The following is a 72,089-nucleotide window of genomic DNA, read 5'->3' on the forward strand; positions in this document are numbered from 1 at the left end:
CCAAACTACATCTCCCTGTAGCCTCGTGTCTGTGTTTGCTTGTTTTCTTTGGACATGGGCTTGCTGTTGAATATTCTGTGGTCTTATTTTAAGAGTCGGCCACATGGGATAGCCCGCGAAATCTGCCAGCCTCATCCCTTTGAATCTAGTCCCAGAGAGGGTAGCTACTTGTGACATTATTCCCTTTAACTAGGATTCCTATTGATCACCCAAGAACCAAATGACCTTCACAGTAACAAGACATGCTTGTGCCACAGGAGATTTCATCAAAACTGAAGGGACAACAAGCGCCATGTTCTGGTAACCAGGATTATTACATATATTTTATATATAACAGCTAGCGGTACTGTACTGTATGTGACTACAGGAGCTAAAGTTGTTGCCCAAACAAAACATTGATTGATAATGATATTTTCTAGAGGATTATTCAGTGTACCTGTACACAGAAACCAGACTATGAGGGCAGAGTTGTCTTTAGGAAACATTTGAAGCACCTTTTGTATTTGTATATTGCTGCTCTTGCTCCTTGACTTGCGCAGCAGAATACTCTCTTAGTCACTTGTTTAGAAAGGAGATGCACTTGTGAGTTCCGGCAAGTAGTGGTACAAAGACTACCTACTGTACAGTACGTTAAATGCAATTTAACGTACTGCTTTGGATAGCAGCGTCTGCTAAATGACTGTGCAATGTAATATAAAAACATGAACACAGCTGGGCTTCAACCTTGACATTGTTAGTTGTAATATTGTGGATACTTTTCTGCGTTCCATATTTTGTAGTTTGTAGAACTATCATGACTCTGGAGGGGCTTTTCCATTCCAATGTGTTTCAAATACAGACACATCAAATCTTAGGACTGGCTTGATGAGATTGCGACCCTTTGGTGTCTCAAATATATATTTAATTCATGTCTGATATTGCACTTGGCTGGAGCTGGAGAATGGAGGCACAGTTAAAATGCAGAGGACACAGTTTAATTTTTCATGCCTTCGATTATCTGTTTTTAATTTGTCGATTATCTGTTTTTAATCTCATTTGACCGTAGTCCGGGCGCCAAGTTAATGAGAAACTCATATTTCTCCATTTCTTCTGCTTGGGGCGAGGTTTAGATTGCATTGAGGTGTACGTCTCTAATTTCTTCTCCAGCGTCATTACTTCCTTATCAGTATCATATTTTTTACATCATTTCTTGAGAATTTTGAATTTAATTGTGAATATGTTACGGGTGTGCATGGCATTTCGCCTACAGTATATTAGATAAAGTACAAAACCGTTCTGCAATTCACAATGACATTTGCACTCCAGACTTTGCTAGAAGAATGCTGGCTGACTTTGCTGGCATATGCATAATGCAGTTCGGTCCGTTTTATCAACTCAATATTCTACAAGCATTCACTTCATCTTCAGTATGTCTCCGCCAAAGATTTTTTCCCAAGATATACTGTATCGGCCGCAAAAAAGCGTATCTACATAATACTATTTCACACCACTGGTAATAAAACCTGGCTGGAAAGTATATCTGCTGAGCAGCGGGAGCTGATGCCTTGTATTGTATTGATGTTTGTGTAAAAGAGACAATATAAATGATGAATTTGATTTGAAATGAACTTGGATTCCCATCCATAGTGAGCGATGCCTTTTGGGGCCGGGGGGGTTCTTTGTGCTGTTTTCGTCGAGTCCTCTACCGCAGCATCCGTTTTGGATGTGTGTACCATTCCTGATGAATAAAATCACTCTTCCGCATCGCTAAAAACAACGGGAGCGAGAGGTGACCAGGGCAGCAAAGTGGACTTTAATGGCGCCAAGCCTGCATCAGCAGAAGAGAGGGCAGGGCACAGCGGCTTCGAATGTGTGTGGGGGTGTGCATTAAGTAAATGTCTGAGTGTGTGCGGCCTGGCGTGTGTATGTTTGTGTATAAAGAGCACTTACCCAGCTACTGCATCTGAGCTTCTGTGATCTGTAAGATTCAGTTGCAGAAGGCTTTCAGTGAGATAGTCCTCTATGGGCTGTTTTTTTTTTGGGGGGGGGGGGGGGGGTGTTGGCTCTGTCATCTCGCCTCCCTGGCACAGCTTTGGGAGGTTAGCATGGGGTCGAGGCATCTTCCACACAGGGAGGGACATCCATTGAAAGCCCCTCCATTTTATGGGCATCAGGGTGCTTGTTTTTGATGGCCTGGTTCTCCTACAGGGATACTTGGGACGTCTGAAAGCTGTTGATGTCACATTTTGAAAAAGCTCTGAGAAATAGAATTATTTTGGACTTGAGTCAAACAAGTTAAACCGAGTGTTTTAATGAGTTGACTGTTCATCTGTGCAGAGTCTGAAGACTGCAATGGGACCACACACAGCCCCTAACCTAATCAGCAGAACTGCTGAAACTGACTCATTTTGAATCTGCCGGCAGTTGGACAGATTTTGTGCTAGTCCACTGCAGAGGGCTAATACAACGTGGCATCTTTAGCAGGAGAGCACATGAGGGATGTGAAATGACCTATCCCACCTGTCCATGGTTACTCATAAGTTAGTGACTGCCACTATCATACTACACACCCATGACATCATGATTGGAGGGTACACATCTGAATGGTCCCTTTTGGTCCCATAGGCTAGTCATCTCGGTAGAAAACCACAGCTGTTGCTAATATTTCTGAAAGTTCGACTTTTTCAAACTCCTACTGCTTCCCCGAGCTTGAGAGTAAACTTAAACAGATTAAATGTGTTCTCGTTTCTTTGACTGTATAGCTAGAGCAGCCCTCCGTGTCACCTTTGACCTTTAGCTTGCTTGGCATTCAGATTTAAGGGCTTTTCACTTATAATGTTCAGAGTACCATGGTAGTCCATGCTAGGAAGAATCCACATCAAAGGGGGTGGTTGGTGTGGGCTGAGGGTTGTGTTCCCTAGTTGACTAATACAGTAATCATATTCTTGTTAGGGAGAAAAAAAGCAGAAAACTATCTGATTAAGTTCTGGCAAAAAAATGTAGGAAATGTTTCAGAGCCTCACATTTACCTTAGTTCACCTCATCAGCAGAAATTCAGACATGAGGGCTTCCAGTTCTCCATATGGAAGCATTGATACATGAATTGGTACAGGTCTTAAGATGGACGTGCTCTCCTGTTCAGCACACGGGCACATCAGCTGATGTACAATTCACAGAGTAACTCATGCATACTGTAGTAAAGCTTGTTTCACAAAACACTACTTTACAACCAAATGCTGTTGAGCTATGGGAGCTATGCTTCGCTGTTTTACTAACTGACATTTACTAACTTCCATTTGATGAATTTCTCTCAAGAGAAAGAAAGTGTTCAGCCGAGCCTCTGGAAATGTCTCTATATTGTCGACCGGCGCTGGCACTTTTGGGCCATCAGCATGAACACTTCGGGGCTGATAACATAATTTGTCTCGGCTTCCCATGTCTCCTTACTGAGGAACAACAACCTTCATTCTGCCACTGTGCTCTATCAACTGAATCTGTGTGTAATTAGCACCCTAATAGGTCTATTTATCACAGTATGGCTGCATGCTGCCTCTGGACTGTCAGAGATCAATCTGACTTACAGTACCATGGTGGTTTTATAGTGTGGAGGGATACCGTGACTAACATAGTGGTGGTTTAGTGTGGAGGAATATCAAGATTCAAGATTCATTTATTTGTCCTGAGGGAAATTTGTCTTGGACATATAGGCTGCTACATACAGTGCAAAGGTGCCATAGCAAGGATAAACAAAACATTAGTGCATAGACATGTGCAAAAGTGCGTACATAAAGTTTGAAGTGCATTCATACATTCATACATAATACAATCAACACTGCTTATGGTCCGAGTTTTGGAGACTAACTGATAATGGAATGAAGGAGTTGTATCTGTTGAGGTATCGTTTCTTGTTTTTAACTGGAACTCTGTAACGTCTGCCAGATGGGAGCAGTCCGTATTCTGCATGCAAGACGTATGCGTATAAGAATATGAAAACATTAGCAGAACGTGTTGGGAATGTTCCCCAATGCTGTGGGAACATTCCCTGCTACTGTAGCTGGTTTAATGCTTAATACCTGTATGCCATGATGCTATCTTTTATTATGTACAAATGTGCTAGAAGCATTTGTAAAGTAACGGTAGTGATGGGGGGTGGGGGGGTGATGGACATGGACACTCAGGTCCGCTGGTGACAAAACCCACAATTAAACTCTGATTGTAAAACTCGTATCAGATGGAAGCTGGGTAATGTATTTTTCGACGCTCTGTAAATCATCACAGATTCTTCATTGATTCCTCCTGTTCTGAGCCACTAAAATCGTATTCTCCCCTTCGTTTACTGTGATGGGAATGAATTAGGGAGCTGCCCAGAGGCCTGTATCGGGAGACGCCGAGTGCCTCCACAGACTCAAGGTAACAGAGTGAGGAAATTACATGAGCCTCACAAACCTGGAAGCTAACCAAGGTTTTGGAAAGTCTGTCAAAGTACTTATAGGAATGCTTTTGCAAGATACATTGAATGGGCTTCTTTTTTTTTTCTTCTAAAAGGGATATGTGTTTTGTTACTTGTTGCTTTGGTGTTGTGAAAACGTGCTCAGAAATAATTACACAAATCTGGAAAAGTACACAGCTGACGGCTCCAACCTGCTCATCAATTATATTGCCCACTCACCACGATCGATAGCTATTTACAAACTAATTAGAGAACATACTCTCATTGGAGTGGCGAAAGGTTCCAATGCCTCACCATTAAACCTTTCACAACGATGGCCAACAGTAGAATACATGTAATTGTGTCAGCTGTGTCTTCAAGAAAACAAATAATTTAAAACATTATCTTCATTATCAAAGCATAAAGGACAGTTTAATTACATTGTCTAATTTGTCTAGACTGGCTCCAGCCCCTGAATCACAAATAGCATTTAGCAAATTAAACCCACTTTAATTTGTGAAATGCGATTCAACATGGAAGGGCTCTCATCCAAAGTGATTTCTCGGTGGGAATTCCAACCGGGCCAATCAGCATCCTGTGTTTGTTTGTTTTTTGCGTGCTGTGATTGGTTAGGGGATGAACTAATCGCTGAGGTCTCCCTCATCGGCAACGCCCATCTCGGAAAATGGATGCAATGGGAGCCTGTTCACACTGAATAATGAAGTGAAACGAAATGGCAATTCAGTCTGAGTGTCTAGAGATTACAGCTACCATTTGACCACAGGGTGCAATGCTTCAAAAACAAATCACCTGATTTTTATTGTATCTTTTTGCATAATTGGAACCTCTCTCTCTCTCTCTCTCTCTCTCTCTCTCTCTCCCTCCCTCCCTAAACAGCCATTTTACCATTTACCACATTAAATATGCATAATGAAATGGGGGATACAGTATCTGACACAGACACACATTTGAAATGCTGCTCGTTGTCCTGATGAAGGCCAGAGGATCGACACAATCTGCTTGCTCCCGTGGGGGGTTAGTGGCACATTCAAACAGAGATAACTAGAAAACTCTTTACTGAGACGGGTAGCATTGTCTGTAGGACTGCATGCTGTTGCCCTGCTACTAGAATGACTACTGTACTTAATTAGTAAGCAGTATTCACCGCATAATTACAAGTTAAATTGATCACCAGCAGAAATACAATAGGAACACCACAGCAGGGCTGCATGTTCTGACCAACTTGTTTGTGGAAAGCGAGCGAACAGGGCAGAATCAATGCTTCAGCGTGTCCCAATGTAAAACTTTCCCAGACGCCCAGCAATCAGACTAATGGAGAGGGAGAGCTGGTCCCAGTCACAGAGCACCCCCTCTCTGAGCTGCTGGCCCCCGACAATCTCCTGGAGTGGGGGCTAGAAAGCACCCCTGCTGATCCCACAACACCTCTAATTTCTAGTGCCCCTGATACATCCTGCACCCACACACACCAATCTTCTTAATAAGACATACACCAGTGTTTGCCATGTCTCTCCTATGATGTTTTTAGCCTCTCTTACTCTGAAATGTAATTTAATGTAATTTATTGTTTTATAAATGTTCTTAGCCGTTAGACAAACATACTCCAGGAGCTTGCTCGATAGCCTTGTTGAGAGGGGTCAGGGAAGAATTTTTACAGCTCACTTATCTGGCCCCCCGGGTGATACTGTTTTTTTTGCTTCCCTCTGGAATATGTAGAGAGTGGGTCGTATGTCCACCTCCCTTGTTCTCTGTAAAGCGCATTGTGTTGCCTCTGGGTATGAAATGCGCTATACAAATAAAGCTTTGATTGATTTGATTGATTTATCCGGAATGAGACCACCGTTGCAGTATACTGTGTTGGTTTGTTGATTATTTTTGTATTCAATGTATGATTGATCACCCCCACCAAATAAAAATGTTAAAAACTTTTTGTAATGGGCATCTTTTTGGCAAGAGAGGCGATATATATCCGCTAAGATACAAATCCAAAACCATGAAATAATGGCTAGTTATTATCTTTCTCTGAGAGTTATTATCTTTCTCTGAGTTAAAGGACATTGCATTGCCTTATGTAGACACAGGGGTAGATCCTAATGCTTGCTTGCCATATTATGGGCATCTAACCTCGAATATGATATGTGGGTGGGAGATGAGTTTGACCCGGTCCATATCCACGCCATCAGCTTGTTTTGTAACCCGAGAGGAACGCGACAGCATTGTCCTGAACTGAGCCCTTGAACCAGAACAAACAAACCAACACACACACACAGGCTGATGGTCATAGAAGTAATACAGTAGGGTGCCCCCCTCAAGGGTACTATGCATTAGGAACAGACCTACTTCAGAATGCTGTTTGTCCGCTCTTACACAACTTGTTTAAGTTGGTGACATTGAAAATGCTCGGCTCTGTGGGCATTCATATCTTCTCTGTGGTGCTATCTTCCTTAGACCGTAGGCTGAATTGGGGGGAAAAAGGTTTGTGTACCCAGAAGGCTTTGCGGCGTTGCCGTGACGCTGGGCGACGGAAGGCCGTGCAGTTCTTCCGGAGAGCGTAGCTTTAAAGTAATTCAGTATATCACGCGTTCAATTAAGCATATGGCTCCTACAGCCCAACTTAGTGATCCAATGTTCCATAAAATGTGTCCAATCTTTGGTGATGGTTTTACGGCGGACCACGGGGAGGCTGTTAACCTTGAGGGGAAGATCGACAGTGACTTAACAAGACTGACTCACACAGACGGCTGACGGATGCCTTCCAATAGACCGCCGCTGAAATAAGGAAAAGCAGACTGTTCGCTGCACGGCGCATATTCGATGACTTACACAATGAACGCATCGGCCGTGGGTGAGATTAAAGAAGATTATTCACTTATTATAGAGGACTCATCCCTCTCAGGAGCTCCACGGGCAGCGAAATCCGATCCTCTGGTTTCTCTACACACCTTCTACATTACTGGGGTTGAATCATTCCTCTCAGTAACCTGTCATCAGTGCTTCCTACCGCACTCCATCATTTAGCAGAACAGACGAACCGACCCCGTTTACCTGAGGCGCACTTCAGTTACTGGAACGCATACAGTAGTAGAACGCGTAATTGTATCTTGTCACGGCCGAATGGGCGTGGACCTAAACATGCAATTATGTGAAAACTGCACAGGTCCCCCCGTCTGTTGTTCATATCAAGTTTTCCAAAGCTCAGCAAACAGTCAAGCTAAATTCTCTTCTATTGAAAGCTGGGTGAGAGCAATTTGAATAGCCTAATGATTCTTCATGGGCCTTGTGAGCCCCATTATCCTGTATACCCAGATAAACAATTAAACAGTGAAATAGCCTAACTTGACTCCCCTTACAATCTCAAACCGTGCCACTTGAGACAAAAGAAATGGGCAGATCCGAGCCAGAACTTCTGACCCGTTTAGAGAAGAACTCGGAGCGCGACAGCACCGGGTCCCGGCAGGTTGGTCGTGATGAGAAGCCGGGGTCTCGTAAAAAAAAAAAAAAAAAAACGAACGGCAGCCAAACGGCCAATTCAATCCCGGGGCGGTTTATGATGCATGCTGGGGAGTTTCGGTGTCAGGCGCAGCGGAGTGGGATGCTATGAGCCTCGCCGCCAATTACCTCTTAAGCCGCGGTAGGAGATGAAGGACCTGATCAGCGGTGAACGAGCACCTGGAGTGTCGGGCCCCCCTTATTCTCAAGGTTTGAATCTCCCCTCAGTCAGGATCGGGAGACAGTCGGTCTTTTCTTCATAACGCTAACGCCGAATCCCTTGCCACTGTCTAAAACCGTGAGCTATTGACGTGTGCGGTTATGCACTGCTGTACACTATTATAAATTCAGAACAAATGAGGTTCATATTTTTTGGTACATGCAGCTTTCCAGTGGCCAGCTGAAATATATGGACAGATTAAAGTATCGATGCAGAAAAGTGCAGAGCGTTGCGTTTGCATTTAACGGAGTCAGGCATTAACGGAGATAGCAATATCTCAGCTGCCTTATTTTCTGTTTCATCATCCGGTAATAGACGGAGAGGCCACGGCCATGCAGCAACCACACACACATACACACACACACACACACACACACACACACATAAAACGCGCTCGTCATCAATACAGCCTGACTTCCTCTCATAGTTTTGTCTGGTATTGACCAGAGAGTGTACAGTAGGCGAGGTCTGGTGTTGACAGACTAGATGTCTGATTCGTGTTCCCTCGGGCCGTGACTGACCTCATAGCAAGGTGACAGGATGCTGACTCCTCCCACGCCCGTGACTTTGGGAAGGGACCGTCGTGCGCCCTTCAAACCTGCTGAGCCATTCAGGGCACAGACTAAGTAGAGGTTTTCCAGTTGGCTAGGGAGCAATTTCCCCCCCAACCCCCCACCACACTTATACCATGTGTCTATTTGGGTCTAACAGTGATTGCTTGCACCAGGAAATGACAGCAGAACCTTCAGTTCTGGTCACCAGTGTTCTTGTGGCAAAGTACAAGCAGCTACACCGAGAAACTGTTTCCATCTGGACAACCTTACTTCGTGGTCTTAACCCATAATCAACCCCCAGTGTATCTGCATTCACTTCTACCTAATTAAAACAGGCCCGCGAAACCGATATTCAGACTTTCCGATGACAAAGTAGAACCAAACAATGCCCAGGATGGAGTCCAAACTCAACATTGGCTAGAACAAACGGAGGCAATTTGGCCCCACAGAAATCAGGGGCTCCAGTATCCTGCATTGCTCTTGCACTGTACAATGAGAGTGCATCTATTATGCATAAACTCATATGGCAGCGTGCTAGGCCATCACCCAAGGGCAGTGCCCATGCAGCAATGCAATCATGGAAACTATTTGGGCAGCCTTGCCATGTGCTTCACATTCAGACTTGATATATCATGGTACAATAAGCAAGGCGTGTGTGTGTGTGTGTGGGTGTGTGTGTGTGTGTGTGTGTGTGTGTTTAAATATACAGGAAATATATATATATGCTGCGTGCCACTGCTCTCTGAACACAGTGTTTGAGACCATTAGCAGACCAATTTCAGGCACAGTGCAGAGCCAATACACAGCCCTGGTGTGCTGGTATTGTGAGTGTATTACAGCCATCCCGGTGTGCGGTAAATCCAGACCCGCACCCCACTTTAATCCCCTGTGCTGGTGCTTGGTTACTCAACGGAGCAAACTATTATTTCCTGGACGTATCACACGTGGCTCAGCCCCCTATTTAAAGTCGTTGGAACGTTCCGAATTCAATTTGGGACTTGAGTGCACCCTCTTCCGGAAATATTTATTCTGCCGCTCTGAGCCACCTGTGAGTTCGAACGTAATGTGCGAAAATCCTGACCTTCAAGGTCTGGCCGCCTCTCTCTGGAGCGGAGCCCGAGCACATTTGGAATCTTTGTGGTCTGAATGCCAATGAAACTGCGTGTGCCGGTGTGAGAGCTTATTAAAACAGAGTTTACTGCACTTGGATGTTGTTTTGTTTTTTGTTTTTTTTCATTTCAGTCCACTTTTTTACCTTCAAAATGGATTGGCAAAATTGATTACCAAGCAAACAGCACATTGTTCGTTGCGGCGTCAAAATGTGGAAATGCTTCCCTTTGGGGTTAAGGGTTAAGGTTAGGGTTAAGGGCCTGTAAACCGAAAGGTTTAGGGTTAAGGTTGGAAAAGGGGAAAGAACATGTTCAGAAAAGGGGAACACAGACATTGGATGGAGAAAGTAAGTAGTCTTGAGAACCAATTGTTCTGGAGCTTAGTGGCCCATAGGGCAGGAGCCTATCTCCTGATTCCTTAGCGTGAGGCAGTTTGATGTATAAGTACACCTCCTGGACATGACGCTAGTACTTTATGTCGCAGGGACTTAAGCCAATCCAACCCTTGATGCTGAGTGCCAAGCTGGGAGGCATGGCCACAATGTCACTGAGCCGGTCTGGAAGGAGAAAAGGGAACAGCAATGTTTTCCAAAGTTTCTTTGAGATACGCCTCTCACTCATTTCTGGCGGCACCAGTCAGTCAGATTCAATCCCCCGACACTATTTAGCAAGGGCACCGTTGAAAAAAAAAAAAAAGAGGCCCAAGACAACTGATTGGTTTAAAGAAATAGTGTTTTTTTCCCACTATCTCAGAATCGTGACAGTCTGGGCACAGCCTGACCCTTCTCCAGCACTGTGGAACCAAGGTGGAGAAAGGTCTGGCTGTACGAGATGACTCTGGTATCAAAGGTGTTATCTTCACAAGAAGTGGAGGTGTAAACTGCCAACATATCAGTCGTTTCCACTGAGATGTCTGCCTGAAATGCAGGTCTCTCCATACTTCAGACCAAATCCTACAGTAGCTTAGCCACAACAGGCCATAAATGAGGACCGTTTTTCCCGTTACAAACTGGGTCAGACAGGTTCTCCTGCCAATGAGAAGGACATTATCTCACCATTTAGATTCCCAGTGCTAAATCAAAGCAGCTTGACCTCCACAGCGCTGACACTCTGCTATTCTCAGCATGTCGTCGCTGACACCACCTGTCCCTTATTGATTAAGGAGGCCGGTTCGTATGAGGCAGAGGGAGGCTCCGCTGTCACTTACCTCGGTACACGACCTTCAACCTCCATCCTGACCTGGATGTATTGGATTTCCCAGAGGGAATCCTCCCTGGCTGTCCTGTTAAATTCATTTCCCATTAGCCTTCCTGTCAAGGATTCTAGGATGTTCCAAGATGGCGCTGTGCTAGTGGTAACCAGTTGCAGCTCCTGTGGGGTTTTTTGGACAGTTTTCCTCCGGGGAAATAGTATCATTAGATAAAAGTTAAAGTTTGAAATGGTTCCCTCATTCATAGATTTCATGTTAAAATATGTCAGTTTTATTTTGTGTCTTTTTGTGTCTCAGGAAGAGGCAAAGCTGATTGATGAAAGATTTTTTCCATAAAAAGGATGTCACTATGCACACCCCACAGGACTCTCTGATAGCATTCTCACCATGATTGTCAAGGATATGTGACCCCTCTCTATTGTATACTGTAGGGTCAGGGCTTCGGTGAGATGGTCAACACGTTTCACCCAGGGTGCACAACTTCCCCCCAGGGCCCACTTCATGTAATGGAGAGGAAGTGTGAGGAGACTCTAGAGAGAGGGAATGCTTCTCTCAAAGAGGTCAAAACAAAAATCACTCACCCAGTGGCGTTGCGCAATTTTTCGGGGCCCCTCCCACAGAGTGACATGGGATAGACATCGCGGCCACTTAATGCTTTAAAAAATGTTTTTTTTGTTGCAGGCATCACTGAAAAATACTAACAAGTGGCTCTGTATTAGGCTATTAATACATTAGGAAGGTATTGTAGAATATTCGTTATAGCCTATCATTTGAGTTTTAAACCTGGAAAGCTGGACCATATGGGTGTGAAATCCACTGACTGTGTTTGTCGAGTGCATGCTTCTGAGGACGATACTGCAGTCAAAAAATGATTTTTACAAAACGTGCATGAGGCGAGCAACGTCAAATCATGCAATGGAGAGAGATAGTCGTTGCTGCCCTTTGGTGGTTGGTTGGAAGTATTAATAACTCCTATATACTCATAATGAAAGAGAAAAATAATTATTGGATCAGCCCCATAATTCGGATCCGCTCAAAAATCTAATCAGGTCCAGGGTACCTTGAGCGGAATATATGTACCAAGTATGAACATCATAGGGTTATTTGTTTTCGAGTTATGGTGCGAACAAGACCCATCCAGCCACATACCCACATACATACGTACGTACATATGTACATACATACATACATTTGACCAAATTGTTTGAACTTTGACCTGACGGAGAGCAGACTCTCAAAAAGTAACATTTATTCTGGAGTATACGAGTGTCTGGGTTCACTTTTCATTATGATTATTACCTAACCCAGCACCCCAAGAAGAGATGTGAGTATCTTTTCTACCTTATGAATTTGACACATTGAATGAAGTCAATTTCCTAAAGTAGTGGGTGGGTTTGTGGTGTGTTTGTTAGCCTCTGACTCTGTCCACCTCCCTACTCGGACAGTTCTACATTTTGTTACTACTACCTTGTGCCATTTGTTTTTTTTATCTGTAAAGCACTTTGAGATCTGTCTCGGCAAATGAGAAGCGCTATATAAATCCAATTTATTATTATTATTACTATAACATTTGACCTAAAGGCTTCATCAACTTCAGGAAAACGTGTTTGCTTTAACTTCATGGGTGTTTTCAAATGAGAGGATGAAAGTGCCAGAAATAGGGATTTGCATGTTCTACACCTACATAGAAGTAAGAGACATAAATAAAGAGGAGAGAGAGTGTGAAAGAAAGACAGAGAGAGGGAGAGAGAAAGACAGACAGACAGAGACAGAAAGAAGAAGAGAGAGAGAGAGAGCTAGAGAGAGAGAGAGAGAGAGGGAGGTAGGTGGTGGTGTGGGGGATGGTAGTCTGTGTCCAGACAGAGTTCTATTACACTCGACCGTCGGCCCAGCAGCTCTCGACAGGCGTCCCCCCTCCTGTTCCCCCGTCCTTCTTGGATTTTTCTCATTTACACCGAGGACTCCTGTGAACTACCAGGCCCCAGGCCAGGATCAGCACCACAGATGGCCTGCTCTCACAGCTAATGGATAAATGGCTTCTACAGGAGGGCAGACAGGTACAGGTTGTACCATAACCATCTATTGGGCTGGGAGGGAGGGAGAGAGGGAGAGTGTCAGTGAAATAGCTTATCTATATATGTTAGGCTTGCAGGAGAGGCTCGCCAAGCAGTCGGCCAGAACTTGCAACGGTTGCGGAACACGACCAAACTCTGTTCAAGTGCAACCTGGCTAATGGACTTATAGTTGACTTTGGAGTAGTTTTGAATCACATGGATAGTGTCTGTCTGCTCTGGGTTTCCGTGCAGTTCAGACCACTCCAAAGTAAGCTGAAAGTTCTTGTCCATTGTTCAGCTGACTTTGGAGTGGTTTGGAACTGCATGGTTAGTGTCTAACATGTTTAATCTGGCCTGGAAAAGAGTCTTGGATGAGGAATGCCTCTTTCGATAAATAGGTGTGTCCAGACATCAGGCCTTATAAGCTCACCATGTCCCAGAACTCAGGAGATGACCTCACCCTCTCCCACACAGAGCCCAAACTGAGACACCAGTTTCAGAACAAGTTGCGTACTGTGTTGCAGAGTGACTAGCGTCCCAACACACACACACACACACACACAGAGCTGGGTGGAGAAATTAGAAATGAGAGTTTCTGACACACAGCTATGGTGATATGTTTTTCAAAGCTGTGTGTCAGAAACTCACCGAGTGCCCACTTTGAACCCTCAAGTGAAGCGACCGCGCGTCGGCTAATTCACTAGACTATTCCGGCTACGTATATCTGATACCATTCACTCTGCACCTCACAGTCGTGGAGAGGTGATCCAACGGGCCTCTTTCATCTCCTGGTTCTCTGCCAGGAGTGAGGCTCTCCCCTGCCGAAACAACATGTCCCTTAAACCGCATCAATCAATAAAGAAACCGCAGGGGGGAAATGACAAGCTAGGCATCCAGGGTGCATTACCCCCCCCCCTTCCCCGCCACCCCAACCCCATGCATTTAATGATCAGACGGCAACATTATGAAAGGCATCCAAGTTTTAAATTGTATTGCAGCCGGATGGTCGGCGCAGTTCTAAACTTTTACAAGCCTCTCAGTGCGTTAGGGGTGCAGCCATCATCCGTTCCTCGACTGGGCGTCGGTCTCGTTTCATCAAACCTCGCTCCGTATCCAGGCCATCAATCAGGCCAGGGGGGCGCGGGGGGGAACCTTTTAGTGAACGGACAGATCGATGGTGGATTGCGATCCTCCTCATCGCTCCTCCTCATCGCTCCTCCTCTTCGCGTTTAAAAAAAAGTATGAGATGCTGAGATGCTTTCAAGGCTCAGTCAGAAATTGTTAAAGTGTGCAAGTAGCCCCTCCCCCTTTTGATGTTCTGATTAAGCGTACAGTAATACCAACCCGGCTGATGATGGGATGTATATGTATGGTATGACCGCACCCCGCATCACGGACCTCGCCGCCGTTTGAGAGACACCGTCGATATTTGAATTTACTGTATATATAGGAGGCACTGCACTCACATATCACGCCTCACACACATACAGTATAAACATACACACACTCACTTACACTCTGCATACTCACGGGATATACAGTAGCAGGTCTCGTCCCTGCACCTTGTCCAATGTTGTCTCCATGTTACGCACCACAACCGAAAGCAAATTCCTAGTACAGTACGTTGAAAAACTGCACGGCAATAAAACAAACTCCGATTCTGATTGTGATGAGTGTGTGGGGATACGTTTATAAATGTAAATCTGTGTATACTGTATGTTTGGGTTTCATGTGAGAATGTATCAGACTTGGCTACACATTTCCTGTAAAGGACAATAAAGTAGTCTAATCTAACTTCATATTGTGTGTGAAATAAATGTGTGTTGAATGCATCCAGCGTCTAGGCATGGATTAGGAGAGGGAAGGTCACATGCTTTTATTTGAGAGCATCCGTATCAAATCTGTAACCTCTCATTCTAAGTAACAGTCCCCTAGGTAGATTATATGTATCGTTTTCTACATTATCATAAGGTGACGTTAGCAAGCAGTTCAGACGTTAGCTATAGTTGTGATTTTATCTTAATTTTATCTTAACTAGCTAAATAGCCAAAATTATTATTGGAAGTTATTGTCCAGCTAGGTCTATTGTAGGAGTCTAACGTTAGCAGGGTCTATTGTTAGTGCTAGCTAGTTTGTGAAAATGCAGTTTCCCAAGATGAGCACTTATCATGGTAGCTATGGTAACAAGTTTAAGTTTCAAGTCTGTATATGTTTTCTTTTAATGCAAGCGTGATTACCAGTAGGCCTGATTCAAGTATTAGACTCATAGTCAACTCCACAAAACAAAGAGATGAGGACACCAAGCGACAGCCGTCTGGTCAGGTTGACAAGTCGGGGGCGGGGCATGGTCTGTCATCGGTTGATTACATCAGTTGATTGACAGTTCTCATGACCACGCCCACACATTCTGGGGGAACTTTTATAGTGGGAAATTTAGGCTTGCAAAAATATGTTTAAAAATACTTTTAAATGACTGAATAATACAAAAAGTATGCACATTTGTTTTGTTGTTGCCTAAAGACTGTCAAGTGTCACATTCAAATAAGAAATAGCTGTTTTTGCTCTAATGGGAAAAAAAAAGATGATTCAAGTCTACTTAATTCCTAATCATAATCTAATGATATACCCTTTCATCTGACTGAATATTGTTTCATTATCTGTTAATGAGTGTTTGTCTGGAAAGCGAAGCAATGACACCGTTGATTATCTAAGCTATGAACTTGACAACACATCCACTGAGCTAGCCCTCTTAACAGACTCCAGGAAGTATACAAAGGGGCTAATTACGTTTAGCTAATTTAATTTTGGCGGCCATTATGGCCATCCATCTCATATTTGTCCAAGGACATTTAATCTCATTATAGCACAGCCAAGGAGCTCCTGGAAGTTAAGTGATATTGTTTCTGATAGGTATGGACACTCTGTTCTTCCACTGGTCAGTGTCCTGGTGATTGATTGGTCCAGGGAATGTCCTGGGGGCAGTGCCATTTCCTGCTGAGCGACTGGCATTATGAGGTCAGCGCAGGGTGGTCTGGTTCTTCTCCACTCCACACACTATTGGCCAATCGGAAACGGTCAATAGGAACGGCTGCTGCGTTGGCCTTTCAGTGTACGCTCTTGTCAATAGCCAGAGTGCACGAGAAGAGGGCCGTGGGTTGCTTATCTGGATTCACCATGGATTCTGCTGTAAATTATTAGATTTATGAGTTTGATATTTGGTTACAGTTTATTTGTAGCAGCATACATGCTCGTCTAAGCGTATGAACATTGCGTATGGATCACTGCTCCCTGCTAGTGGACATGGTGTCACGAGGACATATCCAAACACAATAATCTACACAAAGGAATTGAGATCCCTCTGCCTCAGAACAGCCACACATTTAATAAGGAAGCGAGGCATAAATAAATGACTATTTACTCTGCAATAGCAAATGTTTTGGTTGGATCTGGATCTGCGAAGCCAATGGCAGCGTGCCGGTGGAGCTTGACGAGGCGAATATGTTTGTCAAACATGACGAGCAGAACATGTCCGATAAGGAAACACTCCATCTCATCCTCTCCCTCCTCCACGGGTCTACACACACGCACTACTGTAATATACATTTATCATATGTATGTGTTTTCATAAGCCCAATCCGCCATTGCCTTTTTCACGCGTTTTCCTGTCGATACGGCGCACGCCATATGGTACGTTTTGAAAGACATCCCAACGTCGTCGTCCGAGTGCCATTACAAATTCATAGGGTTGGTTTGTATGATTTGAGATTAGCCGCGTCTCACTCACTGTCTTCAGTGTTGGAACCTCTCTCCAGCCCTCTGCCTGTAAGAGAAGACGCCAAATCCATCAGTAAAGATGTCTCGGATTTTTCCCATCTATATGACCCTATTTCGATTTAGTATGAAAAACCACAAACTCTATATGGCCTCGTCCTGCTCCCCAGGCCTCGGTGGAGGACCCCGCACACGTGTGCAGACTAAACACAACCCAGGACCGATGAATGCCATCTGTACGTTTCTGGCTCACAGGTAGAGACAGGATGTGAGTCCTGAATTCAAATGCATAAACTGGCGAAAGGTGAGGAATTTCATCGGAACGTTTCCTGTGACACAGACTCAAATTTTTTTTGTTTTTTTGTTGGATATACTCTCTTGTGGGCCTTTGATAAAATACTGTAGGAATATCCAACATGGTGTAATGGTGTGTTTCACCACACTCCATTACTGCCTGGTATTCAGTGTTCCAAAGTCTAAATATTTCCTAAAATGAGTGCAATTATTCCGCATGATCCATTTCCTGGATAAATAAAATGGAGCCATTTTTTAAAAGCCCCCCCGGTAATTTCATACAGAGATATTGAAAGCAGTAGCCTGTAAACTTTCCTACTGGTAAATGTTTTTCTCCTCTTACTGCCAGAACAAAGCTGTGTGAGAGTTTGTTGGTCTTCATCCTACAGTATACGTTGACAAGCTCCACCCCCTTTTCTATATGCTTGCCAGGTGCACTGGATGTGGCTACTGTCTTATTTGTTTGAAAAAAAAAAAAGTTGTTGTGTTTGTGTTTTTTCTCATTCACCCCGCAAAAACCTTTTCTCCTCGCAGAGCTTTCTCTTATAGGTATGGGGAATGGATATCCTGCGAGGTCATAAAGAGGGTTTCCCCCTGTCGGAGGAAGTCTTGAACCTCATCTGTCCCCCGTCAGAGTGCACAGATGTGATATAGATTACCTCGGCAGCTCCCTAGAGCTTTGCACCGCAAAGAAAGAAATCATTGAGTTTCTCCAAACACCCCCCTCTCCCCTCCTCTCCCCTCTCAGCACCAGACTGGGGCACAGACGACCACACACCCCAGCCAGCCCCTAAGTGTGTGTGTGTGTGTGTGTGTGTGTGTGTGTGTGTGTGTGTCTGTTTGTGTGTGTGTGAGAGAGAGAGAGAGAGAGAGAGAGAGAGAGAGGGAGAAAGTCTTTTTTTCTCTGAGAAAATGAAGTGAGGTAGGAAAGTGAGTGTGTGTTTGCGCTGTGTGCTTGTGACGGGCGTCCCGGGACCCTTCTAAATCTTTCTCTCTCGGAGGAAACACCTGGAAGTGGCTCTAAAGTCACCGAACTTAGGTGGGTTAAGTTCATTTTATTTCAATTTAGTATTTGTTTTGGTTGGAAGTTCACAGGTAGGTTTGTTTGATCAGGGACTCTTTGAATTTATTTCAATTTGACATCACATGATTATGCATGTCCGTGCACGCATGTGTCCATGTCGTTTTCCGTTTCTGTGGATGTGCTATGCAGCCTATCCAAACATTTAGAGGTTCTGAATTCTACGCAAGAATAACACATTTTTATTTGCTGAAAATGTGTGAAAATGTGTCGCCAAGTATAAAATTAGGACTAGGAATTGTCAGGGGTTGGAAGAACAAATACCTGTATGACTGGAGTTATGGGGTTTTGCTACTGCTGTGACTTACAGTAAGAAGAGAAAATTCAGTGTGAGTTATTTAATGGGAGTTTTATTGGGCGTTCTTTTTTGGCCTTCACTAATTCAGTGGACTCAGCCTTTCTATTAACCTACAACTATATTTGGCAGTCGGTACATTTACACGGACATTGCTGGGCCAATCGCTCCCTGGACGAATGTCCGTGTGCAGCTGCCAAAGAGCTAGCTTGTTGTCATGGCGACGTTTCAGCGGGTTGAGCGATGCACACCTGAGGCATCTACAGGTGGACCCTCTGAGATGGTGCTGAGCCAGCGCTGAGGCCTTCTGATCTCGGACAGGCCACCCAACCTGTCACACGGACTCAGTTCCCGTCCTGTCACCTGCTGGGGGTCCGGGTCACCGTGCGCTCCGTAACGGTGCCCTTTGGAATCCTCGTGTGGCTATGGGCTCTGCATCACTTAATGCTCAATGAGAGAACTTTTTTTATAGTTCAATGTTCACCTTTACTTGCTATTAGTTTATGAATTGGCCTTAGCAAGACCCTAAAAATCTTTTTCATTACATGAGACTACATGAGACCCTGTGAATTTATTATTTTAAAATGTTGGTGTACTGGCTAGTACACTGGCGGGAAATCTTGTTGTGGAAACCGAAGTGACACGTTTTGCGTGTCACAATATCAGGAAGACAACAAACATTTTGCCCCGCGAATTTATCTACATGCACATAAAAGAAAGAATTAGGTATTTACCTGCATTGAAGCCATCCTTCCAGAAAGTCCATTGAAGTAACTACAATCTTCTAATCCAGTCTGCTCCATGCACGTTTGTTATCATATTTTTTCCCATCATTACAGCGAGTGAGTGAGTGGGGAATTGTGGGAAGTGTGGTTCTTAAAACGCAGTGCCGATTTTATCACGACCAGAGGGGCCGCCAAAGTGCCGAGATATCTCATGTAGCTTTAAGCGTATTGAGCCACTTCTGTTATAAATACAGGAGTTTCCTGTTTCATTTAAGCCCGAAGCTCACGACAAGCGTCACGTGAGCGTTTTGCAACAGTGAATGAAATTGGAATCCCATTGTTTTGAACCTGGTAAAGTGCACAGAACGCACCTCACTTCAAGTCTAGCGTATCTTCCAGCCTGTCTTCCAGCCATGAGTTCTAAGAATATGTTTGGAGGCGCGACACCGTGTGCTTTTGGGCTTCTCGCCCCAGGGACCGACTCTTCTATGACTCTTCTATGAGAGAGTCACGTAAATCAAAATGGAGGTTACTGTTAAAACAGAACTGGTTCGTGGTGTTATGGCTAATGGTAGAGCCTAGCCTGTTTCAGCTCAGTGTGTCACTTTGTTAACAATAAAGTGCTGTGTGCTGGTGCTGGACAATGTTCTATTTTAAGCTGACAAGCCAACCTTATTAAAGAAAAGGCACTGCACAGCGATGGAACCTTTCTTCAAAGCCCAAATCGTCTATCTTCATCCACCATTGAGTGTCATGCAATGACGTAAGACAATAGAGGCCCTTCTAGCTGGTCCAGGCTGGAAAATGTGAGACATTTCCACAGACAGAGGCACAGTGCCTGTCTATCTCTGAGACAGAGGGGAGGAGGAGTGCTCCTAGGTACATCTTGGAACACGGACAAAGACGGAAATGTCATTAAATATCTTCAAAATAGCACTTTTCACATTCAGGCTGGGATAAAACAGACGCGATAAAGGCACATTTAGGATGACTACAATCTCAAATTGGTCTCATTCTGTCATTTTGCATTAGTTATTACAAGCAATTAGGGTATGTTTCATGAGCCAGTAGGCTCTGGCAGTAAAATGGAAAGGTCACAAGCACGGGTTGAATCTGTTGCTCTCCACAAAAGGTTGGAACTATTTCTTATTCAAGCATGATTTGATAGTATTGTTAGACATTGAGCTTTGTCCAGTCATTATCATAGTGTAGCCCCATGCAGATGAAGAAAGCTCTTTCCTAGACTAAAGCTATGTGGTATTGTGTGCTATTATGTCTTGTGGATGTGTACATGTGCTCTGTTCGTGTTTTGATGGTGTGTGCTAATGCTTTGCTGTGTTTTTATGTGCTTTTAATGTTGTTGAATTGTCTGTTTGGGCTGTCTTGGCCAGGGCTCCTTAGTAAAAGAGACATCTGTCTCAATAGGACTTCCCTGGGAAAATAAAGGTTTAATTAAAAAAAAAAAAAAAAAAAGCTATAACATTTATAATGATCAGATAAAATGTACTGTTGTGCATCTGGCCAGAAACTCATTGAATATAAATATAGAGGCAATTTAGAGTACAAGACCATATTTAATTATGAATGGTTTCCATGGATAAGCCGATCTATTTTCATGAGATTAGAATCTTAAAAAATAACCTTAGCAATCTAGAAAATGCACACTCTCATCACTGCATGCACATTACACAGAAGACTCATTAAAACGGTATCAGACCAGTGGTCTTGAGATCATATCAAACCACTCTCGATCTACAACACACACACCAGTCAAAAGAAGCATATTGCTCTGGCAGCGGCTGTGTGTATGTGTGTGTATGTATGCATGTGTGCGTGCATGTGTGTGTGTTTGTGTCTGCCTGCAATCTGGGCCAGTTTAAACATTTCTGTTTACTACTTTTCCCGCATTCTCCATTCCGTCAGTGAGGTCATTTAGAGTAAACCGGGGAGATGGAGAAACCAGCAGAACGGTCTTTTACGACAGGGGAGCTGGACTACAGCTCATCTTTGAATACAAGACAACTTTACAGGGCCGGGACCGCAAAACAACATCAATATTCTTTGGCCATTTGGCAACGTCCAATCCCGTGTTTGTGTGTCTCTCTGCAGGACAAATTACAGGACCTCTTGAGGTGTGTGTATGGGGGTGGGGGTGGGGGGACAAATTACAGGTTGTCTTGGTGTGTGTGTGTGTTGTGTGTGTGTGTGTGGGGTCGGGGGGTTTACTCTGACATAGTTTGACTCTGACTTTTCGGGAAATTAAGAATCAAATAGTTTCAGGTCCGCCGCACGAGTAAACTGACCGGGTTACAAAAGCCGAATGTGCACTGACAGCGGAAAAAAACACCGCAGCCCTGCTTCCCTCCGCATTCTCTGGCGCAGCTCGCGTTACGCGGAGCCTACAGTACGTTTCCAGATGCTGGTGAGTGTCGAGGTGATGGGCAGTGAAGTGCGAGGTGACGAAGAGAAACAACTGTCTCCGCAGATAGAGGACAGACGTTCCTGTTGGAACTGAAAATGGAATCCAGCCCACTTCTGTTGTTTAATAGGGTACTTATCAAACAGATCTTCGACGAAGCCACTGATAACTTCTGTCCTCGTGTCTACACGACATGTACTGTAATGGGGTGACTGGGCTTGAGGATAGTCTGTGTGTGTGTGCGTGTGTGTGTGTGTGTGTGTGTAGTCTGTGTGTAGCCTGTTATGTGTGAAGTATGGTCTGTGCGTTGTCTGGTCTGTGTGTAGCCTGATATGTGTGTAGTCTGGTCTGTGTGTGTGTGTGTGTGTGTGTGTAGTCTGATATGTGTGTAGTCTGGTCTGTGTGTGTGTGTAGTCTGGTATGTGTGCAGTCTGGTGTATGTGTGTAGCCTGGTCTGTGTGTGTGTGTAGTCTGGTATGTGTGCAGTCTGGTGTATGTGTGTAGCCTGGTCTGTGTGTAGCCTGATTGTGTGTAGTCTGGTCTGTGTGTAGCCTGATTGTGTGTAGTCTGGTCTGTGTGTGTGCGTGTGTGTGTGTGTAGTCTGGTATGTGTGTAGTCTGGTATGTGTGTAGCCTGGTCCGTGTGTAGCCTGGTATGTGTGTGTGTGTGTGTGTGTGTGTGTGTGTGTGTGTGTGTGTGTGTGTGTGTGTGTGTGTGTGTGTGTAGTCTGGTAGGTGTGTAGCCTGGTCTGTGTGTAGCCTGATTGTGTGTAGTCTGGCCTGTCTGTCTGGTCTGTCTCTGTGTGTGTGTGTGTGTGTGTGTGTGTGTGTGTGTGTGTGTGTGTGTGTGTGTGTGTGTGTGTGTGTGTGTGTGTGTGTGTGTGTGTGTGTAGCCTGGTCTGTGTGTAGTCTGGTCTGTGTGTAGCCTGGTATGTGTGCAGTCAGACCTGTGTGTAGTCTTGGTGGGCAATGCCTCTCAATCAGGTAACCACAACCACCAACTTGGTCCCTTGGATCTTCCTGGCTTGAGAAAGCCCTTGTGTGATTAAGAGCTCATGAGCCCTAGAGGTATAGAGAAGAAGTTTCTAGAACTCCAAGTCCTTATTCAAAGCCCACACATAACTGCCTCTCCTAGCCTCACCTAGGAGAATGTCAGAGGTGCTCCCTGTAAGTTACTGTCTACGGAAATGCTAGCAGAAGCAATGAAAACACAACACCAATGGCGCAATTGCAAATGTCCCGTGCTGATGTAACAGTTGGTTGGGGGTCGCATTATAAATAAACATAACATAACATAACATAATATAACAAATGGTGGACTGTTAAAATGTTGTTTTTTTCTTGTTGCTTAAACAGTCCAGTCTCTAACACACTGAGGCTGTTCACGGAGGCGCAGCTGGACAAACACTATAGTCAAACACCATTGGCAGTAGACAAGCGAACATTTATGTATTTCGTATCCTGTATCTGGAAATGGGTGGAGGCGTGTCCAGAATAGGGGTGGAATAATTAAATGAAGTGGTCAAGGTGTTTTTTTTTCTAGGTCAGGTGTGCCCGGGCAAACGTGTTGGTACAAAAATCCTAAAACACCTATTGCGTCAGCCTTTGATGATAGCACCAGGGGTTTCGCACTACCACGGGCCGACCCTGAATCTAGACTTTTACCAAACTTTCGCAAACATTGGGAGCTGCAGCGACGAGGCCGTGAAAAAAGCTTCTGAATCTATCAATGGAATGACTATACTCGGTGGGGAGCTACGGTTTACTTGCCAGAAGAATAACAGCACTTCATGAATAATATAATTCATTGTATTCACCAAAGGCATGTAATCATCAGGCTCCCCTTGCTTTCTTTATGCTCCTCCTGGGTGTGATGATTCAGAGTACTGAGCTCTGTTTATGTGGAGCATATGCTGGTGGACAGACGAGTCCCCAGACTCAGCGTGGCGCGATGCGTCCTCTGATCAACATCAGGCCATAGATGGATAGATGGATAGATTATAGTATTATTATTAATAATAATCGCTGTGGGGGAGATCGTGGGTGTTTCATCAGTGAGAAAGTACAGCAGCAGTGAGAAAAAAGTACAGAGAATAAAGAATAGAGAATTTTCATTATATTATATTTAAAATACGAGAACTATTTACTTACAGTATGCATAAATATAGGATACATACATACATACATACATACATACATACATACAGATATGTATAATTGTTTATGTGATTGCATTTTTTGTTGTTGTTGGGTGGTTCTGATACTGAAACAAATTACATTTTACAAGCGGTTGGCTGACAAAAATGCAAGTATTATTTTGCAAAAGTTCACCCTGATGAAGGAAAGTGAGGCCAAAACTTGAGATTCACTAGAGAATTACACCTTCACTTCAACTTGAACTCTGGAATGAATATTCCCCATGACCTGTAAATGACCTCAGCTTCTGTCAGTGTCAAGGTCACACCCAAGGTCACATGAGGTCACTCACCTCCCTTCCCTCCCTGTTCCCTCTCTCTAGGTCACCATGTGGCGCTGCTGCACTATGGCCGCCTTGCTCTGGGTATCCGCGGTAACGCCAGCCCTCGGCCAAAGTGGCGACGGTGACGGGTCCGGCTTCGGCGTCTCCATGGAGGTCGCCAACGCCTCCCTGGAGGTCGGCGACGAACCCGCCAGGACGCAAAACGAAGCGTGGGTCACGCCCTCGCTGCCGCCACCGACGGCGGCGCCGCCGCCTACCCTGCTGTATGAGCCTGCGCCGGAGAAGTGCTCGGTCAACTTCCACACCAGCCAGGCCGTGTCACGGCGCCTCAAGGCCCAGAAAGACGAGCTGGTACACCTGCAGGTGTGTTGATGAGGTTCATAGTCATAAACGTTGTTGTCTCAGCTGTGCAGCTGTGTATAGAGAGCTAGGTCTCTGTGTTTTTACATTACATTACATTACAGTCATTTAGCTGATGCTTTTATCCAAAGCGACTTACAATAATTGAATTTAATGTAGGAAAAGCCAATGTACTACTACTTTCCAGCACTCACAATTGCATCTCCTTTCTAAAACAAGTGACTACGAGCATAATCTAGTGCTGAAGGCAAAATGCAAGAATCTAAATGTGTTTTGTATTCTGCGTTTTGAGGATATGCTGTTTTTATGTGCCAAAAATGTACCTGCTCTGACACAACAAAAGCTGAACGGAACTCGGTTTAATAGAGCAGAACCGAACTGAACCGTTCTGACCTGATCCGAAGGCCATGCAGCGGGGGAACCAGGTGGTGATGGAGAACCTGATGCAGTACATCGGCGCGGAGCTGGGGGAGCAGAGCTACGAGGACGTGATCCAGGAGAACATGGCGGGCGCCCGGGAGGAACATCTGAGTTGTGACGGGGTGGTGGAGAAGGTGACGGTGGACCTGGAGGGACAGCTGGAGGGGGACATTCTGGACGCCCTTGCCGGGATTCAGAAGTGAGCGGTGGGCTGTGATGGGGAGTAATCAGGGAGGGGGGTGAGTGAGTGAGCGAGCGAGCGAGCGAGCGAGCGAGCGACTGACTGACTGACTGACTGACTGACTGAGTGAGCGACTGACTGACTGACTGACTGACTGACTGACTGACTGACTGACTGACTGACTGACTGACTGACTGACTGACTGACTGACTGACTGACTGAGTGAGTGAGTGAGCGACTGACTGAGTGACTGAGTGAGTGACTGAGTGAGTGAGTCAGCGACTGACTGACTGACTGACTGACTGACTGACTGACTGACTGACTGACTGACTGACTGACTGACTGACTGAGACGGTAATAAGCTTTCAGAGAACTGGAAGATGAGCACATTTTCTAGATCCTGGTCGGCCGTTGCCCGGGCAGCGGACACAATTCCCACCAAGCACAAAGTGCGTGATGAGCCCAGGGGCCGCCGTTCCTGTGTTCGTTAATTCCCAGCCACAGATGTCACCATGGTGACTGCTGTCTTTTCAAATCGATTTTATCACTACAACTGAGGTTTTGTCCTCTGACTGTGGCTCTCACCTAACCCTCAGTCCATTTACCCTCCCATCATGCCTCTGGGCCACAGGCTCGAGTCGGGGGAAGAATTCTGTTGCCGCTTCCTTTCATGAAAACCTGAATGGCAGCCAGCGCGGCCGGGGAGGGTGGTCTTTGTGTTTGTTGTTGAAGAGTGCTCTGGGTGTTCTTTTAAAAACAAAGCCCCTCCCCTTTCTCTGCTCCTCTCCGTCCCTCGTCCTTCCCCCTAGCCCGCCCGTCGGCGACATCAACAATAACGCGCCGCTAGCCTGGGAAAACCGCGCCTCCCTCCGCGCTGACGGTTTGCGGTGCGAAATGCGACTTGCACAGCGGCTCTCGCCGGATCGGCCGGTCTTCATACGACACCGCCTCCCTCTCCTCCTCCTCCTCCTCCATCCTGCTCCCAGTTCACCTCTCCATCCCTCCTCTCCTTCCCCCTCCATCCCTCTCTATCTCCCCCTCCCTCCTCCTCCTCCTCCTCTCCCGCTAACACCCGGCCGTTTGTTTCCCCGCACAGAATCAAAGAGGAGTCCCTGGCGTTCGAAGGCATGCTGCGCGCCGCGGCCGACATCGCCGGCAGGCTGGAGAGCTCCTCGCGCTCCCTGCACGCCTCGTTCGCCAAGCAGCCGAGGGACAGACGCGCCGGCGTCCACGGCTAGGGGGAGGAGGCGGGGCCCCCCTCTGCCCGTCGGCGGCAAAAAGAAAACAAAGAAAAAAACATCTGACTCGGCGTCCACCAGTCCACATCTGTGCTTCTCATCAGGAAATCAGCGGGAATTTCTTAAATGTGTTTTGACAGGAATGTTCTATTCTGTGTTGTAAGTTGCCCCGTGAACGAACTGACAGTGAAATCACTAGTGGGGGGGGAGGGGGGGGGATTTTAAGATCATACTGTAGATCCAATGAGAGGTCTTTGAATGTAGGCAATGCTGCCTCTCTGCCGTGGTGCGCCCATTTGTGAGTAAAAGCCATAATCAAGAAGTCTTTTTTCTTCTCCGCTTCCAAATAAGCAGAGCGGCTCGTAGCCTACAGTGCAGTGTATTATTACAAGTGTGAGTGTGTAGGCCTATTTCTAACCATATTTTCCAAGCAGTATTATTCCTGGAAATGTGCGGGGTCAAAATACGCTGATTATAATGTACTGCGTGGTGTTGGTGTAACCAGAGCGCCATGTTGTGTTAGGATCGGTTTGGATGGGCTAGCAGACAGAAAACAAAAGTGAGACTACCTTAATTCCCGTCCGGCTGCCTTAATTGGTTCCAGGGCGAGGATGGGAGGCCGGGGGGGGGGAGAGGCCGGGGGGGGGGGGGAGGTTGGGCTGCTTGTTTGGATGGCAGATGGTTCTTTTCCTTCTCTAAAGCAAAGGAAAAAAGGGGGCTCACATAAGGGGCCTCGCGGAGGTGCAATACGGAGTCTGTTGAGATGGGTTACAGCAGTGCTGTAAGGGAACCTGGTCAGGGAAAGCTAAGCAGTGACCTGGTGATGAGGTCAGCGTTTTTGTTTTTTAGAGTTTCTTTGACTCTTTATACCTCTCAAACGTTTAACAGGGGGGAAATGATTGAGCTCATTCCCAGTCTTACAGGGGTTGGAAAAAATGAGGCCAATGGCAACTAGATTTATATGACAAAGCCCAGTGAGGGAGTTTAAAGTATCCTTTTGGCAGAACAAGGGTTTTGTTTTTACTTGCACAGCAACCGGCAACAGAAAGTATTGTCACTTTAATGCACACATTTTGTATGGGCCTACACACCCGATGTTTGACAGATGTGTTTGATTTAATTGGGCTGTGAAAATAAAGTTGTATCTACTTTTATTTGTTTACTGGTTGTTGTGGCTGGATATGAAATGGGTAACAGGCACTTTGGGGGGGGGGGGGTTAAAAAAAACGTATTTAATAGCAATGTGACAAACATATTGTGTTGTGAGTGGTATGAGCGGGATTAGCTTGTGGTCCGTCCTCTCTTTAGATTCCATCTCATTTTCAAGACTTCAACTTTTAACCAAAGACTCCTGTTTTTTTCTTTGATTCATTCACCTGCTCTGCCCTCTAGCTGTTCTTAATGGTAATAGCACAGACAACGGGCTTTCTTCTGCAAAGTTCTCATTCAAGTGGGTCTAGATCACTGGTACATTTATTACTCAACAACTTATCATATCTTTGGAAGGTAAAAAAGAAATGCACGAAATAAATCGAGTCTGTCATTTTCTTTACAGATTTTCTGTGATTTGACATAACCCACGTCGATATGCATCATTTGGACATGAAACGGATTATGTGACACTTGATAAGAAAGGGGAGTCAGCCTCGCTCAAGTCCCTCCTCTCTTGCCCACATCATACTGGTACAGCAATGAACGAATGAGCCCACAGCGCAGTCGGGATGCACACCGACTCCAAGTAGGAAACGATGGAGCACAGACGGGTGCAGCCACATGCGCGGTGTCCTCTTGAAAGAAGTTCGTTGTGGCCAAAGAAAGGATAAAGCGACTTGAAATCAAATTGGGATTACACTGTCGAATACGGTCAACGATATAGCCATGTGCGTGGACGCTAATATGATTTCATTCGGCTTAGCAAAGAGGTGCGTAAAAGTTAGCGCCATGCGTAATTGTGAAGAGCGCGGCGAAAAATTTTACATCAAATAACCAAACATTTGGATGCCATCATCGTGACGCATACAAGGTCTAAATAATAGTGTGGACTAATATCTCAAACTCTGTTAAGCATGATCCTGCGTAGAAAGTGTCCATTCATTTCGGAACATGCGTGCGCCTTGTGATTCAGCACCACAGACACGGACAGCTCTCCAGTGTCTGCGCATAACTAATCCGGACACCACAACAGTTGCGCAGAATGCGAACTAAGAACAGAAGAATCAGAGAAGTTAAGTTATTGTAGTTCTACATGCAAACTAGCCTACTATCTGTCCAGTCACATTGGCTACAATTGTCACCGATGCCACAGGGCAGTGACTACAGTCAGACAACGTCATACTCCCCGCCCATGAGCAGAGGAAATATCAAAACTGGCTGTGTCAAGTTGTCCCGATATGCCTCTCATACGCGAGGATGAGGAAACCAGAGACATCACCTCAAGAATTGATACAAACGGCATTTTTTCACCACACGTCATGGTTCCAAGATAAACGTTTGAAGAGTGAACGACCCTGATGCTTCCCACTGAAAGACTGTGCTCCCGGGGTGAAATATGGAACGCAGATTCAACCACCTGTTCTCTGTGAGGACCTCCATTGTCTGGTGCTTCTTCTTATGTGAGTCAAGTAAATTTCGTTTACTTTTGGCTTAAACCTACTTTACGTCATGGAGGTATGTTTGAACAAAATTAAAACAATGAGGAATTCGTTTTGTTGTGATATGTCGAGAGTTTCTGGGTTTCAAGATGATAATTATACATATTAATAATATTAGAAATTACACTCTTTGAAAATAATAGCAGGCAATGACCAATTGACCAATTCATGATATTTAACTGTTCACCATCACTTTACATGAGTCATTCCCACAATATTTGGCAACTTATTGCAATTCTGCCTCTGTGTGATTCCAGACTCCTGCATTTGCGTAAGCCATCACTGGTATTGTCAAGCCTTGTTAGTTTCCATCTCGCACTTAAATGAGCTGCCACGGGTGTGTAGCGCCTGACATGTTTCAGGCCTATTCTTGCCATGCTGAAGCGAAGAAGCCTAACGTTATCTGACTGACGCAGACGGCTCAAGTCGGACTCCATTCTCACCTGATTTTCCTGTTTGCAATTTATTTACATTTGTCATTACAGCCCTACGGCTGACAAGGTACGCTTTAGTGGGTGGTGCTGGTTGATGAACCAGATGGAGTTTGACAGTGGAACTCTGAGTGCCAGGAGCACGTTTGGCTGCATGGTGAATGTGCTGACTCGGGCAGGGGCACTCGTAGTCTACCTTGCCAAATATCTTGGGAAGTGTCCAAGATCGGAGCGCATGCAACGCCCGGAACCGAGGCGTCATCTCGTTTCAGTTCTCCGCTGACAGAGGGCTTTGATCTGCGATGCCTTGGGGGCTTTTCTTTTTCTTTCTTTTTTTTATCGAGCCTGGCATCTGGTCTCCGCCGGTCCTTCCCAGGCGGACACGCAGGCGTGCACTTGCGCTGTCACTGCGCAGCATTACGTGCGCGCATATGTGGTCTCGTGCCTTGTGGACAACGGGTATGCAGAATTTGAATAGGCTCTGTGCACCAGCTCCACTACTTCCTGAAAGTCACTTGCCATCTTTATTTCCTGTCCTATATGATTGGCTTAAGTGATTAATCAGGTGTGCGGAAGACCCAGCGCACACCTGATTAATCACTTAATCCAATCATATTGGACAGGAAATAAAGAAGCCAAGTGACTTTCAGGAGTAATGATCATATATATAAGGCTACCTAAAAAGATAAGTCCTTTTAACATTTTAGTGTGAAGGGATTTATCAAAACAGGCAGTCAAACTGTCACACGGATATAAACTTAAATACGCACCCCTCACAGGATTGTTGCTCGGGTTATGGTAACTTCCGATTTCCACGTGCTTAAAGGCCCATTGGCCACAGATAACTGAAAGCAGAATAACCCCAGACAGCAATCAGATCAGGGCCATATACAGGCCAGATCTGGCACTTGTGGCTTAGTTCCGGCCCATATATGGCCCAGATCCACTTGCTATCTGGGACTTCCCCTTACTCCTACTCAGATAGCAAGCGGATCTGGGCCATATATGGGCCGGAACTAAACCACAAGGGCCAGATCTGGCCTGTATATGGCCCAGATCCGCTTGCTATCTGGGTAACAACCTTCCTTAACCAGGTATAGCCAGTACCTGCTTTGTAAATGCTCTGTTATTGCTCTGTGTTCTTAGCCGATAGACAAACATTTTCCAGGAGCTTGCTCGATCATCTCGTTGAGAGAGGTCAAGGAAGAATTTTTACAGTTCACTTTTCTGGCCCCTGGGTGACTGTTTTTTTTTTTGCTTCCCTCTAGAATATGAAGGGGTGGGACCTATGCCCACCCCCCAATTGCTCTCTGTGAAGCACATTGTGTTGCCTCTGTGTATGAAATGCGCTATACAAATAAAGTTTGATTTGATTTCAGTACCATTTGAATAGACTGTTGTAGATGCCAGTTTGTAATGGCATAGACTCATCTGGACTTCCTTCAGTGGGCTGGCTGGCCTATACTTCAGAGGCGATGATGGCCAGACATGGGTCGAAATATACTATTTGAAATGCTTGCAATAACTTTAGAGTTAACTTGAATCTCCCTAGATTGGGTGAGGTTTGCATTTTTGGGAAAAGGAGGACTATGAGTAGGCTATGACTAAACTGTCACGATCTGAAGAAGAGACTTTGCCAACGGAGGCCTTGCTGATCAATTGTCATCCAGTTGAATAGCATCCACCTGCAGGTGTGGACTGGAGGCCACGTTTGAGTCCATCTCTGCTGCTGTCACATAATTACCTCCGTCTAGGACGAAGTCCAGGGGAGGGGGTTATGTTTTCGGTGGTGTGTGAGCAGGATTACAGAAAAAATACCAGACCGATTTTCATGAAACTTGGCGGAGGGGTGTAACATGGGCCAAAGAAGAACACCTTACATTTGAGCGTGGATCCGAATCACAGGAGGGATCCACAAATTACGTTTTATATTTGCCAGTTGTCAGATCGACCAGACCAGTACATAGCCACACACGGATGGTTAGCTTCTAGCTGTAACGTGGTTGATAGCATGTGGGAAGGATTGATTCAGCTAACTGGCTAGTTAGCTAGATTACTGCTGTCTAGCTAGCTAGCTAGGTATCTGAGATACCTCAGAGAGCAGAGCTGGAGAGCACCCGTTCGGCCAACCCCAGCTGTTGCACCAACAGTATATTTTGGATATTTGTTGCCAAAGTATCAGTACCCTTATGTCACTGCTCATGCTGACGACATGCATCATGAGCGGAGGTCTGTGCTCTCCGTGTGCCCTTCTAGTTGTTTTTTTGCATCAGTGTGATAACAACTGACTACTGGCAGTTCAGCAATTGAAATGTTGCTGCCTGAGATTCGTAACCTGACGCGCCAGATGGCAACCATCTGGGAAGGCTTCATTGGAAACCGATTGGAAAAGGGCAGGCCCTCTGAGAAAAAATACTTGCCAGGTGATTGGATGAACCATCTGTCTATCACTGCTAAATTCAACCAATCAGATCAACAAACCATATATGGTTTCTCACTGTCCGCGGTTGTGTAGCGGTCTAATGCTTCATGTTTTCTGTGCAGCTGCTCAATGGGTACCAGGGTTCTCACCCTGGCCTTGCCGGATCTGAGTATGGCCGCATCCTCAGAGGAAGTGGCATATTAGGCTACCGCTCCCTGAGGGGGGTTAGTTTAATCTCGGCTCAACAGCGACTCTGTCTGATGTCTGAGTGACAGTAATGAGCCCAGAGAGTCAGATAGCTGTCTCTCTCTTCCAAATCGCCGATCCTGGGGTTACGTGTTGAATCCTCCACAGTAAAAAGGGACAGTTGTTATATATATATATATATATATATATATATATATATATATATATATATATATATATATATATATATATATTATGAATCAATCCATAAATCTAAAAATACATCTAATTCTGCTTAGATCAATAGCTATTAAATCTTGCTTAGATCAATAACCAATATTTAACAGAAACACCTCAAACCAAATATATATTATTCTAGAAATGTTTAACAATAGGAGAGGCACTTCCTGTCTAGAATTTTCCATTCATTCAGTGTGATGATAATGCAATCAGTCTGTCAGCTTATCCTTAAAATCTGTTTAAACTCCAAGCTCAGAGTCAATAAGATTAAGTTACTGGCACAGAGGAGTCAAATGACATCCATACTAACAACCCTAGATGCGCCTGTTCAAAATATGTTGCTTGGCACTCCATATCATCCATCAACTGCCTCTGAATAATGAGACCTGTTGCAACAGCATCAGAGCAGAGAGGCTACTTCCACATTACGCAACATCGCCCAACAATTCACCTTATTCACCTGGCAGCCATATTGGTCTGACGGAATTGGGGGTGTGGATGTGGAAGTGCCCGTTGACTTCAATGTTAAAAGTTCGATGTAAAAACATCACTTCAAGAACCAAAATAGTCAAAATAACAGGCTGAATACACTATCGGGGTTACAAACTCATCATTACCAGTTTTTCACTGCCGTTGTTTTCGCGTTTGGAAATACATGGGAGTGAATGCAACTATGGCTCATTCACCTCCATGTATTTCCAAACGCGAAAACAATGGCGGTGAAAAACAATCGGAGTCTGAGTTTGTAACCCCGATAGTGTATTCAGCCTGTTATTTTGACTATTTTGGTTCTTGAGGTGATGTTTTTACAGTGAACTTTTAACATTGAAGTCAACGGGCACTTCCGCATCCGCACCCCCAATTACGTCAGACTGACCAATATGGCAGCTGAGGTGAATAAGGCGAATTGGAATTGAAGTTCATATCTATTCTCTGGGTAACATGACCGATGGATAGGCAGTTGGGGAGAGTACAGAAGGTGTTGAAAACAAACTGAAATGACCAGTCTCTCAAACTTAGACTTGTATCATCACTGAATTCTTGTAGGCCTACTGCTCCATGCACATATCAGCCTAAACAGGGGTACAACACACAGTGGAACTAGTGGAACAAAATTAATTAATTAAAAAGAAATATATGATCTGACCTTTAATCAAGTCACCAATCAGGTTACTATGGGAACAACTTTGTTTTTCTGGCCCCCTGCAGTCTTCTGCCATGAGAAGACACATTCTCACGCCGAGGACGAGCTTTTCAAGAAGCTCTTCGTCGGCTACAACAAGTGGTCCAGGCCTGTGCCCAACATCTCTGACGTGGTCATCGTCAAGTTTGGCCTCTCCATCGCGCAGCTCATCGATGTGGTGAGTAGGCGCTGTTAGCGCATTCCGATCAGATTCAGAAAATGTACATCTGACGGAATATCTATGTCTTTGACGAGGTCTCGATAAAAGATTTAACAAAAAGACGAAGAAGAGATCACAGGATGTGAAACATGAACGTAAAACGTCAGTTTCTTGGTCTTGACCGTGTATCGTGACTGTGGGACCCCAGACAGGAAGAGTAGCAACTGCTTTGGCACCACGGACCAACAGCTGCAGTAAGGGGGATCCAGGTGCAATGGACAAATTATAGGCTATAGTTTCACATCTGATGTTATATTGGCATCCCCAATAGGCCAATATGTATACATATTTCAGCAGGTGTAACCAAATGAACTCCAGACACATATCAGAAAAGCTCCTGATTGGTACCAATAAACTTACCAAGCAACTCCAAATTGGTGGTAGGCCCTAATATTTATCCTGTTCAGTGCTAGCTAACATTTGAGCCATTGCAGATGCGTTCAACCTTAGTGAACATTGGTCTTGTTGAGCTAGGCTTGAAACACTCTTTCTTCACTTTTTCTTTACAACTGTGCCCAGGGAGTTATGGATATTCAATTCATCCGTATGGTAAATCAATACAGTGTGGAAGATTATTCCGTTTCTCAGCTAAGGCAACTGGGGCTTAGAGAACATTTATAAATATGTAGAGTTCAATCTTGTATATATTTTGAAGCACTGTAGGCAACAAACCCTCTTCACCGAGCAGCATGAATGAATATGAAGTTTTAAGGATACATATTTTTGGCATTTTATCTACGTAGAGCAGAAAAAGCCAACTTAAAGGAAACTATATAGATGAATCGGCCTTTGCTGCAGTAGACATCACCATCCATCAGTTTACTGAAGTGCTGATGGCTGTGTTTAAGCAGGACTTGACCCTCGTAACTCCTTGCCTATCCTCCTGGACCAAACCCAGTGTTCACGCTGACTCAGAATTCTCACACTCACTGTGTCTGACTGTAATCTCTGCTTTCCCCTTTCGTCCTCTCTGTCTCTGTCTCTTTTTCTTTCTCTCTCTTTCTTCCTGTCTTTGGCTGTCCCATCCTCTTTCTTTATCTCTCTTCCATGCATCACTCAACAGGATGAAAAGAACCAGATGATGACTACCAACGTGTGGCTGAAGCAGGTAAACTGGTAAACCAATGGTTTATGAGCAGCTGCACCAGCTTTATTTTGAGTCAGTAGTATGCGACCTTGATGTATCTGGAGGGAGCCAATCAGAAAAGGACCCATGGGAGTGGGCAGGCAGAGTAGTACAGCAAGGCCCTCTGTTGGGCACCATGTAATTCCATACTAATGGTGTTGAATTACCAAGGGAAAATGGCGATAATCTTTCGTTCCTGGCCTACATTTGACTCGATCACTTACCTGGATCGTTATGAAAGCCCAAACCACTTGTGCAGACAAGCTGTAGCCATAAGTGAAATGAAGACCAAGGACTGGCTGCCGCATTTAAATAGGCTAGACTAGCCTAGGCCTACTCAGCAGACATCACCCATAAACATCATAGTCTATACTCTGCGTTCCCACAGGAGTGGAATGACTACAAGCTTCGCTGGAGACCCTCGGACTATGACAACGTGACGTCCATCCGAGTGCCCTCTGAGCTCATCTGGGTGCCTGACATCGTCCTCTACAACAAGTGAGTGACAGTAGACTGACTGTAGTCATGTTCAACTGGGTGCATATTGGTTACAACACCCAGAAGCGTTGCGTCGATTGGAACGTTGACTGTTTTGAAACTGCCTTCTTTGGAATGTTGAACGTTCTAAGACCAGTGTATTAGAGGAAATTAGAGGACTTCTTACAATTATTACAAATTTCTGGTCTTTTTCACATTGTTTGCCTAGAAAATGCTGCAACAATGTTGCCTTGTTGGCCTGGCCATTTGAGTGCCTGAAGATCTATTGGAGACAGCACCATCTAGAGGCCGACTCCATTTCAGGAAAGCCGTTGAGACGAGTCATACTTTGTGTGATTTGCATGATTGAACTTGAGGTTGAATCAATGTTGTAATGGCATTGGTTTCATTACCGCCTTAAAATGTGAAGTATGAGTTGTTTACCCTCTGGGTTTCATTTAAATCACTAATATCACCTGAATCTCCTGAATGTTCAACAATTTATTGCCACTCCTCTACTAAACTGGAATAACCCTGAATTAATTCTTCTTATTAATTATTTTTTTCCACGTAGCCTACAGCTTCCATTTGCGTATCAAATGGCAGGCAGGGCTCCACTTCACGCCTGGGTAATCACTCGCGGTGACTGAAATTAAAGAGGTGCGAGACTGATGTGATGATAGCAACACGTCGTTATGTCTCCGGCTGCAGCCTTTCTCCCCCCTCAGGCGATTAATTGGGATTTGCAAGAAGCTCCCGGGCGGAGATAAATAAGTTCTGCCATGCTAGAGATGTGTGTGGGAGATTGCTCCCGGAAGATCATAAGTCTTCACCACATGTTGTGTCATATTTTGACTCCCGTGTAGATGAGCTATAAAGGCTATCAGTTAACAGGCTTGAGGTTTTGATCAAATTGAACTGCGCCTTTTTCCATGATAAATAGTAAAACTACCTGATCTGTACACCCCAACAAAATGTTATTTGGCTTAATATAGGCATTAGTGAACAAGTTGTAAACCATGTTTGATGACATCAGAATTCCAACCAGTTTTATTAGTGAGGTAGGTTTTTACACTAGGAAATAGTTTTGGTCATTGGTGCATAACACTGATGGAGACAACATGAGACAGGGTGCAAAGACAAGACGGGACAGTGCAAAGACAGGACAGTGCCATACACTGAATGTCCACCAAACCCGGGCGCCATTTTGTCATTCATAACGTCTCTCCCGCAGTGCCGACGGCGACTTCGCCGTGACCCACATGACCAAAGCCCACCTCTTCCACAACGGCAAAGTCCGCTGGGTCCCGCCCGCCATCTACAAGAGCTCCTGCAGCATCGACGTCACGTTCTTCCCCTTCGACCAGCAGAACTGCAAGATGAAGTTCGGCTCGTGGACGTACGACAAGGCCAAGATCGACCTGGAGCGCTTCGAGAACACGGTGGACCTGAACAACTACTGGGAGAGCGGCGAGTGGGCCATCATCAACGCCGTGGGGACGTACAACACCAAGAAGTACGACTGCTGCCACGAGATCTACCCGGACATCACCTACTTCTTCATCATCCGGAGGCTTCCGCTGTTCTACACCATCAACCTCATCATCCCCTGCCTGCTCATCTCCTGTCTGACCGTGCTGGTCTTCTACCTGCCGTCGGACTGCGGCGAGAAGATCACGCTCTGCATCTCCGTGCTCCTCTCCCTCACCGTCTTCCTCCTCCTCATCACCGAGATCATCCCGTCCACCTCGCTGGTCATCCCGCTCATCGGCGAGTACCTCCTCTTCACCATGATCTTCGTCACGCTCAGCATCGTCATCACCGTGTTCGTGCTCAACGTGCACCACCGCTCGCCGGACACGCACAAGATGCCCCGCTGGGTGCACACCGTCTTCCTGGACCTCATCCCGCGCTGGCTGTTCATGCGCCGCCCGGCGTTGGACGGACGCCGCCGCCGGCTGCTGCTCCTCCAGCAGGGGGCGACGGTGGGGTCCCGCCAGGCGGCCGTGCTCAGGCGCGCCGGGCCCTGCCTCAGCACCTCGGCCAGCTGGCCGCGCGTCGACGGCGGCGCGTCGGACGACCCCCAGCGGCGCCAAATCGAGGACCTGGAGCTGGGCACGCTCTCCTCCTACTTCTCCTTCCGCCCGCCCTCCCCGCGGCCGCCGGGCTCCACCCCTCCGCCGCAGCAGAAGCACCCACCGACGACGATGACCCTGAGCCGCCCGGGGGAGGGCGGGGGCGGGAACAACAGACAGCTTCCGGGCGGGGGCGGCCGGGCGAACCACCTGGTTCAGCGGACGGCCAAGGTGGACGGCGCGGCGTCCGAGTTGTCGTTCCCCCTCTCGCCCAGCGTCATGCGGGCGCTGGAGGGCGTGCAGTACATCGCTGACCACCTGAGGGCGGAGGACGCGGACTTCAGCGTGAGTGACGGCGCCGCCTCAGATCAACATTAGACGACGTTGACTTCAACCTAGTCAGATGTGCCCAGTGGCAACTGATACCAAACCAATGCGTTATGGTTGAGCTTTTGTTTTGAGTGTCTTATACGCCATATGTGGGCTGGGCACTCTTCAAATCAAATCAAACTACATTTGTATGGTTCATTTCATACACAATACAACGCGCTTTACAGAGAGCAATGGGGGGGGTGGGCATAGCTCTTAAAGGTGCATTACACACTATAGTAATAAAAAAAATCACACCCAGGTGGTGAAGTAAGCGGTGCAGGCTCATGAGCAATCTCTACTGCCCCCTGCTGGTTTGCAATGGTATTTGATACTCCTTATTGGTCTAAATCACATGCTAAGGACGGACACACACACACACACATGGAGGGATGAACACACGTCATGTCTAGAAGCAGCTGTGCCGCTTAGAAAAGCCATTAATCATCATCATCTTATACTGTTGCACACCATCTTTCATTTTCCTGTCACGTTGTCGTGACAAGCACCTTATGGCGTGAAAACGTGTCGCGTCTGTGTAGGGTTACATTGACATCATCTCTCCCTCCCTCTCTCTCCCTCTCTCCCTCCCTCTCCCTCCCTCTCTCTCCCTCTCTCTTCTCTCCTCTCAGGTGAAGGAGGATTGGAAGTACGTCGCCATGGTCATCGACCGCATCTTCCTGTGGATGTTCATCATCGTGTGTCTGCTGGGGACCATCGGACTGTTCCTGCCTCCCTGGCTGGCGGGCATGATATAGCCAGGATGCGTCTCCTCAGTCGGGAACAGCGTGACCGCCACTAACCCCGCCCACCCTCACCAGACCGGGAGACGAGGAGGAGGAGCAGTTGGGGGACGACAACGCTCCACCCCTGGTAAAAAAAAAAAGCAGGAAGTAGCAGTACCTCCGCAAGCGGGAGACTTTGCTTTTCACCGCAGAACGGTAGGGAGCATGCTCTACCAAGTTCCCATAAACAAGGAAGTGGCTCGTCGGTCGCGGTCGCACCCGTGGCCAGCGACGGTGCGTGGAGTCGTGTCGTGAATTTGTAACATCTCGGACACTTCCTTCTTCATGTGCTTCTCGTTCTCTACTGGAAAACGGGAAGGGAGCATTCAATTGGTATGAACTTAAAATTGGTAGGATCTGTTTGCATTGTGGAACATTACTTTTCTAAAGACTTCTAAAGAGGTTCCAGTTCTCTCTCCGTCTCTCTCTCTCTTTCTCTCCCTCTCTCTTTGACACTGCTGCCAAATGATATGAAGCATATTTTTGAATGATGTGCGATGTATAAATAAATAAATAAATCAGAAGAAAGAGACGACCTTTGCGGTATCTACGCTGTACGGACGTGCTGGTGACCAGGGATGACAGATGGTGTCTCGATGAGGCAGCTAGATCACTAATTTGTCCCAGCGTCTGTCATCAGATGCACTTTCAGACACACAGGACCCCCTTGAAAACGAGGTGATTCATCTCAAGGGGTTTATCCTTCAAAAAAACAGTTAATCATTACACACACACACACACTTAGAAACACCTGTCTCACACACCTCTGTGTTGCTGTACGCTGCTAGAGTATGATAGATAGGGTATTAGCGTTGGACAGCCATGATTGATGCCATCTTGATATGCCTTCAACAAGTGGCCTTTGGATGGAACTAGACTGGAGAGGCAGAAAAAGGCCTTGTTACAGAACAGAGACTTATGACTGGTGTGATAAACTCTTGCACATGTATACCTTACCTTCTGTTTAAGGACACTTATTTAGTGGGTACAAGCTTAAAGAGCACAATGTCAAATGCTGTTCAAAAGCTTTTACTTGAAGCAGATGTAGTCAAGCTTAGAGAGTAAATACTGTGTGAATACATCCTGAAAAAAAACGGTCCATTTGAACAATTGGATAGTTTGAGTCCAATCATCTCTTTATGGTGTTTTATTCATGATGATATAGACCCAACATTATCAAATGATCAGAAAGAAGATGGTATTCACATATTTTCAATATAATATTTGAAGACTATTTTAATATCTTATAATTCTGAATGATGGCACAGATGGCATCTACTTGGATTTATATGCAACACAGTCATGGCACAACGCAGTCAAACATGTTACACTTGTACAAATAATAAAAGATAAGAAAAAGTGTTTCTTAAGATGTTGACAGGCAGTATCCTATTCAGTCAACGTATTTTAATGTTTTAAAACATTTTTAAAAAATAGTAGTCTATTAAACAGTTGCTTTGGTAGAATTGGCATCTTTAGTCACTGATACTGGAACATGGGAGAGAGACCTCCTGTGCTTTCTAAAATAGTTTTTTTTTTCAACAGGCTCATAAATGTGCTACTTGCTGCGGAAGGGAGATTGGAAAAGGCCCCTCTATCTACATGGGAATGTAACCCCATCAGGTCACCCCCAGACCAACTGTACCTTACTGTACACATACTCTCATTGGAAAGATAGACAGAAATACAACACCCACGCTGAACACATACTGTACGCCAGCTTGACTAGTCTGATCTAAACTAGCCACATCCGGTCCAATCAGTCTTAACGTGCTCGGGTCTCAACCTCCAATGAAATGACGTGGATCCAGGGTTGGAGGGGAGGGTCTCCAAGGTGGTGATTTAGCCCGTTAGGAGCCTTCCTGCTTGGGCTTGGCCAGGTTGGCCCTCACCCGGGCCTGGTCCACGGCGTCCAGCATGTTCTTGCCGTCCATGGCGAGCGTGTGGGCGGCGGCCAGCATCTGCTTCTTGCACTCCTCCTTCAGGGAGGTGATGGCGTTCTGCTGGGCCAGGCGCATCTTGCTGATGAGCTCCGCCATGTCGTTGTTCAGCAGCTTCTGGGTGCCTTCGATCTGCGCGGGGAGACAAGCCAAACGGCGTGAAGGCCTGGTCTCGCAGTACGGGTGGATCAGCGTCGCGTAGCCCCGGCTGGCTAGTTCATCTTTTGCAGGCTGTCACAGCAGCGGCGATGGACTCCGCCCTGTTACGCCCTGCTCGAAGCTGCAATGTTTTTAACACTAGTCTTATTTACTCCAATGCTGTGATCACACCGGGCGCACATTTTTCCGGTCGCGCGGCGAGTTTACATAGAAAGTCAATTAAATTTGCGCGAACTGGGCGGCGGGCGGCACCGGCGGTGCGAATCAGGCGAACCCGGCGGCCAGGATTCGCCGCACAGCGACATTCGCAAAAGTTCAAAACTTTCTGCGGCGGATTCGCGCGGCAACCCATTGGATCCCGCGGTGAGATTGGGGCGAACTGGGCGGCATGAATTTTCTCGCCGCGCCCGGTGTGAACGTAGCATAAAGGACGCCGGTCCTCACATTACAGACAGAGAGAGAGGAACTGTACCTCGGTCCTGATGGACTCATGTAAGGTGGGCAGGATCTCGTCCACATTGCGAATCAAATCCCGTAGAGTCAATCCAACAGACTGCAGGGGAAGTAAAGGAATCATTAGGAGTCAAGGAGTCATCTGGTATGCATATGAGTCACTAGTTGTTAGAGCAGCACCCTAGAAGGACACCGCTGTATGAACTCACTCTAACTCCCCCTCGGCCTCAACCTCCATCCCTTACCTTGATGTTGATGATGTAGCTTTCTGGCTGTATGGTGCTGATGTCGTTCTTGAGCTGAACCACCACCTTGACCAGCTCCATGACTGACTGGTACACTTTGTCATCAGAACGGTCCAGCTCAGCTGTAGGGGCAGCCTGGGGGGGAGAGGAGAGAGAGGGAGAGGGAGAGAGGGGGGAGGGAGAGAGGTGTGAGACAGAGAGAGAGAGAGGGGGAGAGAGAGAGGGGGGAAAGATAGGGGAGGAAGAGAGAGAGAGGGGAGAGAGAGAGGAGAGGAAAAAGAGGGGAGTGAGAGAGAGAGAGAGAGAGGGTGGAGAGAGGAGGGAGAGAGAGGTGAGAGAGATCGGCTTAAGGGAGGAGGGTAATATTTATTGTATACTACCAAACCTAACATTTGCTCTGTCTCTTTTTGGCCTTCGATGTAAAAAGATGTGTGGTTGTCAAAGCAGGCCGACAGATCAGATAAAACGAATAAAACAACCAATCAAGAGAGACAGGAGTGGAGATGGGAGGCGGGATTACATGGGCAGTGAGACGAGGAGGCTTCTCCGGCGCCGCTGTGAGCGTGGACAGAAACAGAAGACATGGTGAGAGGTGGACCGGCATCGCAGTCGACGCACGAGAACGACAACGACTGCGTGTTTACAAGCTACGAAGCCGGTCGCTATTTATTTATTTACCGAAATTGGAAATGGTATGATCAAGAATATTCAGGAAGTGAACACTCACCATGGCCAGTCTCTGGTTTTGGCGACTACAGAGGGAGAAACCAAGAACGTGTGTATGATAAAGTAGAAGCAAGCATTAATATCACATAAAAGAAACTAGGCCTTCATCCAGTATATTCTGACATAGATCAGTAGTCTCTAAGATAATTCCCCACTTGCGGACTGTTACTGTAAGTTGCTTTTATCTTATCTTTCATTATGCCCCTGAGATACAAGTTCCGCTCTGACCGCGTGGTATAAATGGACAGACAGAGAAGTGGATCAGACGGGTGGGGGGGACGAACGACGGAACCTACCGCCGGTCTGGCGTCGTTGTCCGGCCCCATGGGGTCCTGAAAAGGAACAGGCAGGGTCATTTGACAGAATAAGGACAAGGACCCCCTCTCGGGCACGCCGTCCAGAGGCAAATTCAATTGGAGTGTGACAGAGCGTCGAGAGAGCGCGCGCCGGGGGTCGACCGGGGTCGACGCGGCCGGATGTCCCACCAGGAGTCTCTCCTCCTTCTCCAGCCACTTGTTGTCCTCCATCATCTGCTGCTTCTGCCGGCGCATGGTGTCCTGCATGCGCGCCCGCTCGCTCTGCCACAGCCGCTGGGCGTCCTCCTTGCTGGACGGGCCGACCGTGAACTCCCCCTCCTGGCCGGGATGAGAAGTGCGCGCGGGAGGGGGTCAGGGGGTGGTCATGTTTGGATGGAGCGCAAGTGAGCGCACACGCACACACACATGCACACACACGCACAAACACACAAAAACAAACATATACACACACAAACACCCACAGGGAGGCATTTATGAATGGGCACACAATTTATACTGAACTGTAAATAATACTACATATATGAATAAACAAGTATGAGCCTTAAATGGTGCAGATTAATGTAATTCAGACCGATAACATCAATGTGTGATTCGATAATTCAGGAAGTCCTCCACAACCAAAGCTAGAGATTACAGGAAGCGGAAACACAGTGGAGATACCGGCTGGTATCGTAAAGACACGGGACGCCGAGATACAGAAGGCAGAGAGACAGGAAGTAGAAATATGGGAAGGGCGGAGGGGGTCCCTACCCCCATGCTACGTCGTCGAGGGGACATCCTGGGAACCATCAGGCTGCTCATGGAGTCCACGGGGGACTGGTATTCACAGGGGCTGACCAGGTCGGGGGAGCTGGCGCACAACGCCTCGTTCAGCTGACCCAAAAACGTACACATGGGCCGGTGAGAACATGACAACACACGACCCCTCCCATCTTACTGTGAGGTTCCACCGTCGAAGGTGTTCGTCAGGCGTCTACCCCCAACCAGACAGAGAGATTTTCAACAATGAGAGCGATGGTTTGTTTTAGTTATGCGCGGTTGCAGAAGGTCCGTTACCTGAATGTGTAGGCCGATGCTGAGGGTGTTTCCGAAGCGTCCGGGTTTCATTCTCGATGGCTGGGAGGTAAAAAAAACAACACTTATATACAGTAGCGCTTTTATCCAAAGCGCTTTACAATGAAGGCCTCTCATTCACCCATTCACACACACATTCACGCACCGATGGCGGCAGCTGCCATGCAAGGTGCTAGCCTGCTCATTGGGCGATTTGGGGTTCTGTGTCTTGCCCCAAGGACACTTCGACATGTCGTCAGGAGGAGACGGGATTCGAACCGCCGAACCTATGCGATCATTGGACGACCCGCTCTACCTCCTGAGACACAGGAGGTGTCCTGGCAGCATTGGTAGGTCAGTGTGTGTGTGTGTTATACATAACAAACGGGAAAGTCTTGGTACCTTCGGCGGCGCTTCGTTAATGCTGAACTTGGCGTCGTAGAGCTTGGTGGAGCGTTTTTTGTCCCTCTGTCTCTCCACCTCCTCCTCCTTCTCCATCTTGTGGACGTCACTGGGACAGTTCAGACGGAAACCATATATAAAAGCCACTCGTGTGAGGAGGGTCTACCAACACAATCACCATCGTCAATACAGAAACCCCTACTGCAGTTACTCAAACTAGACTGAAGTGGACACTGGTCTGAAGTTGAATTGGATTGTGAATGAGAGCAGGGTCGAGAGAAAACTCTCTCTGGCAAAAAAGAGATTTATTTTTTAATATAAGACCAGATACAACCTTAATAATCCCCAGAAGGGGACATTTGTTTTCAGACAGACGGATGGAGGCCGTACCTGATCTTGACCACCAGGTCGGTGAAGGTGGGCCTCTCGCGGGGGTCGTAGGACCAGCAGCGGGTCATCAGCGAGTAGAGGGCGGGGGGGCAGCGGTCAGGCTTGGGCAGCCGGATGCCCTGCTCCAGCTGGTTGATCACATCCCGGTTCTCCAGCCAGTAGAAGGGCTGCTGCCCACTGCTCATGATCTCCCACATGCACACGGCTACGGGGGGGGAGATGCAGGTGAGAGAGACGCACACACACACACACACACGACGGCGGTGCAGGATACACAACCTGAGAGACACTGTTAACGATACACACACACACACACACACACACAGTAGCATGGGGATACAGTGAAGGAGACACATACAATATGGGCATACACACAAACATACTCACACACACACACACACACAGTCTCCCCCCAAAGCCGTGCCATTCCGGCTGGAGCTGCGCCAGGCTCAATTCAATTTCATATTGTCCTCTAAATGCTAGTTGAAATATATGTTAATGCCATTGAAATAGCCAAATGCCTTTTATAAGAAGCGTTAATACCTTTAATAGTTTATAGAGATGTGTTCATCCGGCCATTTCAATGTTGAGTTCATTTCAAATGAATGTTGGATAGTCCTGTAAATTGCTTATTGCTTCATTGCAGACTAGCTCATGCTGAAAAACTACTCTAATAGACTCTAATAGCACAATGTGCCTTTGTATAACGCAATGTGCCAATTGATTTCCTATAGTAAGAGTCGAGAATATTTGAAGGAATATAGAGAATGCCTATTTTCTGCAGCATGTAGGCTATATTTTTAAGAAGCATCTCTAAAGTTATGAGAACGAACCCAGCAGTTTCCCTTGGTGGTTATTTCTGCAATTCAGTTCACAACTACACTATTTCTGTCTGTCATTTTCACTATTTTACACTATTTCTGTCACATTTTTATGGTTTGCTGCTCTTTAAATATGTGTTAATGCCATTGAAATAGCCGAATGCCTTTAATAGTTTATAGAGAACTATGTGTTAATGTCAATGAAATAGCTGAATGCCTTTTATGGTTTATAGGTAGCATTAATGCCTTTAATAGTAGGAATGTGTTTATTCCAACATTGAGTTCATATCAAAGGAACGTTGGATAGTCCAGTAAATTGCATATTCCTTCAACATGCAGTATTGAGCGGCCTACCTCATGCTGAAAAACAACATGGACTGTAATAACATTTTGACGGAGTCATAAAAGTTTGCACTCACGAAATTATAATCATTATTCTTTCCTTTAGGCCTATTTCCCTGTCCAATTTTGAAAAGTTAAATTCTCCTTCTACTTTAGAACAAGTTTTGGGGTTCTGAGTCAGAACATTCTATTTTGTTTTCATAAACAGACACTGGAAATAGACTTCCCTTGCCAGAGGCTAAAACATCAAACTCATTATTTTTATGAAATTTTACTTCTATTAAGTACTATTATTTGTTTATAGTGTGATGCAAACGTGTGCTCATCAATGTTGTTAGTCAGCAAAACAGGCCCAAACACGTTTGTAAGAAACAAAGGCGCACAGATGCGAGCATCCCACACACAGTAATCTAAGCACCTTGTCATATGTGTGCGGACATGCTTCTGCAACAACTTTGTTGGGAGACCTACGTTTTCAAAAGCCAACACCCCTGAGTGAGCACAGTCACACCCCAGAGGTCGAGGTAGAGGGGGTGTGATGAGCTCTGCTGTTCGCTCTGCCGTTATCAGCGGGAACGAGACTGAGGGGACAGTCAGGATCTGCTGACTCTGAGTCTGAGATATAGATGCCAACGATTGGACCTGACTGGCAGCACAAACTCGCCTGTTTGCTCATGTCAGAATAAGTGATGGAGTGGCTCCTAAAGGCGGGACAAGATTCATCTAACTGAAGCGCCTCACAAACCAAACCGTACGCTAGCTGTCAGATGACTGAGTTGACTCTGAGTACAGTATGGAGTTTCAGGTCTGAGGAAAATCTCTGGAACAGGTCAAAGGTGAGGAGATTGACTCTGAACCCAAACAAGGGTAACGGTCAGTCATCTACCTGTTGGTCAGAGAATTAATTAGGCTTGTTTCTGATGGAATAGCAATAAATAATATAAAAGGACTGAGCAGTGTGAGGTGAACAATGCTTGAAAAGGTCACTGCCACAAAATCAATAACATAATCAGAAACACCCAGTTTCAACTACTGTCTATTTATCTTTGGTGAGAAATAATGTGATATTATCCAGTGACAGTATTGTGTGTTAAATTCCAAAATAACCAACAAAAATGTTCTAATATTTAACAGTTTTGAACTGTGGGCTGGAAGGCCCATCTTTCAAAGATCCCACAGCTGTCATCTGTCTCACCTCAAGGTAAATAACAGACATAATGTACAAGCGCCAAGCAGCTGGGTGGGAGATGCGTCCGGAAGGCCTTGACTCTGCAAAGGCATCTGGGACTTCCCCACGGGGAGAGCCATGTCTGAGAGGGGGGGGGGCTGGAGGACCGTCGAGGTATTAAAATGTGAATAATTTCCTCTCGCCAACATCGAGGGCCTTTTTTTATAGTTTCATAAAACACTCGAGGAACATATCAATATCCGCCCGGATGGTTTTATGGACTCGCTGTTTGTGTCGCTCTGAGTCGCCTGTTCAAAATGCAGATGAAGGATTGAGAAGAGCACTTCGGGGGAAGTGATCATTTTAAAAGTGATAATTCAACACGATGTAGAGAGAAGAATGGAAGCTATCTTTCCATCCCGCTGCAGCGAGGGTGGAGGAAAAGCCCCTTTATGCTAATCTCGTCACGGTTAGCCTACAGCTTCTAGGGAGCTCAAAGTCGGGCCCTGGGTTTTTTTTGGGGGGGGGAATCAAGCTTACCGAACATCCAGACATCACTAGCCGAGGTGAAGCGTCTGAAGTTGATGGATTCGGGGGCCATCCATTTGATGGGCAGCCGCGTTACTGAGGCTGAAAGAAAGTCCCGGCGTTTTACACTTTATATCTAACCATCACACTTCAACACACCGCCTTGTGTCGAGGGGAAAACGTTTCACAAAAAGGCTGTACATAGTAAGTAGTATTTGAGATCATTCAGATGAATCCGAGTGTACCTTTGTAGTACTCCTCCTCCTCGATGTATCTGGAGAGGCCGAAGTCGCCGAGCTTCACGCAGTCCGGACTGGCCACCAGCACATTCCGCACCGCGATGTCTCTGTAATGACATGAACACCGGGATGGGAAAAGGGTGAGCAGGGCTACTGTTCCAGCCCTGCGAAGGCTTCCGATTACCGAGTGCAAAGACCCTAAACTGACGTTTACAATCAGATATTAGCGGCTGGTTTTGTTTGTTTGCATGTGCTTGTGTCCAGTTCCACACCACATCTGGCCCCCGGATGATTACTGTTTTTTTTCGTCCCTCTGGAATATGTAGGGGTGGGTCGTATGCCAACCTCCCTTGTTCTCTGTAAAGCGCATTGTGTCGCCTCTGGGTATGAAATGCGCTATACAAATAAAGCTTTGATTGATTGATTGATTGATTGATTGACCACACAGACACAACAGCTACATAGCTACAGCACCTTATACTATAAACTGTATTGTCAGACATCTAAAGATTAGCCTGTGGGGGGCTTTTTGCCTTCAGGGGTGTCCGAACGAACGTTTTCCCACCTGTGGACCATGTTGACTCCCACCAGGTAGACCAGGGCTTTGCAGATCTGCAGGCTGAAGAGGACCAGGGTCAGGTTGGTCAGACTCTGCTGGTTCTCAGTGAGATAGGCTCCAAGCTGAAGAGGGAGGGACAATGTTATATAATACAATGTTTTTATTCTAATTGCATGATAATAAAGCTGATTTTTTTTTTATTTTTATAAAATGTACATTACTTACAGTATCCTTGATGCAAACTGAGTCCTATGGATGTCTTTTGCATTTCAGGATAATCTCCTGGTTTAACACTAATTTATACATATTGCGCTACTGTATAAGTATTTAAATTTGACGTGATAGTGTTGTTCAGGTGGTGGAGCAGACATCCACATCTTGTGGCTGTTTCTTAAGAGCATGGCTAGCAGAGGAGATGGAGGGAGCCCACTGTGCTCTTTTATCCAACTGGGGACAAAGAGAACCAAGCTCTTCCTTATGTTTGGGTCGGCATGACCCAAACTAGTTTTCAACATATTTTGAGTGTTGGGGGGGGTCTACTTTTCTCAAGTTAAGGTGGTGAGGAAGTCCTGGTAAGTGGACTGCAATTACACAGCCCAATTTCACCTTAACAATGGCCTCATTCACCCATTCTCACACACCAATGGCGTCCAGCTGCCATTCAAGGCGCTAGCCTGCTCACGGGGAGCAATTCAGTGGGTTCGGCGTCTTGCTCAAGGACACTTCGACATGTGGAGAGAGGAGGAGCCGGGAATCGAACCGCCGTCCATACGGTCATTGGGCGACCAGCTCTACCTCCAGAGCCACGGCCGCCCCGGGTGACGAGGTGGGCGGTCACCCACCTCTCCGTGAGGGTAGAGCTCCATGACGATCCACACGGGGTCCTCCTCGATGATCCCAATCAGCTTGACGATGTTGGGGTGGTCCAGGTTCTTCATGATCACTGACACACACACACACACACACAAACACACACACACACACACACACACACACAAAGTAGTTAAGAACCATACACCAAGTTTGTGTTCCGCATGGAAACTTTGATACGTGAATTAAAGTTTTTAAGAGCTGCCTAAGGGCCCATTCATAGTCTAGCTAGCGCGAGCTACGCAAGGCTACGCAAGGTGACGTTGACGCGTCCTTGCGTAGAAACGTGTCATGCCCAAAATTGTAACTTTACGCGAGCGCAAGTGCTATTTCACACAAACCGAAAGGGGCGCTGACGCAAGGCAGCAACCCCGTGCGCTCAGAGTGAACCAAAATACTAGCGAAGAGCCCGCGTTCACAGCCACGTCAGCGTAGCCTGCTCCCTAAGAGATCTGTGTCAGCAGCAGGAAGTGTTTAGGTGTCTGGGTGTGTCATCTTCACTCTGTACCTGCTTCGCTCATAAACTTCTCCATGACTTCAGGAGAACAGTCTTTACAGGTCTTCACCGCCACACTGGGCCTGTCCCCATTCTGCTTCAGTCACATATTATAGAGATAAAAGCAGTAAAAAAGCAGATCACACATGCAGATAAACAGTTCACAGTAACGCACTCATACACAGTCACTTTGGTAGCAGGCTTTGGGGTGAAGGGCTGTATCATCATTGAAAGTCGATGGTTGTGCGAGGTATCCTTGCCTGCTTTTTGTAAACTCCATCGTAGACCTCGCCGAAAAACCCCGATCCGAGAATTCGGCCGAGAACAATGTCGTTCCTGTCTATCCCATACTTCACGACTGGAAGCAAGCATGAGTAGGTGTCACTTAACGCCGTCAAATCCCCACTGAACCAACCACAAGTGCCTTTTTAAGATTTAAAAAAGAGCGCCTCCACTCACCAGACTTCGGCCTTTCATCTAGAATCTCACAATAAATATCCGACCCTAAGAAACAGATGAAGAAAAAGTTCACATTAGGTTATGCTTCACACTATAACATTATAATAAGTTACATGTATGTTTATACATAAGGGGAACCATTATAATGACTCAAATACCAGAACCAATTCTGTTTTTTGACCAAAACGGCATCGACGATGAGAAACGGTGACTCACCCATACTGTATCTGAAGGAGCCGGTGTCCCGTCTGCTCCAGGGATGAGAGACAGGTGGGTCATCAATGCTACAGCTCTTTTCTGGTCAATAAATCTACCTGTCAGCATCTATTTCTTCTTTCAGCTAAGCTTACAGCCACATCCCAGTAGTTCACCACAGCAGTTCAGCCAATTTACTTGATTCGTGACACATTCACTTGACACATGACCAAAAATGACACGTACTACTGCGTTCTGCAGTCAAGTTCTGTCAGAAATAATTAAATGACTGAACATTTTTGGGTTTTTGTAAGATGGAAAAAGCCTGACATTTCATATGACAAACTGACATCTGTATGACAACTGACTGACAAGAAACCGGAGAACATCACTTACTCGGTCGGAATCTCTGGCAGGGAACTTCTTAAGTTAGCATCTATGGACGACAGAGTCAACGTCTTACTCATAACAATATAGGCTTTTGGCAGTGATCTAAAATGTCCTACTGATTATAGAGAATACGGATGTGCCATTACTGCTTTCACAGATATTTAGAGGTCAGAGCAGAGGAAGGAGAGGAGTCAAGGAGGTGAGGAAAGGAAACCACTACAGACAATTGAGTGCCGAATGCAGCCCCTCATTTGACGCGTCCCTTACCTTTGTTGGGCCTGGAGATAAACGTTTCTTCTCTGCCACTCTCCAGTCGACAGTACCCGTCGATCAGGTCCACCATGTTCTCAGCCATGGCAAAAGTGGCCACGTTGATGGACAGTGGCTAACGAAAGAAAAAAAAAAATATATATATCATTCACAATCACGAGATAGGATACGTGTCAGGGTGATGGGATGGGTGTTTAGAAGGCGGATGGGGGTCGGGAGGTGGGAGCGCTCACTTGTCTGGCTCCTTCTATCTCCAGGTTGATAAGGGCTTTTCCGTCGTTCTGCTGTAAGCATTTGATGCTTTGGATTTTCTTGAACTCGGCTAGGCACACAGGCTGGGGGTGAGAAAGAATGACGGTCCGATTTATGACGCGCGATAGCACCGCGTTTGAAAGGAGTTAAAAAGCAGACGAATCTAACTCCTAGTGAGTTATGCTACAGTATGATGCTACCTCGGGGCAGCCGGTTGCCCCGTCACTCCGAGGCACCTGCGGTCGATTGACACGGTCACGGCTTTTCTCTGTCCTGGCCCCGCAGTGGTGGAGTGAACTGCGCACTGACGTCAGGACAGCAGAGTGGCTGCCCATCTTTCGCCACAGGCCCCAAACTCACCTCTTCAAGAAGTACTACAACAATCCTCCCCCTTAAGCACCTATTGTATTTTTAGTTTGCTACTCTTCACTTTGCCTTCAGCACTAGATTATGCTCTAAGTCACTTGTTTTAGAAAGGAGATGCACTTTTCTGACAAGTAGTAGTACACTGACAACTCCTAGGTTTAATGCAATTATTCTAAGTCGCTTTGGATAAAAGCATCAGCTAAATGACTGTGAATGTAATGACAGCACATGACGGAAATGTGACGATATGCCGTGAAACTGCGTCAGTGTGGAGCCGTGCACGGGGCGCGGTGACGGACGGGCGCACGCTGCTCACCGCCGAGTCTTTCTGGGTGCGCTGGCGAATGCCCCTGGCTCCGATGACCAGCTCCACGGACAGACTCCAGCCTTGCTGTAGAAGAACAGGCGTTGCGGTTATGTTATTAAGTAGGATTTGTACGAATGAACAAAGATTATGATCACTATCGTTGCCGAGTCACGTCACTCGAAAATAGACGGGGAATTTCGGTTAGGTTGCCGATAATCCAAATAAATAATAAAATCTCACCACTAGCTCACAGGGGAAGACCTCCTCGTCAAAGCTGATGAACTGGTTGAGGGTTTCGAAGAACTTGACCATGCACTCCTCCTCCTTCAGCGTGGCGTACTGCTGGAACGTTTGCTGGATGAGCTTCCTGAGGGCCCGCGACTGACAACACCACAGAGTCAAGTCAAACATCGGCTCCAGCTTCGCTCAATAAAGCCCACCTCAGAAAGGCCTCTCAGCCAATCACAATGCATGGTCGGAGCTAGTGGATTTAAAGATAGCTATCATTGTGTTTCCTCATCATCATGAAGGGAAATCCTGTTAAACTTGTAAATTGCTGCTGCTGATAACAAGATCAACTTTAATGTTCCACAAATGGAAAATTTGGCTTGACCTTTCACCCATACTGCAGCCATAAAACAACAACAACAAGCATTCACATATACAAATACAATCTTAGTGCATCCATACAAACATAACACAATTGAAACACAGTACCCAATACAAATAGGCCTACAATGTGAAGATACCCCTACAAGGACAATAATATCCTCATCTCCCCTTGTCTTGTCACTACTTCATTTGCCGCTATTTAAAAGTTTCCCCGACAAAGGGATGAATGAATTCTTCTCTCTATACAGTCTGCAGCGAGGACCCCTGCTGGTTCTCCAGAGTGCAGACATAGAAGTGTGTTGAATAGAAGATACAGAGAGCGGTGTTCACCTTCATGCTTTCTATCAGGCTTTTGGGAAAGAAGAGATCCAGGCCCACGTCCCTCCTGTGTATGGTCAAAGGGAACACATTCAGAGAGCGCATGCTTAGAATCACACACATAGAGAAGTTGTAAGGTTTGGGGAAGGAGGGGGGGGGGGGGGGGGGGGACTCACTCCAGCAACTCGAAGTTGGACTTCTTCTCTAGGCCTTTAGCATTCATGTCCTTGTAAAACCTCCTGAAAAGACAACATAGAACAATATGAGAAGTCATAGTTTGTTTACAAATTTGTTGCTTTTAAAATGTGAGGAGTGTAACTCTCTTGTAGGATACAGAGCCCGAACCCCCGTGTGTGTGTGTGTGTGTGTGTGTGTGTGTGTGTGTCTGCGTGCGTGCGTGCGTGCGTGTCTCACTGGTCAAATCCATTTAGTTGTTTACACAACGGCCAGGTCAAGAGAGAGGAATGCTCTCGTGCTCCTCACCTGATCTCCAGACATCCGAGCTGCAGCGCCATCCCATCGCTGACCTTACTGGCATGGTACTGCATGTACTCACTACGCACCTGATAGAACACAAACGCCACTGTGAGGCCATGTTTCTGACCGTTCGTTGTGATCTAGCGGTTTCTGCGTTGACGTAAAAGGTATCGGTGTACGCTCTGATTAGGGGCTCCGTCACCTGTTGGTAGAAGTACAGCAATGTGGTCCGGTCCTCTTTGAACCTTTCCAGGAAATGGTCTGGAATGTAGCGCACGCGCAGGTCGTACCTGGAGGAGAGAGGGGAGGGTGAGTGTGTGTGTGTGTGTGTGTGTGTGTGTGTGTGTGTGTGTGTGTGTGTGTGTGTGTGTGTGTGTGTGTGTGTGTGTGTTTGTGTGTGCGTGTGTGATAAACATAAATATGGCATTCTACTTTCTATTTCTTTTGTATACTTCTGTCGTAAAAGGCTTTTCTGGAAAAGTTTTCTCGGGAACGCTGCACTTCCCGTGAAACGCCTGAATCAGCGCAATCAGCTCACAGAATCAGCACGCAAGCACATACAGATACTAGGCATGACATTCCCGGGAAAGATCCTATCCTATCCTTATCCTATCCGATCCCAGGTCCCAGATCACCTCCACTCCGCCTCCACATGGTGGCTCTCGTAGCGCTGCTCCACCTCCTCCACCGTCAGGTCCGGGTGGAGCCAGTGGAGCTCGTCCGACTTCAGGTGCTTGAGCTGGAGCCCGTAGCAGGCCTGGTGCTGGATGTCCGGTCCCAGCCTGCCGCTGACCAGGATCGACCTGATGATGGCCTGGAGAGGAGAGGTGGGGGGGGGGGGGAAGGGAGGGAGGGGGTGTTTATTCACTGTAGTAAGACCCCAACGTTATCACAGTTTGAAACGAGTCTTCTGCCATGGTAACATTGTAACATGTAACACACTAGCGCTATGTGATGATAGCCTAGATGAAGGGTGAGAAGAAGCACTGGGACTCACATCAATAAACAACTATAACCAACAGTAAAAGTATTAGAGGTGATCACTGGTGAGACTTTTACATTTTATGCCGACTATCAAGTAGCAAAGCAGTAACAGTTCTGTGCAATGGACTAACAATGTACTAATCCAAACCTTTTCACCCAACAATAGCTGCTAACTCTTTTAAAGCAGATGCTTTCTCAGGGGCTTGTCCTGTAAGCTATGGTTGACAGCTCATCAGTTTCAAATTACAGTTTCACTTAATCCAGCCCAATAGATGTAAAGCTCAAGTAAACCAAAATGATTAAAAAACACAAAAGACACACATCTCTAGCCACATAACCATAACAAACATAACCCCATAGCGCTTTCTTTAAGTATATAAATACAAAGTATTACACATCATCATCTCGTGAACTAATATCCCTATCGATGTTTTCTCACCCTGATCTGCCATGAGCTGTCACACTTCACCAGCTTGAAGTTCTTGCCCAGGTTGTTGCTGGTGGTGAAGCAGACCTTCAGGATCTTGATGGGCCCCCCGTTCCCGCAGAGGGCAGCGTCCTCTGGGCTGGGCTCTGGCCCGTTGTGGCCCGGGCTGGGAACCTTCCAGGACAAGGTTCTGGTGTCTCCAGACATCACCTCATACATGCTCAGGGTAGGGAGGACACCATCATCATACCCACATCACTCCTGGAGAGGAGGAGATAATAGACACTGTTAGGAAGTCTGATCCCCATAAACCGCACGCCCGTATTACCAGGTCTCTCTTGAGAATGAGTCCCTGTGTCTCAATGAGATTTACCTGTCTAAATAAAGGTTAAAAGAAAATTACATTTAAAAAAAAACACCCTGTGTTTTCAGTGGAGGTAGGCCTAGTTTAAATGAATGAATACACTACATTTGACTAGTACAATATGTTGTTGACTGAAGTCACAGATTAGATAGTGATGGTGTAACTTGAGAAATTACTATATCAACGTAGATAAACTACAGTAATATCCTGATTCTCACATGAGAAACGTGTGTAATCTCACAAGACATTTAGATAGTGGACAATATGTGAATCCATGCGCTTTCCTTTGACTCGGAGTGAGCTGATAAGGTCTAAAGATTACATTCCTGCCTCCTTATTCATGTGAAGACCTGTGTGAGTCACCCGGCACACACTGTTGTCAATGACTTGTACACACTAGTACCGTAGACTTTCTCACTGAACATCCATCAAAACAGATAGCACTCCTCTTGATTTCTCAAACAGCCTTGCGCTGTTTCTTAACGCAATCACAGACTGTCAGTTTCGGCACATGTTTTCTTGCCTAGTCATCGTTGTTACGCAACTAGGCCAGACCGTACAGCCACGCTGAGAACACGCAGCCGTGCTGGAAAAATGAAATGAAATAGAAAACACAACGGCTCCAAAAGCATCAGACCTGAAACACAACAGCGGCTGGAGTACACTGGAGCAACGGATTTTCTTTTTTTGACAAGTCATGTTTTCTTAGGCCCCTGCAGTTACGCTACCGCAGTCCGTTCTCTCCACCGGCCACGGTGCAAGTGAGGAGGTCTGTGGTGCACCGATCTCATGTTTGCTCTGTTCTTCTTCAGACAATGACACCTGACTACGACAAGAACACCTGATGATCGATTACTCAATGGAGAGTCATAGAACAAAGTCTACTTCTCACTTGGAAATCAGCACAACACAGTGTCTTACTGCTCTTTCATGAAAAAGCAAGCGTGCATGACATCCAAATAAGATATGGGGAATATTCTCATTATAACTGGTTACTTTCACAGTCCGTGAAAATGTGACAATGTTTGTAATGTAACCAGGCACGAATGCACACAAAGCAAGAATAGGAAACATTGAAGTGAAACGTTGAATCCCACTTCATAAGCAGTCTCTCTTCGTATAGGCCTACCCGATATGTCACCGTATATTTACCTCAACATAAACCAAGGTCATGACCCTGTAGTGAACACAGCTACATACCTGGGAGGTTCGCCGCGCCCGGGTTATCAATCGTAACCAAAAACGACGTGAAGCCTAAAAAAGGAACTGAGTTCATCAGCAGCTACCCTTCTTCCCTGGGCCTCTGCTGTTGTTGGACAGGGTACTGTTTTGATAGCCAGAGGCAGTGAATTCCTCACCCTCAGTGCGTGTGCGTGTGTGCGTGTGCGTGTGTGTGTGTGTGTGTGTGTGTGTGTGTGTGTGTGTGTGTGTGTGATGAGCTGTGCCTGGGGCCTGTGCCTGTGGCATGCTCAGCACCTAGCACCACCATCTGGGCATGGAAAACATCAAGGATGAGGATGGACAGGCTTACATCGTGGGAGGAGGACATACTGTATAAGTAGCAATGGAGAAGGCCTAGCCTACTGTATGTTTAGGGTTAGCTTGTATTTAGAATCAGAATAGATTTATCGCCAGGTAGATTTTTTACACTTAGGACTTTGTTCTGGTCATTTGGTGCATAACACTGATGGATAGACAACGATAGGCAGGGTACAGGGACGACATAGGACAGTGCAAAGACAGGACAGTGCAACAGGACACTACAAAATATATAGTAAGGCAGGGAGTAAAGGGAATGCATGATGAGCAGTTGGCTTCAAATGTTCCCAATAATCGTGTGAGAACTCATCCAGATCAACACAGATGGGAGGAGCTTCTACCTGTTAGCCTCTAAAAACGACTGCGGTCAAATGCGGTGTAGAACAGGCCTCCTCACAGATGGTTATCTAACCTAGCCTACATTCCATTGTGGCATTTTCATGCACCTCTACGTTCAAACATCTTTAATCGTGCATTATTTGACGTTTGTCACAAATACATCAACTGACACAGCTATACAACTGCTTCCATAACAAAAATATTGAAACTACATATTCTATGTACTTCACAAACACGCTAGGCTATGGAAACACCATACAGGTAATAGCCTGCCCACGCACATACAACAGTTGTTGGGGAACTCTTGATGTTTCCACCATCTTTCTGGACATTGAGTAACATCCATGCAACCCTGGATCGGGTAAAGATAACAAGTATGTGAGACTTTAACATGCAAACACAAAGCCCAGAGCAGTATGGGGAACACACAGGAGAGGAACTGGGTCTGACTGGCTTGGATGAAAAACTTGCCCAGACAACAGTCTACCACAAGAGGAAAAGTAATCCATATCTGAATATAAAGATCTTAAACATGTGGCCTAGTTATGTTGTTCTTTATGTTGTTTTGTCATGACATTTGACTCAAATTAAGTCACACATTCTAGCTTGAGTTATAATATGATAATTCTACACAGGATATAGGGCCATTAAACATTGCCCAACATCGGTGTCACATAATTGTACAATTGAAATATTTGAATCAATAGTTCCAAAGATTCTTTTATCTGTGTCCCCCAGATCCAGTATGATTGGTTCATATTGAACTGATCAGATCCATACCCCTGACTCCCCTGACACACTGTCATGAGGGACTTGAGTTTTTATGGTAACAACTCTTCTGAGATATTATCAGGATATAGGAGAGACATTGCAGGCAGAGGGTGAGGTAACTGTCTCACTCTTTCGACACACAAGACCATGAGCGAGTAGGAAGAGTTTCTTAACTGATGACAATAGCGGTGGTGTTTCTGTCTCAGTTACAAGACATGTCACGACACTTTGACATAATAAGGTACAAAGCCACGTGACAAGGAGCAAGAAACACATAGGTAGAATTGTTCAGTGAGTAGGCTACAGGGGGACAGTTAACCTTCGTGATGACACATGACTTAAGCTCCTACACATGTCATAACAGGTCTTGTTCTCCTGAATCGATAGCCATACTGTGTAGGCTCAAGTGTTAAGTCTATATTGTTTTAGAAAATCTGTGTGCTATCTATGGTCAATTTGCGTGAAATAAACAATCTCTCCAGATATTTGGCTCATATCTTGTTACAACATTTTATCTGAAACCACTGTAACCTCCACACTCCTCCCTATTCTGGGAAAATGGGTAATGTTTATGCAGTAGGCCTACGCTAGCGTTATTGCATATCTATTACAACGCCATGACCCTAGGCTCTGGAATGTGAGCCAACAATTTCACCTGCACAGACTTGCTGTGCTAACGAAGGAGCTCTGCTCGGGTATCCTAAAGAAAAACAGTTATTTTACTCAATGTGAATGCGAATAGCCTACATTTGCACACGGTCAAATGCTTAAAACAATATATTTGAGCTTCTGACAAAATACATCTTTATATAGTCTTGGCTTTCCGGAAAATATAGGCTAAAACATCGTCTTTAAGTGTCCGACTTACGTCAAGAGAGGAAGAGACGGTCTACTGCACTTTTACAGTTGCGAAAAAGTAACACTAAAGTTATAACGTAGTCTGCACGACCATCGAACAGCGTCAGCTGCAATCTCAACCACCTACGCACGTCGGCTCACCTGAGTGATCATTCATAACATCTAATGCCATTATAACATCTCTCATACGAATATTTCTCTCATACCTGGCAGGCGGCGCTTTCCTCCGCGAATATGGACACGGAAATATTGTAACGTTATTCCTTATCGACTTAATAGTATTGAAGGCCTGACAGTTGTCGGTTGCTACTCGAAGGAAAGGTGGCAAAGCAGGTATTTGCGAAGCCACACCCTGACGGTGGGATCCCGGATGGGGCAGATCTATAGGCCTACCCGACAAGCTGCGCAAACAAGCCTTCATCGACCTGTCCCTAACCAGAGTCTTTATCACAAGTTCGGCTATTTTATATATCTTATTTTCCCTGCTTTTATGTTCATTGTATGTCTATTTTTATATGTGAAGCACTCTGTGCATGTAATTTCCCTGTTGTAAAGCACTTTTAGCTGCATTTTTTTTTTATGAAAGGTACTATAGCCTACATATAAAGTGTTATAATAATAATAATAATAATAATAATAAATATAATAATAACAATTATTATTGTTGTTGTTGTTATTGTTTGTGTTATTATTATTATTACTATTGTTGTTGTTATTGTTATTATTATTATTATTATAATAATAACTTATGTGTTTAAAATACGGTGTTTTTAAAATAGTGGTTCAAATCAACCATTGAGCATTGTAGGCCTAGTAAGCTCCCTTATGTGAAAAGGTCAATGAGGTGTATTTCATGTTTGGCAATGTTTTTTGTTTTGTTTTCCATGTTAGGCTATTTGAGATCCACCAAGGCTGGCGGTATGACGTAGGCCTGGATATCAATTCAGGAGATTTACTGGCTGCCTGAGGCATCAGTGACAAATCTGAGACAAGCATATTGTAGGATGGCCTCCTCCGAAAGTGTGGACAAGTCTTGGTCGTTTGCCATCCACCCTGGATGATGTGAGGACATTATGCCGGACAGGAGCAGAAGCTAGATAGATGTGCCTCTCTAGCCCTCCTGCTAATGGGAGCAAAGGTCAGTGTCTCCCATAGAGCACAATAGCCAGTAGGGGCACATTAGCCAGTAGGGGGTCCACCAAGGTGAAGATCTAATTCTGGAAGAAGAGCCGAGAGGCTGTTTTGCAAAGGAGGAGAAGGAGAAGAAAGGCAAGAAGATAATGATGATGTTTTTCTCTTTTTTCGAGAACTGGTTAGCTATGTCACTTCCCTCTGGAAATTTAGAGTCGGGTTTAGTGTAGGCCTATATATCTGTAATGTGTATATAATGTGCTAAATAGATTGGTTGATTGATTGATTGACAACATGACAACATGTATTGTAAATGTTTATATATAGCTCATGTTTAACCTATGTTCCTTTAAGGCCTGGAATCCCCAAACAGGTTCCCCAGGTTTCCCCAACAAGACCATGCATTATTATGATGTGGGGTTTTTCCTTGTTCTGTATAGTACGCTTGCCTTGTTCGAATTGACCATGTAGTAATGCTTTTGGTGAAGAACTGTCTATTGTGAAGCCGAACACACATAAAATAGCCTATCTCCCCATAAGGAAATAGTAGTAGTACAATACTAGCATCATGTCCAGGGGGTGTACTTGAACATCAAGCTGCCTACAGAAACAGGAGATAGGCTCCTGCCTATGGGCCACTAGGCCCGAGAAACAGCTCAAAAGGCTTACTTACTTACATAAGGAAATAGAGGGTTAAAATAGCCTAATGGTTTGGTATTTAGCACAATTTCCTGATACCCAGATAGCAAGCGTATCTGGGCCATATACAGGCCAGATCTGGCCCTTGTGGCTTAGTTCCGGCCCATATATGGCCCAGAATCATTACACACCCGCTTGCTATCTGGGTATTTATTTACAATCATACAACGGGCCATATACAAATTTTGACGAATTGGGCAGCGTTTGGTTTAGGTTTTAGGGAGTAGGCTATATAGGATAGCTTGAAACTTCATATGATGCATGAGTGTGCGCTCAGTGATTAATAACAGCCGGTAGGGTGCGCTGTGATTGACATGTGATCTGTAGCCTACACCTGTACGCAAATGATAACTGCTGCTGAACTTGTGTTTTTGTTTCTCAGTTGCATTGCTATTATTTTAAAGCTACAGGAGATATCTCTGCACTTTGGCGGCCCCTCTGGTCGTGATAAAAATCGGCACTGCGTTTTAAGAACCACACTTCCCACAATTCCCCACTCACTCGCTGTAATGGTGGGGTAAATATTATGATAGCCTAACAAACGTGCATGGAGCAGACTGGATTGGGAGATTGTAGAACTCTACTTCAACTGACTTTCTGGAGGAATGGCTTCAATGCAGGTAAATACCAATCTTCTTTCTTTTATGTGCATGTAAATAAATTTGCGGGGCGAAGTGTTTGTTGTCTTCCTGATATTGTGACACACAAAACGCGTTACTTGTGCTTCCGCCACAAGATTTCCCGCCAGTGTACTAGCCAGTACACCGGAATTCAAAATAATAAATTCACAGGGTCTCATGCAGTCTCATGCAACGAAAACGATTTTTGGGGTCTTGCTAAGGCCAATTCATGAACTAATAGCAAGTAAAGGTGAATATTGAACTATTGAAAAGTTATCTAATAGCGCTGGGTACGCTACTATAACCTTTCCAGGTTTCTAACAACAGATTATGGGCCCAGAGTTACCCAGAAATAGATATCCAACGATTTGCCAAAAACAACAACGACCATTTACTTGTTTCTCTTCAGTTAGAAGAAATTGTTTTGATGTAACAGATGTTATGGGAACATAATTTTGATGTTACGGGTTGAAATTGCTTACTCTGTAGGCTACCTCAGTGATGAGCTTGAAGTTTTGGGGATGCTTACTGTAGCCTACTGTACATCGGCCGAGGAATTAATCATATTTGGACACCAGAGGGCGCCAGAGACTTGGAAAAAGACCCGTCCTCTAGTCTGGTTACAAGAAGGAACAGAGGATTCTGGACAGCAACGTGGTCCCCTTCAGTAATATTAATAGCCGACACGTTTCTGAGCTATCGCCTTTGCCAAAGCACTCTCATAGTATTCCCTTGCACCAGTACCCATGGGGGAATATTGGAATATCTGTGTAGACAATGACAGCTGTTTGTGGGTTCATGTCTGGGGCAGCGCATGACCAAGCCTCGCCCACCAGCAGACCCAGACGGGCACGGTGTCAAGGCCTAGGAATCCACAACAGGTGCCCAAGACACCAGGGTCTGACTGGGGCAGTGCCAGGCTGATGAAACTGGGGCCACTGGGCTGGCATAGCCTACAGGAATTCCTCAACTACTTAGACGTTTCAAGGCGCAGTCCTCAAACTGTGCGAGGTGCTGAAAGACAACGAGTTTTGGTTCAATTTTCCAGACATTCATCGTTTCAGTTCACTGTTCCTATCCGTGACAAGCTGAAATAATTCTATACATCTCTTAAGTCAAGATCAGGGGGGAATTATTGCGAAATAGGTTTAGGATTTTTGTTTTGTTTTAGGTAGACTACTTGAGCGTGAGTATACAGTTATACTGTATAAGTGAAGCTCTTGGGTCAGCTCCCCCTTTTGGCCAGTAGGGGGCCTAATAAGTCCTGATTTTCCAGGAATACTGTCTCTTGACTGATTGGGATTAGAAATTGTTCCCCATTCGTTTCGCAGCAGTCCTTAATGTTGTTCGTTACCCACCCTCAAACATATCACCCTCATAGGCCCGCATCAATGTGTGTCGGTAAGCTGGTGACACTAGTTTGGCAAATAATGATACACTTTCCAGGAAAGGCGTGGGTGGAGGAATTTCTAAACAGTTATTTTTAGTAACTACATTTCTTTAGGGTTGGATGATGATGATGCCCCCCACCCTACCCCACCGCCACCATTCCACCTCAGTCACCACAACCCCCCCACCCACACACACACACCCCAACACACACACACCCTCAGCCTCCACCCAAAGGACTTTGAGCTCAAGCGGACCACAGGGAATGCTTTGATCCAGCGTAGGTTTAAGTTAACACACCCTCCCCTTCCCCTCTGCCGGCTTAATGACGTCTGAAACATTGATCTTTCCCCTTGATGGTCACCCAGTCCACATTCTTGCACCAGTGACCCCCATTTTTTTTTTACAGGGTCGAGCCTGATGTTGACCGTTCTGTGGTATCGTCTCGCTGTAATGGCTGTGTTGGCTCATTCTTGGTCCATGCGCTCACATCGCTGACCGGGGGAGTGGACACCTGCCCCCACCACAAAGGGGACGGGTGGGAAAGGTATCAGGCGGAAAGATCGGAGTGCTGACAGCGTGCCCTTAGGCGGGACCCACCTGGACTGAGGCAAGTGTGTGTGTGTGTGCACGTGCTCATGTATACGTGTGTGTGTGTGTACGTGTGTGCATCAGTGTGTGTGCTCTTGGGAGTGCATGTGTGTGTGTGTGGCTCATTCACTGGCAGCTCTGGCGGGTGGTCAGCCAACCCCCCCCTCCCTTCCCCCCAGACCCAGCAGGGGGTGGGTACTCACCGAGGTGTGAATTGTCCAGGGAGGTATTCTAGAGAAGGGAAGTACCCAGGAACGGGCCTGATTACTGAGCCGGGCCGCATTACAATAGAGGTGCGAAGCAGCAGGGGGTCCACTCACAGCCCCACATCAACACCGAAGGAAAACACCCAAACACACAAGAATGCAGCTCATTTACCCACTCGGGGTCATTATGAATGGGGCACATTGTTCCAGGGGTAATATACTATTAAGACCATCAAAGGAAAGGATAAAGGTCAGAATCGTGGCTAAATGTGTCCCACAGTAAAACAGCAGGTCGTTAAATACAGGTTAGACCGGTGGGGAAGGATAGTGAGAGAATAACAGTCCTCTACAAATATTGTGGGAATAGTGCAAACAGGAACATACTGTACTTTTAGGTAGTTTTATTCAAGTTGGGATCCTTCCATCCAAGTTGGGATCCTTCATTCAAGTTGGGATCCTTCATTCAAGTTGGGATCCTTCATTCAAGTTGGGATGCTTCATTCAAGTTGGGATGCTTCATTCTAGTAGTAGTAGTAGTAGTAGTGGTAGTAGTAGTAGTGGTTGTAGTAGTAGTAGTAGTAGTAGTAGTAGTAGTAGTAGTAGTAGTAGTAGTAGTAGTAGTAGTAGTGGTTGTAGTAATAGTATTAGTACTTTATTGATCTCTTCCCTGGTGGAAAATTGCACTGTTACAGTGCAAGACAACAACGTAACAGAATCAGATACAATACAAAAAAATATACAGAAATCTAAATGAGTGCAAATACGTATTTATAACAGTAGGTATGTCCCTGCCTAGATTTGCAAACATGTCTTGAAGAGTTTGTAAGAAGCGCATGTCTTGTCCAGGAGCCTCAGGACTCTCTGAGCTGGCCCAGGCAGATTATGTCTCTCACAACAGTTGTGTTTGTCTGCTAGAGGATAGTCTCGTCACCTCGTCAAAAAACACCATCTATTTTTTAAATTGGATCACACCTTATTGATTTGTGACACACACAATGCTACCGGTAATAAGATGCCCTGTATAGTTTTTTTGTGTCTTGTTATTTGCCTAGAGGCAAGAAACAAAACAACCCCCGTAAATCAGAGGCAAACTGTCCACCCATTTCTGTTCTATTCACGTTTCTCTTTGAGACAGGGTCAATAATCTAGATTTATCCTCTGACAGCACAATGACTTCATGGCCAATTAAGCTAAGGGACTCATTTTAGAAAATATCTGAGGCGTCCTCTCTAACAATCCAATATTTTTATTGGACAATGTTCAATTTAGACATATGGTTGTGTCGGTTGAAAATGTGTGGTGGAGGTTTAGATAGGTTTTGAGTTAATTATTTTCTTCATATGAAACAACTCGGATCGTTAACATGAAACCTGAATGTGAGCGTCCTATGACCCCGAGCACAGGTGGAATTTTGCTGCTGGTTAACCACATGTTTGCTAGTTCGAACCCCACACACCAGCTGATCCCACTTAATCATATTCTCCATGTGTAGACAGCCACCCTTGACTGTTTGCCAGGACATCAGGACATGTTACAATGTAAACAATATACATACAGGCAAATAATCCAGCCCCTTGGGGAGTTTTATTGGTCAAACTTTATCCTGCCCAGTCCATTTAAGATGCTTATCGACAGCGACGGACTGACCAGTGGCCAGTGAATCCAGAAGGAGGACGCGTAGCATGGCATTCTGCGCTGGCATTTCTGGAGTTCTGGAACACTCACAAAGAGGGACCCTGGCACGGCCGGCGCGCCCGGAACGTTTTTCGGGTGCATCAGCTGCTATAGGGGGCATCAGCTGGCGGAGCGGCATCACAGGCCTGGGCCTGACACCGCTCTATTAAGGGGGGTGATGGATGAGCGCTGAAATCCTAAATGGATGAGGGAAATTAGTCAGGTGGGCGTGGGGGTCAAATCCCGCGGGGAACTGAATAATTGAGGCACCAGGAATGATCGAGATCACGGGATTCTGATGAGTTTGTCAAATGAATTTAGTCTCAGATGATTTTGAGTATAAATTTGATCGGTGAACTTTCATAATAAAGCGAGGGAGGAAAATTGTGCTTCAAAATATGATTTGACAATTGTTATTGACCTACATAGCACTTCAAATTAAAATCGTAAAGTACAAATTATAATGTGACGCTACCCTTCACAGAGAATTGCATCTGTTTTATACAGGGAGCTGCCGTGGGTGTGAGTCGGTATGAAGGCATCTGAATGAAGACTATGGATATATAATCTAACACCGCCCTCTTTGATATTGTAGATGAAGGAGAGAGACATATGGATTTACTCACTGCCCCTCAACCCCCCTCCCCACCACACACACACACACACACACACACCATCCTCCAACACTCACTCACTCATACCATCCCCCAACACACACACACACCATCGCCCAACACACATACACCCACACCATCCTCCAACATTCGCACGTACCATCCCCCAACACACACACCATCACCCAACACACACGCACACACAAACAAACTTGCACGGCACAGCAAGCCACAGGAGAAGCCTGCGGAGGGGGGAGGGGCGGAGAGAGAGAGGGGGGTGATGTCACCTCTGAGCCCCAGACAGCTAAGCTGAGGCCTGAGATAATGGTGACATTTCAAGGAAGGTGATGTCATTCTTCCAATGCTACCTCCCTCCCCCCCTCCCCTCTGCCACTGGTGCAGGTGGCTGGCTGGCTGGTGTAATGTCTTTGAGAGCCAACGCAGGCGAATTAGCTTCTGAATAGGCAGGGAGCGTGGGGGTGTGAACCTGTCCCCCCCCCCCACCCCACCCCACCCCACCCCCTCTCGCCTAGTGAGCTACTGCCTGTGATGTGGGACACTTTTAGTGTGTGTGTGCGCGTCTGTGTGCGCGCGTGGATCCTGATGCATGCGTGTGTGGGTCTGACCCCCATGAGTATGTATCTGTATGAACATCTTTGTCAATGTGTGTGTGTGTGTGTGTGTGTGTGTGTGTGTGTGTGTGTGTGTGTGTGTGCGTGCGTGCGGAGCCGGGCGCTCTGCCCACCATCCCAGACACCCACTGAGATCACTCAGCCAAGAAGCTGCCAGGCTACACGGCTGTGTGTCTGGGGACCGTAGCCCCGGGTTCTGCTCCCCTGCTCATTTAAAGTTTCCAGAACTTCGCAGCCTCCCAGCTTCCCTCTCGAAATATTTTGATCTTAATGTCTGTGTTTCAGACAGTAAACCCCCCCCCCCTCTCCCACACACCCGGAAAAAAAATCTAGTGACAGTTATATTTCAATTTCCACTGTGAGAGCACTGTGTTTCCTTTCACTTGTCTCTGCTGTCTGACAGCCAGACCACTGTCGGGGGAAAAAAAAAAGACAGGCATACAGATGAAAATGTGAATTCTATCTGCCAAAATGCCACGAACATTTCTTCGCCTACCACATCATTGCAGAGTGGGCATCATTATCATTCTGACTACACGGAACATCGTTATTCTCTTGTTAAACCAACGTTGCCGTAATTTACGTTGACTGGTGTGCTCGCGCACTGACAGGCGCACTCGGCCGACTCGCGAGCGACGGAAGCCCGGGTGCCTCCGGCTTGTTTCGCGCTCTTTCTCTGTCGAGCTGCGGGGCTTATTTTATTTTATATATATATATATATATATTTTTTTAACGCCTTTGGGTGTATTATTATTTTATTTTTTTATACCCCCACGAGAAGAAGTCTCTGGTAGTGACGGCGCCCTCCCTCTCCACTCTGCTTACATGCTGCCTGTCGACATGAAGGCTCAGAGCAGCGCGTGTGAGCTGTAAACAAGCTCCAGCCCCTCCTCCTCCTCCCCTCCCACACACGCGCACGCACGCACACACACACGCACACGCACACACAGCTCAAGCTGTATCTGGGCAAAAGAACCCAGGCACTGAAAACCACAAGCATCTGCATTATCATGTGATTGCATTTCATGTATGTCACTCTCGAGTCAGGGGGCATGAGGTTCACACACACACACACACACACACAAACACACATGCATATGCGCAAACACACACACACATTTTTGAGAAACATGAAGCAAAAAGCAGAGCACATGTCACATATTTAATTATGTCAGCATCCTCAATGTTCCAGAAACCCAGATGAAGTGATACCACATATATGGTCATCAGCAGTATATAAAAATACTATAACTTCTGCAAAAATACTATAACTTCTGCATTTCTATCATACATTTGAATAATATGTGCAATACTTGTGCTATATTAGGATAAGCAATGATTCATAATGAAAAGTATAGCAACATTTTCTTTCCCTCCATGGTAGCACTTAAAACAATGAAATGTTGCTTTTATTGATTTTATAAAGGATTTATAAAGAAAACTGGATTTTATACTTGTTATAACAGCAATGGAAAGTATAACCCAGCTAATTGTTGAACTATCCACACATATCTGAGCAACGGTAGAATCTCACTGAGACAATGATTCTAATATTTAAAGCACTAAAAACCACAGCATCATCTAGGACTATCGTGTCTTAATCGGCAGGGGGGTATATGTATATGTGTGTGTGTGTGTGTGTGTGTGTGTGTGTGTGTGTGTGTGTGTGTGTGTGTGTGTGAAGGGGGGTTGGGGTACAGTATGTGTGTGTTGTTCCACAAGTACCTCCATAATCAAGTGAGTAATCCTCAGACCCTGCAGTGCGTTCTCTAGGTTTAAGCCTTGGGACCTCCAACGAGCCGCGTAGCTTAAACTGATCTTTATAGACAATTCTCTGTGTGACCGCCTCACTTCATATGTGGGAAAAGGCAGCTGACGGTCTGCGGCTCTTAACATGAAATATTCAAACCTCATACCTTCTCGGGACATAAATCATTCATATCTAGATGGACTGCAACATATAGGCCGCCATAATATTCTTCCAGGAATGTGCTAACTAATAAACATTATGTAGGAAATGGGTCAGATTTGACGTGATATATAAAGCTGTTTTCCTGAAAACAAGCCAGTGTTCTCTACCCTTGCACGCATCAACGTGGGTATAGCATCTTGTTTCCCCTGCTGCATATATACATGTGGTTTAAAGACATCATCTTGACACATGGCATTTTTTGCTCCGAGTGCAGTCATCTGTGACACACTGATAATCACTGAGGCCGATTCCCTCAGGAGCGCTGCTGTAAAACCAATACAGCCATTAGACACGCATCAGCTTCTCCGCTGGAATGGCTTCGTCCTTCAGCGTTATTTTACATCAACATTCATTCATAGGTATTGGGAGAGTTGCTAATGGTCCAATTTGTCTGTCAGCAAGAGAAGCAATATTGTAAAATAGCAATTTTCTTGTCTCTACCAGGCTGTTTGGTTTGTGAACTGGTCAAACCGTAAAACACTAACGTTGTTCAAGGAAAAGCCATACAATAAACAATTTATAAACTAAACAATTTATAAACTAAAACTTTCACCTTGAGGAGCAATCAGCTTGAAATAACTTCAACAGATGGGCCACATGGAAAACACATACTGTAACTCATTAAACTTTCATTTAAACCATGCATTGATGTCAACTGAATCACAAGTCTCACTTCTTATGCTTATTCTTAAGTCTAAAATCATATACAGCATGATCGAATACATACTTCATAAACGTGCTGTCATTACATTTACAGTGGTGATTGGTGGACCCTACCACTCTGATAACATTACATTACAAGAGCTGTAATTCATTGGAAGCAGGAGCACTCTGACAGTAGGACAAAGCGATGTGTTGGCCAGACTCCTCACCAGCGAAGGGCCGTGAACTCGCTGCTGGGTTCCACCGAACTAAGTAACTCGCTCGCTGTTCTTGTGGGGGGCGGTCTGCCCCCCCCCTGGTCGACAACATGCCCCAGGAATGCTGTGAGCCAGCGGTCAAGCACTCTCTGTTCCTCTATATCTCTGTCTCATTGTTGACCATCTGGGCCAAGTCTTTCCTGAGGCACTGACCCTACACACTACCCCAGCGGCGGGGGGGGGGTTATAAGCTGCAGGTGCCTCCTGGGGGTCAGAGGTCCCCAGGGGCCTCCAAGGTGGTGACATCACCTACCGCTGACGGCGCTATCACTCGAGGGATTTTAGTGTGCATGCGTAGTGTCTGTGTGTGTGTGTGTGAAAGGGGGTTTTGTGTGTGCATGTGCGTGGGTGGGGGGAAAGAGGGCAGGCAATGTGTGTCTGTGTGGGTGTGTGTGTGGGAGGTGATATTGATGTCATTGTTCACCACAATGCCCTGTCCGCCCATCTTGTTCAGGCCGAAAGTGGGGCCAGAGTTCTCTGAGCTATTTCTGGAGGGCCGCGTGCCTCTCCCCTGGACTGCACACTGAACAAACATCCACGTCCTTCGCTAATTCAGGGCCAGGGCTTCCAAAAACAGGTACAGTAGTCTAAAAGTGCTCGTCAAACAGACCATAGAGCCTTTCAAGAAATGTTTGCTGTAGAAACTCTTACGCGCACAGGAAAACTATCTTGCTTGCCCTCTAACATATGAACTTCCACCCAGTTCACCTTGAAAAGCTGCACCGGCTGTTCCTAGTACTAGTACTACTATTACTACAACCAGTACTACTACTACTACTACTACTACTACTACTACTACTACTACTACTACAACCAGTACTACTACTACTACTACTACTACTACTACTACTACTACTACTACAACCAGTACTACTACTACTACTACTACTACTACTACTACTACTACTACAACCAGTACTACTACTACTACTACTACTACTACCACTACTACTACTACTACTACAACCAGTACTACTACTACTACTACTATTACTACTACCACTACTACTACTACTACTACTACTACTACTACTACTACTACTACTACTACTACTACAACCAGTACTAATACTACTATTACTACTACCACCACTACTACTACTACTACCACTACTACTACTACTACAACCAGTACTAATACTACTATTACTACTACCACTACTACTACTACTACTACTACTACTACTACTACTACTACAACCAGTACTAATACTACTATTACTACTACCACCACTACTACTACTACTACTACTACTACTACTACTACTACAGTACTACTATGAAAGGATCCCAACAATGAAAGGATCCCAACTTGAATAAAACTACTAACTAAAAGTACAGTATGTTCCTCCTTGCACTATTTTGCACTATTTTAGTTTTTGGCAGCGTAGTACTGTTTAGGGATGGTTCCTCAGATACAGAGAGGTTTCACTGAACGTGGTCCTCAGTGCACCGTTGCTCTCTGGAGGGTTGGGAGGCTAAAGGGTTCTTTAAGGTAAACATACTGTGTGAGCCCCATCAACCTGCAGCTGTTAATTTAGCTTTTACAACAAGAAGGTAATTAACCCCTCACCTGTGTGTGTATGTGTGTGTGTGTATTTGTGTGTGTATTTGTGTGTGATAAGGGTCACCTAACAGAAATGTTAAAGGTCACCAGCTAATGCGTGACCTCCTAATCGCCATTTTATGACAGAGACAAGATTATGGACAGGAGTAAACCCATGAAATCCATTGGACCGAGTGATGTCATGTACATATGGTGTCCACAAAGAAGCCTCTTTCTAAGACTAGGCTGGTTTGTAACATCTCTGCATTAGAGCACATAATGAAGTACATTTAAGGACACATGCTTATTGATATAGGGGTGTCAAATTACATTCTATATGACTCTCTTGTAACTGAGTCAGTGATGCCTAATAGATTATTGATTTATTGATTGACAATGAGCCTATTATTCTGAGATGTCAATTTGTCTGTGATGTATTGATTGACAATGAGCCTATTATTCTGAGATGTCAATTTGTCTGTGATGTCATGCTGATATTCTGTGATGTCATACATGATTCTCCATTGTGCCACGCTGGTTTTCTACGGTCTCATCAAGGGATTTTGCGGCGTCACCCCAGTTCTCTGTGACTGTGTAATGGTGTCCTGTGAAGTGATATTGTGACATCATACCGATATTCTGTAGATCATGGCAGCTGTCTATGATGTCATTGTAGAGTCCCTTCACCCATGTTTACTGCCCCAAAGGTTAGTTGGGGCATTCATTGTGCTGGCTAAACTTGTGAACATAGAACATATTCAGATATTATGTACCTACTTACACACATGGTGACAGGGACCTCTACAGAATTTGCAATGTTCATTTGGTACCAAAAATAACATAAGGGACAAAGTTAGGGGGGGGCCGAGGGGCTATCCTTTTACCACCCCGAGCCTGGGTGAGGGGGGTCACCCAGGCTATATAACCGGGCACACCTCCAGGAGCCACGTCTCTGTTTCTTCATCCACAACTGTCAGGCCACGCATTCCGCTGGGTGTCCGATATATATCGGACATCCTGGATGACGTGGTCTGCAGTTTGTTCCTCAGCGCTAAACCCGCACGCCGCACAGGATACCATGACCCATCTGTCCATCGATGAGCGGAAGCGTCCGACGCCGGTCCGGAACCCATTAAGCCTCACCCACGCCGGTCTGGGTAAGCCCATCCCGGACTTAATGTATTGATCCATTATACATATGCATATAATTACTAGCTTCCGTTAGTTAAGATTAGGAGGCTATGTTATGTTGTTGCTAGCTTAGATATAATGTTGCCATAATGTTTCATACTAGTCCATAAAGATAGAGGATGTTGTCGACTCTGCTACCTCTACTGATGACCAGTCACTACATCAGCATCAGACCCAGGCCCTCGTCAAGAAAGTAAAGATTACCGTGCAACATGAATCTGTACTCCACGGTATATTATAGGCCACTGTACACTTTAAGTGTATATCACAGTATACTCCCTCGTCATGGTGACACTATGGTGACAGCGACACACTGGGAACAGGACACCGCTGTGGCTGAAGTCACACTCTAATTAACTGATTGTGCCGTGTGTAAAACCACCCTGATTGTTTTACACACGACACACGGTTGTTTACACACTGTGTTTTGATGTGGCAGCAGGAGAGCTAGTTGTGGGTGCAGGAGGTGGGTGGGGGACATGGCTAGAGACAGGTTACCAGTAAAAGGGTGCCACCGACTCTGATTACCGGTGTGGTCATACTATGAAGTCGTATTCTCAGAAACGTGTCTTTCTTTTGATTCGGTCTGCGATACCAGACACAGCCGAGAACAGTCATGCTTATCAGTCACTTAAGGCCATTGCTGACAGGAAACTATTTTTTCCTCCTCTTTCCACGAAATGGTTTTCTGTTCTTTTCTATTGTTATTTTTCTGTTAGATACATTACAGTATGTTAGATACAGTATGTTACTGTACAAACCGTATGATAGATACAGTA

At 45.8% G+C, this 72,089-nt stretch overlaps 2 protein-coding genes across 2 annotated transcripts; one reads left to right on the forward strand and one right to left on the reverse strand.

Annotated features, from left to right (window-relative positions):
* Positions 1–28,872: 28,872 nt before the first annotated feature.
* On the forward strand, positions 28,873–38,462 carry chrna2b (cholinergic receptor, nicotinic, alpha 2b (neuronal); the record flags this gene model as incomplete). The annotated part of the gene is made up of 6 exons (XM_084453795.1): positions 28,873–28,945; positions 33,464–33,615; positions 34,721–34,765; positions 35,172–35,281; positions 36,495–37,680; positions 38,337–38,462. The coding sequence occupies 6 exons, from the start codon at positions 28,873–28,875 to the stop codon at positions 38,460–38,462; spliced, it is 1,692 nt and encodes a 563-aa protein (XP_084309921.1).
* A 1,877-nt stretch (positions 38,463–40,339) lies between these two features.
* On the reverse strand, positions 40,340–54,473 carry ptk2bb (protein tyrosine kinase 2 beta, b; the record flags this gene model as incomplete). The annotated part of the gene is made up of 30 exons (XM_084454048.1): positions 40,340–40,561; positions 41,061–41,141; positions 41,287–41,421; positions 41,807–41,841; positions 42,014–42,038; positions 42,309–42,344; positions 42,498–42,647; positions 43,080–43,202; positions 43,386–43,445; positions 43,785–43,893; positions 44,175–44,379; positions 47,046–47,135; positions 47,279–47,379; positions 47,838–47,953; positions 48,674–48,774; positions 49,210–49,291; positions 49,458–49,555; positions 49,657–49,701; positions 49,873–49,904; positions 50,248–50,287; positions 50,509–50,626; positions 50,745–50,846; positions 51,446–51,520; positions 51,677–51,817; positions 52,379–52,433; positions 52,543–52,605; positions 52,850–52,929; positions 53,046–53,133; positions 53,479–53,657; positions 54,267–54,473. 30 exons carry the CDS (start codon positions 54,471–54,473, stop codon positions 40,340–40,342), a joined length of 2,994 nt encoding a protein of 997 aa, XP_084310174.1.
* Between the last annotated feature and the right edge of the window lie 17,616 nt (positions 54,474–72,089).

This window comes from Borostomias antarcticus (genome assembly GCF_949987555.1).
Source record: "Borostomias antarcticus genome assembly, chromosome: 19".
Lineage (NCBI taxonomy): Eukaryota > Metazoa > Chordata > Actinopteri > Stomiiformes > Stomiidae > Borostomias > Borostomias antarcticus.